Source organism: Pseudophryne corroboree, chromosome 5 (assembly GCF_028390025.1).
Source record: "Pseudophryne corroboree isolate aPseCor3 chromosome 5, aPseCor3.hap2, whole genome shotgun sequence".
Classification (NCBI taxonomy): domain Eukaryota; kingdom Metazoa; phylum Chordata; class Amphibia; order Anura; family Myobatrachidae; genus Pseudophryne; species Pseudophryne corroboree.
The window spans coordinates 251,855,323-251,927,411 of NC_086448.1; positions in this window are offsets into that span (position 1 = coordinate 251,855,323).

The following is a 72,089-nucleotide window of genomic DNA, read 5'->3' on the forward strand; positions in this document are numbered from 1 at the left end:
TGGTCCTACTGTTTTGTGACCACTAGCTGGTGCTGTGTCCCCTGGCCCTCCTCTTTGTCCCCTGCATTAGCCATGGTTGTTGCCTTCATGGGGGTTTCCTGGTTGGTGTCCCAGTCTTGGACAATATTTTTAGCACATTTAGGGAAAATGTCCCATCTCCCTCAGTCCATTGTTGCTGCTCCAGCGGTGGTCCCTGCTCCTGTGTGGCCATTTGGCATCCTCGTTACCAGTGACTCCTCCTCTGGGCTGGCAGTTGCTTATACACCTCTTGCCCAGCGGTCATGTCTGGTTCTTGTGTTAACGTGTCTTCTCCTCTTGTGTTCCAGGTTCCAGTCTGTTCTGGTGCCCATCAGTGTCATTCTAGTAAGCTGCCTTTCCACATACATCTATCACTGTCCTCCTCTTCGCTATCTTCCATTAGTGATAGCTCTGCATCCTTTGGGTCTAAAACTCGTACTGTGAAAAAGGCATAACCTACCACATACCTGCCGCTTAGGGCCCATAGAGATCACATGGCTGGGACATGGAGTGATGTAGTCCATTGCTCCATCACGTCCATTACCTATGGAATGTGCTCAGGGACGCTACGTGTTTATCTTTGCCCTTACAGTTGACACCAAGAAACAGCTCAGGTTTGCTATTTCTAAGAAAGGGCAAAGAGAAGACCAGTTTTTCACCTGCAAAAACTAGGTTGCTTTTACATTTTTGCAGCCTGCTATTTGGGGACATACATTATATAATCCCTCCATAAGATTCACAGCATATGCTAGCAGACCAGGGGTGTCATCTGGCATCTTTACAACAAGCAGTTCTGACATCACCATGACTGCCTCCCTGTGTTCAAATTTAACTTGTAAAGACATGGAGGTTTGGCTAGAAGTCACACAGCCCAGGGAAATTGGGAGGGGTTATTCCTAAAAAACAGCAGGGCAAGTTTAGGATCATCTAACATTTGTCCATTCCTGATTCACAGTTTGTCAACTCTGCCATCCCTCCTGAGTTGTGTAGAATGTCCTAGCAGTCATTTGAAATTGCAATGAAATTTGGGAGGTGAGGACTGGAACTTTGATTGGGCAGGTAGATTTTGAGTATTCTTTACACCTTATGGCCTTGCATCCTGGCTATTTTAAGTATGGGGTTTGTCTTCCTGATGGCTATATTGTAGACCATTGTCTTTACATGGGGTGTTCTGCCTCTTGCAATTTCTTTGAATGCTTCAGCTCCTTCTTACATGCATCCATTATTGCCAGGAATGGGGACTGTTGTGTGGGCAGCTTCCAGGATGATTTCATGGTCATAGCACCAGCAGGTCTGATCATTGTTCAGGGTTGTTGTTTTTTTTCTCTGCAGTCCCTTTTCTTACATTTTGGTGTTCTCCTTACACAGGTGACGTCTGAAGGGACTCCCCTCAGGTTAACCTTAACCTAACTTGGGATAGAGATGGACACTGTAGCTGGGTGCTGCCGCTTGCCAGTTGAGAAAGTAATGAAGCTTAGGACACAGGTTGCTGCATTTTGTGCATCCTGGCAGATGTCTGTACCAGATGTAGTCTCTTTTGGGTCTGCTCAATTTTGCATACTGAGTTATACCCATGGGGTGTACTTTCTGCAGGAAACTGTTGCGTGCCATGGCTGGGGTAGTTTGGATTTACTACTACATTTGTCTCACAGTGGAGTTGCTGCAAAATTTGGCACAGTGGTATTCCTTATTGTGGTAATTCAATGGAGGGTGTATTTGTCACTCCCTTTCTTTGTCCAGATTTCAGCTTCAGATGCAGTATCTTAGAAGGGTGTTGGTGTTATTTTGGCCGGCATCTTGGGTGGTGTGTGGTTTTACCATAAAACTTTCATTGTTTGACACTGTTATCACATTAGAACTCTGGGGTGCTGTGCTGTGTGATAAAGTGATTGTATTCTGGTGTGACAACCTGGGTGTGATCCAAGCAATCTGTCAAGTTCCTTACTTTGCAGTGGTCACAGGTCTGGGACCTAGGACCGAAATCATGGACAGCACTGGTACAAACTGGAGAATGCAGACTGGACCGGAATAGAATGCAAGCTGGACTGGACTGGAACCAGAATAGAATGCAGTCTGGAACTGATTGGTCCCAGTATGGAATGCAGGCTGGACCAGGCTGGGATCGAAAGAGAGTTCAATACTGGAACACAGTGGAAGTATGGAAGCCGATGAGTTGCAACTGAGATGCTTGGCAGAGACCTGCAATAAGCAGGTGAGATTACTAATACAGAGGTGGGATGTGACACACAGGGGTTGCAGAGTTCAGAAAAAACTTTCTTATAAACTGGTATAGAAGTGAAGCAATTATGGAATTTCAGTATCCCTGTAATGTTGCAATGGCAGTACTGGAAACAAATTACAGAATGAGCTTTGGCTCAGGCTTATCCAGGAGATGCAATACAGGTGAACGGTGTAGAACACAGGTCACAGGAGCATTGATGCAGGCTGTTAGTAGGTGCACTGTTAGCAGACAGCGGATAGTGATTCTGGCAACAGGAGCACTGAATACCGGAGTGCAGACTGTAGGTACCTGTAAAATGGAATACATATGTATTCCCAGCAGACGGGATACCGGCTGTCAGTATCCCGACTGCCAGAATGCTGGCAGCAGGGCAAGCACTACAAGTCCCCTTGCAGGTTCGCCCCACTCGCCACGCTGTGTGCTCGCAACAGGATCTATTCCCGCTCTGTGGATGTCGTGGGCACCCATGAGTGGGAATAGCCCCTGTGAGCCAGTATTCCGGCTGTAGGCATCGTCAGCTGTCAGATATTGGCATCAGTATCCCAACCGCAGGGATCCTAACAGCCAGCAAATTGATTGCCTCCCCTGTAAAAGTATCTTAAATTTTTCTTATGAGTCTTTTTTCCAAATAAGGGGGTCATTCAGAGTTGATCGTAGCTGTGTTAAATTTAGCACAGCTACGATCATGATCTCAGACATGCGGTGGGACGCCCAGCACAGGGCTAGTCCGCTCCGCATGTCAGTGCCGCCTACCCCCCACAGAAGTGCAAAGGCATCGCACAGTGGCGATGCCTTTGCACTTCAAGAGTAGCTCCTGGCCAGCGCAGCTTTAGCGTGCTGGCCAGGAGCTACTCTTCGCTCCCTGGCCCGCAGCGGCTGCGTGTGACGTCACTCAGCCGCTGCAGGCCACTCCCCGCACGGTGCGGCCACGCCTGCGTTGGCCGGACCACGCCCATGAAACAGCGGCCAAATGCCACCGTTTCGCCCCCTCACGCCCATTGACCGCCTCCTCCTGTCAATCAGGCAGAGGCGATAGTAGCGCAGCGACGGGTGGCCATGCGCCAGCGCACTGTGGCGCCGGCGCATGTGCAATTCTAACCCGATCGCATCGCTGCGAAAAACTGCAGCGTGCGATCGGGTCAGAATGACCCCCTAAGTGCATGAAAATAAAATACAATGATCAAACAGGGTTTTTTTTAATTTTGTTCTATCCTATGTTTTTTTTTTCTTACCCTGTCTTTACTGTTATTACTGTTCTATGCCTCTGTAGATCCTGATTTAGATTCTTTTTGTATTTGTATTGTAGGTCATTCTTTTGTGTATGTGGTTTGGTCTAATATCAATCCCAGGTGGTCTTGGTGTGGTCCTGCTGTGGGCCCTCAATTAGATCAGGCTTGATAAATGCTAAATTCGGTGGTAGGCTGTTTTGTTCTTTTGCGGTGGCTCGTGGTGTGTCATCGTATTATGCTATGTTTCGCTCACTTGTATCTGAGCAAGCAGGTGCGCCTTTCCGACAAGGGCATTGGCACCCTTTTTGAACAGATTGTTCAGGTTGTTGATTGTGTTTGTTGGTTGGGGTTAGGTGAGTTTTGGGGGGATTGTTGTGTTGTATTGGTGTTTGTTAGGCTGGTGAAAGGGGATACAGAAGATAGGCATTAAAAAGATAGACAGTCCAAAAGTCGACAGGGTCAAAAGGTCGACAACCGAAAGGTCGATAGGGTCAAAAGGTCAACACAGAAAAATAAAAATTTTAGGGTTGTTTTGTGTTTTTAAATTTTTTTTACCTCAATTTGTTTACAGGTGTCTCCTCGCGGGCTTGCTTTGCTCGCCATGCCTTGGGCGCGGTGGCTTGCTTTGCTCACCACAAGGTTACTAATGGTGACAGTTTGTGACATGGATAGTGAATTTGATTAAATGTGTCCCCTCTGCGCTCGCTTCGCTTGCCACGCTTCGGGCTACTAAAGGTAATAGTTTGTGACGTGGACATTAATGCAGCAAAAGTTGTAAAAATGTTTAAAAAAATAAAAAGCTATTTTGACCTTTTGACCCAGTCGACTTTTGATTGTCGACCTTTTGACAATGTCGAACTTTTGACTGTCGACATTTTGACCATGTCAACCTTTTGATTGTAGACCTTTTGATCCTCTCGACCTGTTGGCCCTGTCGACCTAATGCATGTCAACCATTAGTGGTCGACCTATTGACTGTAGACCTTTTTATTGTATGTAGATCTATAGACCGGATGCCGGTGGAAGGCTGCAGTTTTCAACAAACCTAGCTGTGGCAGTAAACCCCTGCAAATGGTAAATAATAGCTATTTTGCATATATGGTCGCGTGAGCGTATGCATTTTATTGTGGCAATTTGCAGATACCACCTTGAGAGATTCTTGTTGTACAGGGGTGAGAGTTAAGACCTCTTATAGGTGATGAAATCCGCCTTAGGTTATAACTGCTTGCCTGTGCTTTGGTCAGCCACCAGTATGTTTTGTTTTTTTGGTTCTATTTACTCAGTCGGCCATTCTAAATTTAACACTATTCAAATATCTATAGATACATTATAAAACATTATTCAGAATTTCTGAAATAATTTCAACCCGCCATATTTACGTCTCCTGGTCTTTATTTGAATTTTGAATATGTAGTGTATCATAGAAAAAAATATACATGGTGTTATTAAATTATTAACATAAATAATGGCACTCCTTCTTACATCCTTATTATTAATTACTTGTATGTGTGTAACAATTGATTCATAGTGCTTCAATCAAATAAATGAACCATCAACAACAATGTTCACAGATCACCTGCTGTATAAATACTAGAGATGTGCGGCGGCCACTTTTGGGTTTTGGGTTTTGGTTTTGGATCTGGATCTCCATTTGAGTTTTGAATCTGGATTGGTTTTGCCAAAACCACAATTTCGGGTTTTGGATCTGGATATTTTCCAAAAAAACATAAAAACAGCTAAAATCACATAATTTGGGGGTCATTTTGATCCTACTGTATTATTTATCAACCTCAACAACATTCATTTCCACTCATTTCCAGTCTATTGTGAACACCTCACACCTCACAATATTGTTTTTGGGCCAAACGTTTGCACCAAGGTAGCTGGATGACTAAGCTAAGTGACATAAGTGGGCGACACAAACACCTGGCCCATCTAGGAGTGGCACCAGTATCTGACTGGGGCTTGTAGGGCCCACAAGGGAAATGCAGTGGTAGGGGCCCATGTTAGGGGTGTTGCCAGTCTGCAGAGGGGTTGTGGCCTCCCACCTCATTGGTTTGACTAACCATTAGAGAGTGCAACGACTGTGCCCCTTCGTAAGTATATACAGTAAATTCAGATGCTGCATGCATGATAATGTACCAGATTAATAACAGATTAATAACAGCAATGCACTGTAGAAAATACACCATAGTCCAGTTAGTATAAGGTAACATATGTATAATGTATAATTCAAGTACATAGTCTGGAACCTGATCCTTAGAGCAGGAGGTGAGGTCCCAGGCAGTGGGGCCCACCGGTGGATTCCCCTGTACCCCTGTGGCCCAGTCCAAGCCTGAGTGGTACTGCAGTGGCAGACAGGATGACAGTTTTAAAAACTAGGCCCCAAAGAGCACATAATGCATAGAAAAAGAAGATGTGCAAGATGAAATTGTCCTTGGGTCCTCCCACCCTTATGTTGTATAAACAGGACATGCACACTTTAACAAACCAATCATTTCAGCGACAGGGTCTGCCACACGACTGTGGCTAAAATGATTGGTTTGTTTGGGCCTTCACCAAAAAATGAAGCAGTTAATACCCCCACCAAAAAAGAAGCAATTAATCTCTCCTTGCACAAACTGGCTCTACAGAGGCAAAATGTCGTTCTGATCCTCCGATTCCTCGCCCCTTTCAGTGTTTACATCCTCATGCTCACAGAGTATTAATTTGTCCCCAATGCAATCCACCATCACAGGTCCCTGTGTACTTTCTGGAGGCAATTGCTGGTAAAGGTATTCCTGGAGGAATTTATAATTCATTTTGATGAACATCATCATCTCCACATTTAGTGGAAGTAACCTCCCATGGCGATCGCTGACAAGGTGAGCGGCTGCACTAAACACTCTTTCGGAGTACACACTGTAGGGGGGGGGGGGCAACTTAGGTAAAATAAAACCAGTTTGTGCAAGGCCTTCCAAATTGTCTCTTTTTCCTGCCAGTATACGTACGGATTGTCTGACATGCCTACTTGGATGCTGTGACTGATATAATCCTCCACCATTCTTTAAATGGTGACAGCATCATATGCAGTGACAGTAGACATGTCAGTAATCATTGGCAGCTTCTTAAGTCTGGACCAGATGTCAACACTTGTTCCTGACTGCCCTGTATCACTGCCAGCGGGTGGACTAGGAAATTTTATTATTTTCCTCGCAGCCCCAATTGTGGGAGAAAATGAAGGAGGAGCTGTTGACAGATCATGTTCCACTTGAATTGACAATTTTCTCACCAGTAGGTCTTTGCACCTCTGCCGACTTGTGTCCGTCGGAAAGAGAGATACAACGTAGGCTTTAAACCTAGGATTGAGCACGGTGGCCAAAATGTAGTGCTCTGATTTCAGCAGATTGACCACCCTTGAAGCCTGGCAAAGCGAATGAAGGGCTCCATCCACAAGTCCCACATACTTAGCGGAATAGCTCCGTCTTCGCTCCTCCTTCAATTTCTCCAGCTGCTTCTGCAAAAGCCTGATGAGGGGAATGACCTGACTCAAGCTTGCAGTGTCTGAACTGACTTCACCGGTGGTAAGTCTGAAGGGTTGGAGAACCTTGCACAACATGGAAATCATTCTCCACTGCACTTGAGTCAGGTGCAATACCCCTCCTTTGCTAATATCATATATGGATGTATAGGCTTGAATGGCTTTTTGCTGCTCTCCACCCTCTGAAGCATGTAGAGTGTTGAATTCCACCTCGTTACCACCACTTGCTTCAGGTGATGGCAGGGTAGGTACAGGAGTGTTTGCTAGTGCTCCAGTCTTCGGCACGCAATCACTAAATGTCGACAGTGGCCCGCAATTTTTTGTGCCATCAACAGCATCTCCTGCACGCCCCTGTCATTTTTGAAAGAAATTCTGCACCTCCAAATTAATTGTATGTGCAAAACATGGGACGTGCTGGAATTTTCCCAGCTGTAATGAACGCACAATATTAGTGGCATTGTCAGATATCACAAATCCCCTGGAGAGTGGGGTGTAATGATGTCCCTCCATTTCCGTAAGAGGGTTCTCAGTGGTGGGTCTCTTATGGAAAGCATTCATACACAGTGTAGCCTGCCTAGGAATGAGTTGGCGTTTGTGAGATGCTGCTACTGGTGCCACTGCTGTTGTTGCTGCAGAAGGCAATACATCTACATAGTGGGTTGTCACAGTCATGTAGTCCTGTGCCCTGCTCCACTTGTCCACATGTCCATGGTTAAGTGGACAGTGGGTACAACCTCATTTTTGAGGACACTTTACTTAATGTCCCTGTACAGTCCGGGAATCGCTTGCCTAGTGAAGTGGAATCTAGATGATTTGGTACCGGGGACACAGTATGTCCATCAGCTGTCTAAATCCCACTGCACTAATTGCGGATACCTGACACACATCTAACACCAGCATAGTTGTTATGGACTCAGTAATCCGCGTTGCAATAGGGTGACTGCTGTCATATTTCATCTTCCTCGCAAAGGGCAACCAATTGATTAGTTGAAGTAGTAGTACAAGTGGTCTTCCAATTTCCTCTCTGGGATGATGATCAACTCCCAGCAGCAACAACAGCAGTGGCAGCAGCAATAGGCGTACCACTTAAGGATCCTCCATAGGAATCCCGGATAGGAGAGGACTCGTCAGTCATGCCAGTGACATGGCCTGCAGGACTACTTACGTTCCTGACTGAGGAGGAAATTGACGTTGAGGGAGTTGGTGGTGTGGATTGCAGGAGCTTGGGTACAACAGGAAGAAGGGATTTAGATGTCAGTGGACTGCTTATGCTATTATCCAAAGTTTCGGAACTTGACAATGACTTATGATGAATGCACTGCAGGTTAGGTATAAAGGAGGATGTTCCTAGGTTGCTAACATCCTTACCCTTACTTATTACGGATTGCCAAAGGCAACACATGGCTTCACACCTGTTGTCCAGTTTTGTGGAGAAATAATTCCACACCGAAGAGGTGGCTTTTTGGTGTTTTGCCCAGGCATGACAATGGGCTTTTTCATCCCATGGCAAACAACTGTCTCCACTGGTACCTTATTCAAACAAACCACATCACCATCAGAATCTTTATCATCAACTTCCTCCTCAGCAGCAGCTACACCAATATCCTCCTCATGCTGGTGTACTTCTACAGTGACATCCGCAATTTCGGGTGTAGTATGTTATGCCGGTGGCTGGGATCCCGGCACCAAGCATACCGGTACCGGAATCCCGACTGCCGGTATGCCAGCAGCTGGGCAAGTGCAAATGAGCCCCTTGTGTGTTTGGTGGCTCACTACGCACACCACACTAGTTATTCTCCCTCCAGGGGGTCGTGGACCCACAAGAGGGAGAATAGTTGTCGGTATGTCGGGTGTTGGGATTCCAGCACCTGTATACTGAGCGCCGGGATCCCAACGCCGGCATACTGCATACCACCCCTCAATCTCAATATCAGCAACTGGACTGGCAGTGCTCCTCCCAGCACTTGCAGGGGGCATGAAAATGGTGGTAGGAGCCTCCCCCACCCATACAGTCTAGGGAAAGTCAGGCTTAGACATCGCAACCACGGACACATTTGGACTCTCCTTGGGAATTTGTGATATCTCTGAATGCACAGTTGTTTTTTCCTGTGCTTTAACAAGCTTATTTTTTTTCTTTTTCGAGAGGGAGGAGGGCTTCCATCCCCATGAAAAGCTGAACCACCAGTCATGAACACAGGGCAAGGCCTTTGCCTTTCCTTACCACTTTGTGTCGTGAATAGCAAATTGTCAATTTTACGTTTCTCATCAGATAAAAAAAAATTCTGATTGATTTTTGCTTCTTGGATTTTATATGCCCTCTGGGACATTGGGCATCGGCCTTAGCAGACGACGTGATGGAATTGCATCGTCAATGTCATGATTAGTGGCAGCAGCAGCTTCAGCACTAGTACTAGGAACAGGAAGTGGTTCCTGATCTTTCACTATTTTTTCCTCCAAATTTTTATTCCGCATTTCACAGGACAGCACCCCTTTATTATTATAGCACACAGAACAGTGCCCCTTTATTTTCACAGCATCCCTGTATTTTTACAGCAAACAAGACACGGCCAGTGTACTTTTATTTTAACAACAGCATCCCTGAATTTTTATAGCATACAGGACAGGGCCACCACCCCTGTATTTGAACAACACCTCTGTTATTTTACAGTATGCTAGACAAGGCCAGTGTAATTTTATTTAACAACAGCACCCCTGTATTTGGGCCAGTGTAGTTTTATTTTAACAACAGCACCCCTGTATTTGGACCAGTGTACTTTTATTAACAGCAAGCCTGTATTTGGGCAAGTGTACTTTTATTGTAACAACAGCACACCTGTATTTTACAGCATTTAGGAAAGGGCCAGTGTACTTTTATTTTAACAACAGTATCCCTGTATTTTTACAGCATACAGGACAGGGCCAGTGTACTTTTATTTTAACAACAGCACCCATATATTTTTATAGCATACAGGACAGGGCCAGCACCCCTGTATTTGAACAACACCCCTGTAATTTTACAGTATACAAGACAGGCCAGTATAATTTTATGTTAACAACAGCACCCCTGTGTTTTTACTGCATACAGGACAGGACCAGGGTACTTTTATTTTAACAACAGCACCCCTGTATCCTGTATTTGGGATACTGTACTTTTATTTTAACAACAGCACCCCTGAATTTTTACAGCATACAGGACAGGGCAAGTGTACATTTATTTTAACAACAGCACCCCTGCATTTTTACAGCATACAAAACAGGGCCAGTGTACATTTATTTTCACAGCACCCCTGTATTTACAGCAAACAAGACAGGGCCAGTGTACATTTATTTTCACTGCACCCCTTAATTTTTACAGCACACAACACAGGGCCAGTGTACATTTATTTTCATTGCACCCCTGAATTTTTACAGCACACAAGACAGGGCCAGGGTACATTGATTTTCACTGCACCTCTTTAATTTTACAGCATACAAAACAGGGCCAGTGTGCATTGATTTTCACTGCACCCCTGAATAGTTACAGCATAAAAGACAGGGCCAGTGTACATTTATTTTCACTGCACCCCTGAAATTTAACAGCATACAAGACAGGGCCAGTGTACAGTTATTTTCACTGCACACCTGCATTTTTACAGCATACAGGACAGGGCCAGTGTACATTTATTTTCACTGCACCCCTGAATTTTTACAGCATATAAGACTGGGCCAGCACCTCTGTATTTTCACAGCATACAGGAGGACAGTGCCCCTGTACAGCAAAGTGACAGCCAGGACAGCAACATCTATGTACAGCTGCAGCACCCCTAACAACACATAACACCAATGACAGCGAGGACAGCACCCCTACCAGCACAGAGACACCACAGTGACAGGACAACACCCCTACAGAGCACACACTAACCCCACTCAATGCCACCATGCACAGAGAGACAGAGGTCTGTTTCCTTCACTCTTCAAGTGTGGAGTGATAATGGTGGCGAAGCGCGGCTCTTTATATGGAATCCAAAATCCGTAAGAATCCGACAGCGGGATGATGACGTTTTGCTCATAATGGGATCCGAGTCTGGCAGGAAGTCCCGAGCCATACTCGTTTCCCGGCTCGGACTGTGAAGGTCGGTTGGTTTCAGTTCTCTGAGAACCGAATCTATTCATCTCTAATAAATACTGTGACAACAATCCTTCAAATGCTTATGTGCACAGTGAGGCAGATCGTAAGTAAGATATAGTGAGGCTGATTCTAAGTGTGGCTGCATTGTGTGCATGGACATCAACCTGGATATCACTTCTATGCAGAGTTTTACACATCTACAGAATGCAGCTGCACTACCCCTATCCATCTGCTTGTAGATGTAGTCATCAGTCAACATTTGTAGCAGCTTTATCTTTTTTTGCAAGAAATCTGTCTAATATCTGAATTCTCTGCACACGCTCAACTCAGCATATGCCACAATTCCTTCTGGACAATAATATGCACTCAGGACCTTTACCAAGTGCCCCATTCAGGGCCAGACTGACCCACAGGGATCTAGGGGGAATCCTGGTTGGGCCCCACTGCCTGAAGACCCCTCCTTTTCAGGTTTCAGATAGTGCACTTGAATTGTACATTGTTACTCTATTACAGGAACAGTTATCTGGCAGAGCATGAACATGCACTGTAGTATCCATGTTGTCTGCAGGCTATGTCCTCCCTAATGGTTAGCCAAGCCTCTGTGGTGGATGGCCACACTCCTTAAGCATGGGCAGTGTCGGACTGGGGCATGCAGGGCCCACCGGGGGAATGCAGTGGTAGGGGTCCATGTTAGGGGTGTGGCCAGTCTGCAGATGGGGTGTGGCCTGCCACCTCATTGGTTTGACTGACCATTAGAGAGTGCAACGTCTGGGCCTCTTCAAAAATATATACAGTAAATTCAGCTGCTGCATGCATGATAATGTACCAGATTAATAACAGCAATGCACTGTAGAAAATACACCATAGTCCAGTATAAGGTAACATATGTAAAATGTATAATTCAAGTGCACAGTCTAGAACCTGATCATTAGAGTAGGAGGTGGGCCCCCAGGCAGTGGGGCCCACCGGTGGTTTCCCCTGTACCCCTGTGGGCCAGACCAAGCCTGAGCATGGGCCCCTACCACTGCGTTCCCCCCATAGGACCTTCATGCCCAAGTCCAACACTGGCCCCATTGCCACCAATTTAGATACTGTCCAAGTGTTTACAAGATGAATTTAAAGTGATGTGAAAATATCAGGCATGCCATAGGCATAATTCTACAATTAACCATCCACTGTAAAGTATCATAAAACATCCTAAAATGCCATGTAAACCGGTTAAAGGGTATATGTTACATAGTCTGGGGCTGCTGCATAGTTGTGTTTGTACTGATATAAATGCAGATAATTGTGGATATACAAAGTTAAATGCATCTATGCTGCTGCACCATACATACCCTTATGCTTGTAGAAGTAGCTGTGATCACTATCAGCACCCACATGCCCCAGCTCTATAACTGGTGCAAATGAGCCATCCAAAATAAGATACTCAACTCAGTGTGTAGTTCACATTTGCGTCTACTCACCCACAACATACGCCCAGAACACTTATGCTGTACGTACTGTATATGTGTGAGCCATTGCGGCTGCCCTATGAAAAAAAAAGCAAAGCATGGGTCGTGTGTATTTATATCGATACAGCACTTCTCAGAACTGTGGAACAGGTTATCTCTGGCATGCTCAATGCTGAGGTCTTGACTACTTTGGATGTGAAGTGTGAATTCCCGAAAATAACCCTAGATATAGAATTATGTATGCTGGTTTGGGGATTGCACTTTGGTGGAACATGATTACAGGTGATAATGGACTTTTTATATTGGTCATTTACTCACATCAAATGATGTCAAGACTTTGGCTATCCAGCAGATGTCCATCCACACAGACAATCTCAGCATCCAGTGCTTTTTTTAATCACTAAATACCTCTAAAAGTTCTTGCCCAACTGCAGTGCTGATAAAATCTACTTTGTTAGGTCCTACATTTGGACTCTGAGTGATGCTGGGATTCACGCCATAATTCTGCTGTCTTTAGACTGATATCCATGTTAACGAGCAGTCCATTCCTTATATTTTTTGACGTGCATCTTCCAGTCCTGATATCTGTGGATGCTTATCAGCATGGTCTGGGCACTATCTGTATGCAATAGAACAATTCTGTTGCTTTTTCCTCACAGAGTCAAGATATGTTGAAAATAAATTAATGGCTTTAGTTTTTGCTTGCAAGAAGTTAATCTATGATCAGCCTGTCATTGTTGAAACTGATAATCAGCACTTAACTTATAATCCTTTACAAGACACTCCATACTGCTTCTGCCAAGATACAGTGCTTCGCGCTCAAACTCCAAAGTTGCCATCTTGATGTACTTTACTATTGAGGCCAAGATTTCCATGTTGCTGATGCCCTGTCCATTGTATTTCTGACACACTCAGATGTTATCTGATTCTGTTGATGATCTTGATAGCAATAGATATATTGTTCTCCAGGAATTTGGAGAAACTCTGTGCAGCCACACCGAATTTTGACATTTTCCACTGGTTGTCTCAAGTTGTCCTTGATGGTTGGCGTTCAAGCTCCCAGCAGTTGCCTCAAGATCACAGATCAATCTTTGCCATGTGTGAAGAATTCCCCAATAGGTGGAATTCAATTGTTATCACCACCTGATCTCCTATCTAAAGTGAAGCGAGCTCACAGGGGCAATATTCAGTTGATGCCCATTATCATGCCTATCATGCCTATTAGTGCCGGTTTAGCCATATAAAGCAGCTAAATCCAACTACTCTAATGGGTGCAAAAAGTGCCTTTTGGGCACGAAACAGGTCACTTTTCACACACCCGGGAGTGCTAGCTAAAATGCCAGGTCCGACAGGTGATTGCACCGACAACAGCAACAATTGAATTGCTCCATTGGGCACCATCTAGTGGCTGCATGCACGTAAAAGAATTGAATTCTGCTCTTCAGAGTTATTATGCTCATCAGGTGCCTCAAGGGCATCTGGGTTATAAAGCTGCCAAACGCAGTGCCAGTGCACCTTGGGCACATCCATGTCAGCTGATAGTAAGCATATCACAGCTGCTTGTTTCCTCACAATGCTATCCGTGCATGTCATGCCAAGGAACCTTTCATATTACATGGTGAGCCTGACCCCCCTGATCCATTGTTGTTTCTGATACCTTGATTGGGGGATGAGAACCTTGTATTGATGGATTTATATTCTGGCTAGTTTGAGAGGGACTATTGCCCAAGATTACAAGCACTACTGTCATACACAAGTTTGAGACATTTCTTGGTACATGGCCGACTACAAGAACACTCTACAGATAATTCAATGCAGTTCAATCTAATATACTATACACAATCTAATTGGCTTGCTGAAAGAGCAGTCTGCTCTGCTAAAGTCTTGAACTTGATACACTCTCATAGAGATGGTTTAACTGCACATCATTTCCTTTCTAGATGCACCCACACTGTTATACCCACTGCAAAGTCAAAGCTAATAATAATAATAATAATTTTATTTATATAGCGCTCTTTCCCTAAACAGGACTCAAGGTGCTTTACAGACATCAAAAACAATGCACATAATACAGAAGATTTGAGTAATAGAGCAATAGATCAGCCACACAGACACAAAAGAGAACCTTAAGCACACAGAAAGCATAATGCATGATTGGTGTAGGCATTTTGGATAATAACTTCCAAGGTACCAGGTGCAGCAGCCATTTTGGGAGCACAGTGTAGGATTACTCAGGGTGGAATAGTCTACTCCTAGAAGAGATGACACAAAATGGGGGTGATTTAAGAGTCCTAAAGTTCAGTAAGGTCCCAACAAAACCACCAGATCTATGTATTTTTCATCCCATCCACAAGCATACCAGATGAGGCAGCCGTGTTGGGCGCATTTCGAAGGTTACACTGTGGGAGGTGAGCCATACAACGGCCCATACAAAGCTACAGATACAAGTAGCTACAAACAGGTTTCGTTGGCAGTATAAATGGCTCAAGGCCAGTTATCACAGATCCTCACACTGGTTTAGTCCTTTATACTCTGGACAGACTTTGTGTATCCAAAATTATGTGGGCACAATGCAAGGGTTTTGCCAACAGTCAATGGTTATGGAAGCTGATGTAGGTCTTTATGACTCTAACCAGTATCACTTGTTGGGGGGAGTCAGAACCTGGTATTCCCTGTGTTTTGTAACCTTCTGTATGTGTGAGTGGAGAACAGGACATCTCAAGAAGAGTAGTCTGCCCCACTTTCCCATTACTTTATTACTTCATCTAGCAGAGTCTCTAAGCCCAATCCCAGATCCAGAACTTTGTCACATAGTGCCAGACCCAGCAGTATTCATGCATGTGTTTGTACATGTCTTTTTTTTTTTTTTTCAAATAACTTTTTATTGAGTCCTCATGAAAGTCACAAAAAACACATAAATCATAAGGTTATAATACACAAACGTTAAGATCAAGTAGTATACATCAACAGTGTCTACATTAATCATCGGTTAAGACATTATTCTTCCAAAAAGAAAGGTTTACAGTAATCATGCTAGTGTTATTGTACATGGTATAAGCAACCCAGAGGGAGGCCGCCACAGCCATCCACACCTAGACCAGGGATACCGGTTGTTCCTGTGTGGCCAGTCTAGTTAGGTACCACGTGGTGTTTTTGAGGCTGTTATGAATGTTTAGGCGTGTGGTAAGGTGCAGGGTGGGGATGTAGGATTCCCACAGGTGAAAGAATCGTTCCACTTGTTTACCCCTGTCTACAATGGCCTCCACCCAGTCCATCCTAAATATATGATGTAACTTGTTTAGGAATAGTGGTATCTGTGGCAGTGTACTATCTATCCAACCCTGTAGTATAGTCTTTTTCCCTGCAGCGCTTAGGGCTATCAGTAGTTTTTTACATTCCGATGGCATGCGGAGGGCAGGATCAATAATGCCCAAGACTGCCCATTCAGGGGTGAAGGGCACGTGGGTAATTAGATTTGCCTCCGCATATCTCCTAACCAGGTGCCAGAAGTATTGCACAATCGGGCATGTCCACAAACAGTGAAAAGTGTTTGCTTCACTCTGATGACATTTTGGACAAGAGTGCGAGTCGGTCGCTCCCATGTGGAAGCGCCGTAGTGGGGATAAGTAGGTGTTATGATATACATTAAGAAACAACTCAGTGTACATGCTTGCCGGGAGGACCTTTCTGGAGGAAAGTAGCGATTTTTCCATAGTTGGTATGGTCAGATCAGGAAAATGAGCCAACCAAGAGGACATGCCACCCCTCACAGTAGCGTGATCTAATATTTTTCTCAAGAAAGTGTAGTGGATAGAAATTGCCTTATATCTCGGTACCGGATGTGTTAAGAGGCTATCCAGGGAGTTGGTCCAGTCCCCATCCGCAAAATGTGCGAGGACATGTCTGACATAGAATTGTGTCTGTAGATATGGAAGGGAAGATGAGACAATCACCTCCTGCCTCGCTGAGACCTCTGAGAGGGTGAGCGGGCGGCGGTCTCCCACTGCCACTAGTGAGCGAATTGATGTTATGCCCTCCTCCCTCCAAGTCTGGAAGGGGTGAGCAGCCATGCCGTCTAAGAAGTCTGGGTTTTTAATTAGGGGTAGATGTAAGGAGTAATACGGGTTTAGTTTCGCATTATGTCGCAGTATGTGCCACATCTTCCTGGTAGACCATAGAAGAGGGTTAGACCGAATGTGTTCAGGTATTTCCCAGTCATGCTGATGGAGGAAACATGTCAAGGCTACAGTCGGAAGGAAACTTTGTTCGAGGGATGTATTCGTGTAAATAGAGCTGTTTTGCAACCAGTCCCTCAAGTGTCTCAAAAGAGCAGCGTGGTTATAAACCACTACATCTGGGAAATTAATACCCCCATTGGATTTAGGCTGAGTAAGCTTACGTAGCGCGATACGAGCTCGGCCCCCCTTCCATATGAAGGTTCTAATAAGTTTATTAATCTGCTGTGAGCAATAAACATGTCCGCATTCTGGTGAGGACATAAGATCTGCATGGTTCTACCCGTTTAAAGGGACGCTACCCAGAGAACCCCCTCCTCCAGCGGTAACTACTGTGGTAATATTGCCATCAGGACTGTGCCATCAGCCCAGTTTTTACTTCTTTGATTATCTATTAGTCCACAAAAATTAAGGAACGGATAGCATGATTGAGGCAGCTCCATGGTGATTCTGTTTTCTATTTTTAATCATTCTCTTTTTTACTGATACATTGTATGTATTTTTATTAAATAATTGCCCTTTTTTCACCTTTAATCCATTCAACTCCACGTGTCTTAATCTCCACCACGATCATGAGATTTATATGTTGATTATTATACTAATTAATGTACAGCGCTGCTACTTTGTTTTTTGTTTATTGTTTCCAGTACTTACAGGATTGACTAGTCCTGTTCTATAGCAGCTGCTATAATTAGAACACCAGCCCATTTGCGCCTGATTTTAACCTCGGTAAAAATTCCATTTTCTTAATCTGCTGTGAGTCCTGCTTCGTCAACAGTATAGGAAGTGTTTGCAAGGGGTATAGTAGGCGAGGTATTGCCACCATTTTCAGAAGATTGGCCCTACCAAGGTATGACAGTGGAAGGCGTTCCCATCTCTTGACATCATCGGTCAAGGTGTGTAATACCTTATGTATGTTGATTTTATAGAGTTCTGAAATATAACGTTGGACACTAATACCCAAGTATGTGATATATGTGGACACCCAATGAAAGGGTAAACGTGTGGCCCAAGTTGGACATGTCACAGCGCCGCACAACAACAGGGCCTTCGATTTGTCCATATTAATACTAAAACCCGATATGTGGCCAAATTAAGTAATCCTGTCCATGATCTGAGCTAGGGAACATTCGGGGTCCGAAATATAAAGGAGGATGTCGTCAGCGAAGGCTGAGAGTTTAATTTCCTGACTACCCACTTTTATCCCTCTAAAAACAGACCAATCCTGCAATGTTCTAAGTAGTGGGTCAAGGGCCAAGTTAAATAGGAGGGGCGATAAAGGGCATCCCTGACGGGTTCCCCTTTCCAAGAAAAACCATTGACCTCTGAACCCGTTAATTAGGAGCGAGGCGGATGGAGTGCTGTAGATGTATCGCATATACTTAATAAAACTCACATCAAACCCCCTTTTCTCCAACACAGTAAATAAGTGTGGCCATAGTACCATGTCGAAAGCCTTATTGGCGTCGAGGCTAAGAAGCATGTTAGAGTCTGTGCAGGGAGACTGAGATGCCGCCACCGCCGCCAGTGCCGTGCGGATCGCCTTAACCGCATGTCTGCCAGTCACAAAACCCATTTGTGTCGTGGTGAGAATATCAGGAAGGATGGATTGGAGTCTCGTTGCCATAATCTTGGCTAGAAGTTTGTAATCTACATTTAGGAGACTAATTGGTCTGTAGGAGGAGAGGAAATTAGAGTCCCTGCCAGGTTTAGGGATAAGTGTAATAAAAGCTTCATTAAAAAGCGGGGACGGGGAACTCCGTTCATGTATTGCATGAAACAGTTCCAGTAAAGAGGGGACAATTTGGGCCTGTAACATGCGGTAATAATCACCCGACAAACCATCTGGGCCCGGGGACTTACCATGGGGCAAATTAGAGATGGCGGCGTTAATTTCCTCCGCCGTTATTGGACCCATAAGGGCTTTTCTCTGGTCTCTGGTCAGAGGGGGCAGCACGTCATCCGTGAGCAACTGTGTTTGTGTTTCAGTGTCTATTTGTGTCAATTGGAACAAGGACTGAAAGTAGGAATGGAATTGTTCTACTATTTCCTGCGACTTTGTGATAACCCGACCGGTCGTGGGGTGATGTATGGTAGTTATAACATGACGTTTTTGGGGAGGTCTAGAGATGACCGCCAATAATCTACCAGCCTTATTGCCCCATCTGTAGAATTTATTTTTGGTGTAGTCTAAGGAATGTTTCGCTTGGGTGGCTAAGTAGGTTTCAAGTAGGCGCCTGGCCTGTTTGTATTCGTCAAGAGTAGTCTCTGTAGGGTTAGCAGTATATGTTTGGAAGGTCCTGGACATAGTAGCTTTTAACGTTGTGTATTCCAATTTAGAGTCTCTTTTCTTCCGAGAGACATAACTAATAATATGACCCCTCATCACTGCCTTTGAGGCATTCCAGAAAATCTCGGGCTTGTCCCAATATTCTATGTTGTCATCAACGTAATTGGTACAATGATAGGTTAGGTATGATTTAAAATCCTCTGAATTTGCCAAATATTGCGGGAACCGCCAAATACGATCTGTCGGGTGCATATGGGGATGGGCCAGCGCTAGCGTGATGGGGGCATGATCAGAGATCAATATATCGAGTATGTCTACCCCCGCGATCTGGGATACTAAGTCATCAGCTATTAAAAACCTGTCAATACGAGACAAGGTTCCATGTGCTAGCGACAAATGGGTATGTGTCCTGTCAGTCGGGTGCAGCAATCTCCATGGGTCAGAGAGGTCTAGTGAGTTTCGAAAGGCCAGTAGATGCCTGCTCTGGGAGTCAGTAGTTCTCGGCACACTTGGTGATCTGTCAACTGTGGGGTCGTCCACCATGTTATAGTCCCCCCCCCCCCCACTATCATGGAGTAGTTAGTTCTGCTTAAAAGAATGTGGGCAATGTCCTGAATAAATGTATGTGTATTGACATTGGGGGCGTATAAATTGACAAGTGTGTATTTGGTATGAAAAAGCTCTATGTCCATAATGATATACCTGCCTTCGGGATCTATGATTTCTGACAGGATAGTAACAGGTAGGTTTTTCTGAAAAAGTATCGCTACCCCTCTGGACTTCGTTCGAAAGGGGACAGCTATACAGGGCCCAAGCCATGGTGCCATCAGGACATTTTCCTCCCCCACCAGCCAGTGGGTCTCCTGTAAGAAAATAACATCTGGGTGGAAACGTTTGAGGTGTGCGGTCACACGTCGTCGCTTGATTGGGGAGTTAAGTCCCCCTACATTCCAGGAAATGAATTGTATCGGCTTCAGGGGTAGTACCTCATCTGAGGAAGGGACTACAGATGGCATGGCTACCCAATCCCTTCAGGGCAATGTGAAACTTGACTGGTAATCAATAAATTCAGGCGGACAGCGGCGGCCCCCCTCTTACACCGAGGTCGCCAGGACATCAGCAATTTCAACCATACAAACACCAGCATGACATAAAATCTATAACACAGTCTTAATGTGTGAAACAACAATAATGAACCATGAGGACTCGTAACTCCTTTTTCCAACATTTTCTAAACTTCCAAAACCGTTGTGGGCACCAACTGGGTCCAGTGGTGCGCACACAAAAATTCAACAAAATAAGTATTAAATTATTAAAGTGAACACTTATAGTATGGTACTATATTATCTATAAACTGAATACTACACCAATCAATGGCTAGCACATATCCGCCTGAGGCGGGAGTTCCCGATACAATCAACCCGTTGTTCCCTCCCGACCAACACCCTATCCATCAGGTGATTTTGATGGGGATTTATGAGTCAGAAAACGAGATCTCGCCACTTCCGGGTCCGTGTAAAACACCTGATTACCGTTCTCTGTGACCCGTAATTTAGCTGGGTACAACAGAGCAAACCTGATGTTTTTACTATGTAAATAGGAACAAACTTCAGAAAATTCCTTTCGTTTCTGAGCCACTGCAACTGAGAAGTCTTGGAATATCAAGATTTTGTGACCTTTGACCAACAGTTCTCTAGTTTTACAGTAGGCTGAGAGAACCTGTTCTTTGGCTCTATAATCAAGGTAGCAAGCAATGACCGGGCGCGAGCGCTGCCGCGCTCCGTCCTGCATCGCACCCAACCTATGGACTCTTTCGAGATGTGGGATTTCCATATCGTCTATAATTCCCAACGAGATTGGGAGGTCTACAGAGAGATATGAGGAGAGGGCCTGGCCCATCAAGGACTCCGGAACACCTATAAATCGGAGGTTATTCCTGCGAGATCTATTCTCCAGGTCCTCGACTTTATCCTGCAGTTGGTAACAAAGGGGTTAGGATATGTCCCTGCGCACAAATGCCGCCAACCCAAGGTCTATCCTAGTGTGTCACCTAACACACTGAAATAATGCTAGAAAGGGAATATTAGAATAATCCCTAGGTGGCGCAAATAGTAAAAAGTCCAAAGAAATTACCCGTGTGGGCTAAAGTCCGTTCCTTTTCATACAAGTGAGTTCATATATGAATCCGTCGTCCAAAGATGATGTATGAAAAAAAACACAATATAAACACAAATGTTCAGTACAGTCTCTGTGGGTATTAGAGGAACAAAATGTACACCCAGGTTCCTTCGACTATTCAGTACTTGGGATGTGCAGTTCTACTCGTAAGGTCCACCTCAGTGACTCGCATAAATGGACTGCTTACATGTGCTTACTTCTAAAACAATTGTATAAATCACATCAAGGTTTCTTTCACCCATACAAATGCAGTATCCAAAATAATCAAGCACCCACGAGTAGGTCTCTGGGTATATAGGATGCTCACGTGTATGCTTACTTCAAGGTGCGGTGTACTTTCACATCAAAGGTTTCTTTCGATGTTTTCCGCTGTCTTTCTCCTCTATTCCTTCAATTTTAATTATTACCAGCAGCCTATCGTCTTCCCAGCAGCAGCAAAGCTCCCCTATCCTGCAGTTGCTGTATATAGGTATGCTGGGAAGCTATCCCCGCCTGACAGGATTGGACCAGGTCCTCAGTGTCTCCCAGTCTCATTTCCAATGCGGTAAGACGCGTTGCATGAGAGTCTATGCGACCCAGGCCTGATTCTAAGCGGGCCTGAAGGTCGTCAAATCGCCTATCAAGTAAGGGCATGAGAAAATCAGAAATCTCTTTAGCCGTTAGAGAAGGGGTTTTGTCACTGGGCAAATTAGGTGGTTCCGACCCGTGTCCAACCGGGGAGGGTGGACCTGATTTAGGGAGGGGCTCTTTCCCCTTTCCCCCCTTATAGGAAGTGTTGGACTGTTTCGGGGGCATGGTCTTGTCGAGGTATTTGTCCATACCCCAGAGGGTGAAAAATGGGGCAATCAACGTCAGCTCTAAGTACTGTTTCCCCTAATATGGACAGTGGCAAAGATATAGAAGCAGTTACATACAGAGCTCGGGCGGAGGTGCTAGGCCAAGCCTATTATCTAGAGCATACCGCAACCCGCATGGGAGATCCCGACTTGGGTGCAAACCTATATCTTGAAAACAATTTGAGATGTCAAGCTATACAGAATGGAAATATCGAATAAAAATAACAAACGTCACATTTAGGCCACAGCGGGCGAAGAGGAGAAGAAAATTATCTCACACAGAATACTTTGAAGCAGAAAAATAACAAACGTCATATAGAAGTTTCCATATGAGAAGAACAAAGAAATATCGCATAGAATTCCTGGTATGTGCAAAATAACAAACGTCACATTAAGCTCTCCGCAGGAGGAGGAAGGAGAATATATCACGCAGAATCCTCAGCGTGAGAAAAAACAATAAACATTACATAAAAATTCTCAGCAGGAGAAAAACAAAAAATATTACATTCAATTGTGTGAGAAATTCAACTAAAGAACCACTAGATGGCACTACTGCGTTAGATTCAACTCCATACAATCAGTAAGGCCGCCAACTTAACTTGCAAGTGTAATAAAACATATGACTAGAAGCAATATTCTATATATCCATAAACCATATGTTATGTCAAGCAATACAGAATAGAGTATCTGGCAAAATAACAAACGTCACAGAAGATTCTCCGCAGGGGGAAAAAAAAAAAAAAAATACGACATTCAATAAAATATGAAAAATAACAAACAGCACAAATAAATTCCAAAAGGAACCAGTGGATAGCGGGGTAAAATTAGGATGCGTAATGAGTCAGAGACTGCAAATAAGGTCTGTGGCCGGCAGTCAAATAGGCCAAATGGAAAGTTCTCTTCTGAGAGTAGGATTTGCCTGAGCAGCACCAGCCGGTACCACGTAGTGTCCGATAATACGGGAGGCCTCCCAGCAGGAGTAAATAGAGGACAGCTGGGGCAGATTTTGACACAGAAACGTAAAGAAAAAAAATGAAATAACAGTCACAAATGTACGACCAACAGTATGTCAGTCCCACTTTGAACAAGGGTCTCAGTGAGCCCTTCACAGCTGCAAACTAGAGTAAAGGTAAGCAGCCTATGTAAAGTTCCCAGCTGGATACAGTTATTGTGGCCACCAGCAGTCTCTGTTTCCAGCACACACAGCAAGACAGGAAGTAGGGAGTACAGATGGGGTAAATTGGAACATATGATGATGGTAAGGAAGGAGGGGGGTAAGGGTGACACAAGAGGTGGGGAGGTTCAAAGATTCGGGGTGTGCCAAAAGTGAAAATGGGGAAGTTAGTAAAAGAAGCAGTTGGGGTAGACCGACCAAGTTAGTACCTGGGGAGGAAATGTATAGCACAGCGTCCACTCAGGCAATATGCAGCCGGAGACGGAGTGCCAGTCGTGCCAGTCCAATCCGGTATGTGCGTAGTGCAGTAGCAGTGACAGGCCCCAGCACCCTCATCCAAGACCACGGCTCACCCGGGTGGCAGCGTTCAGCGCGCTGAAGTGTCCTGTTACAGCCGCCACATGTAGAGCAATGGGGGTGCGTCCCAGCTCCCAGCACCGCCACGCAAGAGAGGCAGAGGGAGTTGACGGGTCGTAGGTCAGAGTCCGTCAGGGAAGACCCGGGCCACCGATCAGCAGGGAGAGTGCCCGCCGGGCTCCCCCGGTGTACAGGAGGCAGGACGATCGCGCCTCCGGAGGTCCCCACACTTCCCGCAGCAGGAGCCGAGAAAGGAGCTCAGCAGAGCATCAGAGATCCCGCAGCGCCGCCGCAGGGTATGGGGTCGCCCTCCAGGGGCACACCCCGGCCTCGGGAGCAATCCGGCAGTCCCGTGCAGCAGACACCAGCGAACCCGCTCGGGGGCACGACACCTCCGGTCGGGCACTCCAAGGTTAGTTGGGGAGCAGGATCGGGAACCGAGGGGGAAGATTCTGTCAGCTCTCGGGTAGCAGGGAGATCCATAGCCACACGGGACAGCACGACACGCACTCCAGCAGCCAAGCCGATTTTCACGCCAAAGTGAGGTGACCAGAGGGTTCACCACTATCAGTGGCCAGATTTCCGTGGAGGAATAGCATCCCGGCCTGGAAAAGACATCACAGACATCACCCCCACTTAAGCTTTTCAAAGATGTAATTAAATGTTATAGAAAATCGTGGTAGGGGGTAGATGGAGGTAGATGATTAAAGCCTCTGCCGGGAGAGCTGTTAAAAAGCGGCCATGCAAGATGCCCCGCCCACCAAAAGTCTGTTTGTACATGTCTTATTTTCATACTGTCCCACAATTCATCAATATTCTGCACTTATACAACTGTTGTGTATTATGTATAAGAAAGGGAGATGTAGATGTGTGCCCACCTGCACTATTGGCACCCTTGCTGACCCACATCATGCAGACAGCTACAGTATTCTCCTCATTACTGATTATAGATGTAGCGTACCTGGACATTATCATATTTCTGATATCCCCTCCATTGTTTTGGACGATTAGGATTTCTCATTGCAAAGCAAGATAGGACTGTGAAAGGCAGTGTCAGTACTTAAGATATAAGTGGTCAAACACTCTCTAACCTAAACATGAAATCTGTACTACAACTGGCAAATAAAGGGATGACCCAACAAAAATTTCTAAACAATAATCAAATGATTTTATTAACTAGATTCATGGCATCATAATACAACTTACTATTGCCATGGATAAACAAAATAGGCCCTCATTCCGAGTTGTTCGCTCGGTATTTTTCATCGCATCGCAGTGAAAATCCGCTTAGTACGCATGCGCAATGTTCGCACTGCGACTGCGCCAAGTAACTTTACTATGATGAAAGTAATTTTACTCACGGCTTTTTCTTCGCTCCGGCGATCGTAATGTGATTGACAGGAAATGGGTGTTACTGGGCGGAAACACGGCGTTTCAGGGGCGTGTGGCTGAAAACGCTACCGTTTCCGGAAAAAACGCAGGAGTGGCCGGGGAAACGGTGGGAGTGCCTGGGCGAACGCTGGGTGTGTTTGTGACGTCAACCAGGAACGACAAGCACTGAAATGATCGCACAGGCAGAGTAAGTCTGGAGCTACTCTGAAACTGCTAAGTAGTTAGTAATCGCAATATTGCGAATACATCGGTCGCAATTTTAAGAAGCTAAGATTCACTCCCAGTAGGCGGCGGCTTAGCGTGTGTAACTCTGCTAAATTCGCCTTGCGACCGATCAACTCGGAATGAGGGCCATAGTTTTTACTATGGTAGACAGCAATGGTTAGAAGAATAATGAAAAAAATACAAATCATCTATATATTTAAATGCAAAAGCACTCACTCACTGACTCACTCACTGGCTCATCACAAATTCTGTTACTTCCCGATATGTTAGGACGCTGAAATTTAACATAGGTATTGTTCAGGTGGGAAATAGGAAAACTACGTAATTCAAATTTTAATAAACCTCCCCTAAAGGGATGAAAAGGGGTTTCACATAATGACATCATTACAGATGCATGGCTTGCATTGTGTGAACAATAACGCCCAAATGGACAATTGAATCAACATTTGGATTGCACCTCCAGTGTGTAGAATTTAATAAATAACAAAAAATGTGAATACCTTAACTCACTCACTCATCACTAGTTCTCTTACATCCTGATATGTTAGGAAGATGAAATTAACATAGGTATTCTGCAGGTGGGAAAAGAGAAAACGACGTAATTAGAATTTTAATAAATCTCCCCTAAGGGGATGAAAAGGGGTTGACATAATGATGTCATTACCGATGCGTGGCTTGCGTTGTCCGAACGATAACACCCTAATGGACAATCGGATCAAAATTTGTATTCCACCTCCAGTGTGTTGAATTTAATAAACTGCAAAAATGGTCCTGTCACTTTTTACCGTATCTGCTGTGGGTGCTCCTCGGGTAACGCCAAGAACCATGGATTAATATTTACTTACATTCAGACGTCTCAAATTTACCAAATTTTTAACAATCATTTATATTTACAACCATGAAAATCAGAAACTCCCGTGTGAAGAACGGGTACAACAGCTAGTCTATACATATAATAAAACTGTAAGGGTTGTGGGTATCCGGTCTTTAGGTCGCCAGCACTTTGGTCGACACTCATTAGGTTGACCACTATTGGTCAACATGTATTAGATCGACATGGTCCACAGGTCGACATGGTCACTAAGTCGACTTGGCAAAGGTCGACACATGAAAAGGTCGTCATGAGTTTTTCCCTTCCTTTTTACTTTTTCATGCTATGATCCACATGGACTACGATTGGGAATAGTAACCTGTGCCGAGCGTAGTGGTAGCGGAGCGAGGCACCTTGCCCAAAGCATGGCGAGTGAAGCGAGCCATGCGAGGGGACACGGTGCACTAATTGGGGTTCCCGGTCACTTTACAAAGAAAACGACACCAAAAATATATAAAAAAACTCATGTTGACCTTTTCCATGTCGACCTTTTCCATGTCGAGCTAATGACAGTGTCGAACTATTTCAGGTGTCAGCCTAGTCACTGTCGACCAATAGTGGTCAACCTAATGACTGTCGACCTAGTTACTAGAGATGAGCGGGTTCGGTTTCTCTGAATCCGAACCCGCCAGAACTTCATGTTTTTTTTCACGGGTCCGAGCGACTCGGATCTTCCCGCCTTGCTCGGTTAACCCGAGCGCGCCCGAACGTCATCATGACGCTGTCGGATTCTCGCGAGGCTCGGATTCTATCGCGAGACTCGGATTCTATATAAGGAGCCGCGCGTCGCCGCCATTTTCACACGTGCATTGAGATTGATAGGGAGAGGACGTGGCTGGCGTCCTCTCCATTTAGATTATAAGAGACTGAGAGAGATTTACTGGAGCTGACTAGGAGGAGTACTGTTACTGTAGAAGTGTAGAGACTGAGTGGAGAGAGTTTACTAGTGAGGACAGTGCAGTTTACTTTATAATCCGTTCTCTGCCTGAAAAAAGCGATACACAGCACACAGTGACTCAGTCACATACCATATCTGTGTGCACTGCTCAGGCTCAGGCCAGTGTGCTGCATCATCTATTATCTATATATAATATTATATATATCTGTCTGACTGCTCAGCTCACACAGCTTATAATTGTGGGGGAGACTGGGGAGCACTACTGCAGTGCCAGTTATAGGTTATAGCAGGAGCCAGGAGTACATAATATATTATATAGTGAGTGACCACCAGACACACAGTGCAGTTTATTTAATATATCCGTTCTCTGCCTGAAAAAAGCGATACACACAGTGACTCAGTCAGTCACATACCATATCTGTGTGCACTGCTCAGGCTCAGGCCAGTGTGCTGCATCATCTATTATCTATATATAATATTATATATATCTGTCTGACTGCTCAGCTCACACAGCTTATAATTGTGGGGGAGACTGGGGAGCACTACTGCAGTGCCAGTTATAGGTTATAGCAGGAGCCAGGAGTACATAATATATTATATAGTGAGTGACCACCAGACACACAGTGCAGTTTATTTAATATATCCGTTCTCTGCCTGAAAAAAGCGATACACACAGTGACTCAGTCAGTCACATACCATATCTGTGTGCACTGCTCAGGCTCAGGCCAGTGTGCTGCATCATCTATTATCTATATATAATATTATATATATCTGTCTGACTGCTCAGCTCACACAGCTTATAATTGTGGGGGAGACTGGGGAGCACTACTGCAGTGCCAGTTATAGGTTATAGCAGGAGCCAGGAGTACATAATATATTATATAGTGAGTGACCACCAGACACACAGTGCAGTTTATTTAATATATCCGTTCTCTGCCTGAAAAAAGCGATACACACAGTGACTCAGTCAGTCACATACCATATCTGTGTGCACTGCTCAGGCTCAGGCCAGTGTGCTGCATCATCTATATATATTATATATCTGTCTGACTGCTCAGCTCACACAGCTTATAATTGTGGGGGAGACTGGGGAGCACTACTGCAGTGCCAGTTATAGGTTATAGCAGGAGCCAGGAGTACATAATATATTATATAGTGAGTGACCACCAGACACACAGTGCAGTTTATTTAATATATCCGTTCTCTGCCTGAAAAAAGCGATACACACAGTGACTCAGTCAGTCACATACCATATCTGTGTGCACTGCTCAGGCTCAGGCCAGTGTGCTGCATCATCTATATATATTATATATCTGTCTGACTGCTCAGCTCACACAGCTTATAATTGTGGGGGAGACTGGGGAGCACTACTGCAGTGCCAGTTATAGGTTATAGCAGGAGCCAGGAGTACATATTATATTAAAATTAAACAGTGCACACTTTTGCTGCAGGAGTGCCACTGCCAGTGTGACTGACCAGTGACCTGACCACACTGACCACCAGTATAGTTAGTAGTATACTTATATTGTGATTGCCTGAAAAAGTTAAACACTCGTCGTGTGACTTCACTTGTGTGTTTTTTTTTTTTTTATTCTATAAAAATAAAACTCATTCTGCTGACAGACAGTGTCCAGCAGGTCCGTCATTATATAATATATAATATATACCTGTCCGGCTGCAGTAGTGATATATATATATTTTTTATATCATTTATCATCCAGTCGCAGCAGACACAGTACGGTAGTTCACGGCTGTGGCTACCTCTGTGTCTCTGCACTCGGCAGGCAGTCCGTCCATAATTGTAATACCACCTAACCGTGGATTTTTTTCATTCTTCTTTATACATACATAGTTACATAGACATCTTCTCTTTATCAACCAGTCTATATTAGCTGCAGACACAGTACAGTACGGTAGTTCACGGCTGTGGCTACCTCTGTGTCTGCACTCGGCAGGCAGTCCGTCCATAATTGTATACCACCTAACCGTGGTTTTTTTTCATTCTTCTTTATACATACATAGTTACATAGACATCTTCTCTTTATCAACCAGTCTATATTAGCTGCAGACACAGTACAGTACGGTAGTTCACGGCTGTGGCTACCTCTGTGTCTGCACTCGGCAGGCAGTCCGTCCATAATTGTATACCACCTAACCGTGGATTTTTTTCAGTCTTCTTTATACATACATAGTTACATAGACATCTTCTCTTTATCAACCAGTCTATATTAGCTGCAGACACAGTACAGTACGGTAGTTCACGGCTGTGGCTACCTCTGTGTCTGCAGTCGGCAGGCAGTCCATAATTGTATACTAGTATCCATCTCCATTGTTTACCTGAGGTGCCTTTTAGTTGTGCCTATTAAAATATGGAGAACAAAAATGTTGAGGTTCCAAAATTAGGGAAAGATCAAGATCCACTTCCACCTCGTGCTGAAGCTGCTGCCACTAGTCATGGCCGAGACGATGAAATGCCAGCAACGTCGTCTGCCAAGGCCGATGCCCAATGTCATAGTACAGAGCATGTCAAATCCAAAACACCAAATATCAGAAAAAAAAGGACTCCAAAACCTAAAATAAAATTGTCGGAGGAGAAGCGTAAACTTGCCAATATGCCATTTACCACACGGAGTGGCAAGGAACGGCTGAGGCCCTGGCCTATGTTCATGGCTAGTGGTTCAGCTTCACATGAGGATGGAAGCACTCAGCCTCTCGCTAGAAAAATGAAAAGACTCAAGCTGGCAAAAGCAGCACAGCAAAGAACTGTGCATTCTTCGAAATCCCAAATCCACAAGGAGAGTCCAATTGTGTCGGTTGCGATGCCTGACCTTCCCAACACTGGACGTGAAGAGCATGCGCCTTCCACCATTTGCACGCCCCCTGCAAGTGCTGGAAGGAGCACCCGCAGTCCAGTTCCTGATAGTCAGATTGAAGATGTCAGTGTTGAAGTACACCAGGATGAGGAGGATATGGGTGTTGCTGGCGCTGGGGAGGAAATTGACCAGGAGGATTCTGATGGTGAGGTGGTTTGTTTAAGTCAGGCACCCGGGGAGACACCTGTTGTCCGTGGGAGGAATATGGCCGTTGACATGCCAGGTGAAAATACCAAAAAAATCAGCTCTTCGGTGTGGAGGTATTTCACCAGAAATGCGGACAACAGGTGTCAAGCCGTGTGTTCCCTTTGTCAAGCTGTAATAAGTAGGGGTAAGGACGTTAACCACCTCGGAACATCCTCCCTTATACGTCACCTGCAGCGCATTCATAATAAGTCAGTGACAAGTTCAAAAACTTTGGGTGACAGCGGAAGCAGTCCACTGACCAGTAAATCCCTTCCTCTTGTAACCAAGCTCACGCAAACCACCCCACCAACTCCCTCAGTGTCAATTTCCTCCTTCCCCAGGAATGCCAATAGTCCTGCAGGCCATGTCACTGGCAATTCTGACGAGTCCTCTCCTGCCTGGGATTCCTCCGATGCATCCTTGCGTGTAACGCCTACTGCTGCTGGCGCTGCTGTTGTTGCCGCTGGGAGTCGATGGTCATCCCAGAGGGGAAGTCGTAAGCCCACTTGTACTACTTCCAGTAAGCAATTGACTGTTCAACAGTCCTTTGCGAGGAAGATGAAATATCACAGCAGTCATCCTACTGCAAAGCGGATAACTGAGGCCTTGACAACTATGTTGGTGTTAGACGTGCGTCCGGTATCCGCCGTTAGTTCACAGGGAACTAGACAATTTATTGAGGCAGTGTGCCCCCGTTACCAAATACCATCTAGGTTCCACTTCTCTAGGCAGGCGATACCGAGAATGTACACGGACGTCAGAAAAAGACTCACCAGTGTCCTAAAAAATGCAGTTGTACCCAATGTCCACTTAACCACGGACATGTGGACAAGTGGAGCAGGGCAGGGTCAGGACTATATGACTGTGACAGCCCACTGGGTAGATGTATGGACTCCCGCCGCAAGAACAGCAGCGGCGGCACCAGTAGCAGCATCTCGCAAACGCCAACTCTTTCCTAGGCAGGCTACGCTTTGTATCACCGCTTTCCAGAATACGCACACAGCTGAAAACCTCTTACGGCAACTGAGGAAGATCATCGCGGAATGGCTTACCCCAATTGGACTCTCCTGTGGATTTGTGGCATCGGACAACGCCAGCAATATTGTGTGTGCATTAAATATGGGCAAATTCCAGCACGTCCCATGTTTTGCACATACCTTGAATTTGGTGGTGCAGAATTTTTTAAAAAACGACAGGGGCGTGCAAGAGATGCTGTCGGTGGCCAGAAGAATTGCGGGACACTTTCGGCGTACAGGCACCACGTACAGAAGACTGGAGCACCACCAAAAACTACTGAACCTGCCCTGCCATCATCTGAAGCAAGAAGTGGTAACGAGGTGGAATTCAACCCTCTATATGCTTCAGAGGTTGGAGGAGCAGCAAAAGGCCATTCAAGCCTATACAATTGAGCACGATATAGGAGGTGGAATGCACCTGTCTCAAGTGCAGTGGAGAATGATTTCAACGTTGTGCAAGGTTCTGATGCCCTTTGAACTTGCCACACGTGAAGTCAGTTCAGACACTGCCAGCCTGAGTCAGGTCATTCCCCTCATCAGGCTTTTGCAGAAGAAGCTGGAGGCATTGAAGAAGGAGCTAAAAGGGAGCGATTCCGCTAGGCATGTGGGACTTGTGGATGCAGCCCTTAATTCGCTTAACAAGGATTCACGGGTGGTCAATCTGTTGAAATCAGAGCACTACATTTTGGCCACCGTGCTCGATCCTAGATTTAAAGCCTACCTTGGATCTCTCTTTCCGGCAGACACAAGTCTGCTGGGGTTGAAAGACCTGCTGATGACAAAATTGTCAAGTCAAGCGGAACGCGACCTGTCAACATCTCCTCCTTCACATTCTCCCGCAACTGGGGGTGCGAGGAAAAGGCTCAGAATTCCGAGCCCACCCGCTGGCGGTGATGCAGGGCAGTCTGGAGCGACTGCTGATGCTGACATCTGGTCCGGACTGAAGGACCTGACAACGATTACGGACATGTCGTCTACTGTCACTGCATATGATTCTCTCAACATTGATAGAATGGTGGAGGATTATATGAGTGACCGCATCCAAGTAGGCACGTCACACAGTCCGTACTTATACTGGCAGGAAAAAGAGGCAATTTGGAGGCCCTTGCACAAACTGGCTTTATTCTACCTAAGTTGCCCTCCCACAAGTGTGTACTCCGAAAGAGTGTTTAGTGCCGCCGCTCACCTTGTCAGCAATCGGCGTACGAGGTTACATCCAGAAAATGTGGAGAAGATGATGTTCATTAAAATGAATTATAATCAATTCCTCCGCGGAGACATTGACCAGCAGCAATTGCCTCCACAAAGTACACAGGGAGCTGAGATGGTGGATTCCAGTGGGGACGAATTGATAATCTGTGAGGAGGGGGATGTACACGGTGATATATCGGAGGGTGAAGATGAGGTGGACATCTTGCCTCTGTAGAGCCAGTTTGTGCAAGGAGAGATTAATTGCTTCTTTTTTGGGGGGGGTCCAAACCAACCCGTCATATCAGTCACAGTCGTGTGGCAGACCCTGTCACTGAAATGATGGGTTGGTTAAAGTGTGCATGTCCTGTTTTGTTTATACAACATAAGGGTGGGTGGGAGGGCCCAAGGACAATTCCATCTTGCACCTCTTTTTTCTTTTCTTTTTCTTTGCATCATGTGCTGATTGGGGAGGGTTTTTTGGAAGGGACATCCTGCGTGACACTGCAGTGCCACTCCTAGATGGGCCCGGTGTTTGTGTCGGCCACTAGGGTCGCTAATCTTACTCACACAGTCAGCTACCTCATTGCGCCTCTTTTTTTCTTTGCGTCATGTGCTGTTTGGGGAGGGTTTTTTGGAAGGGACATCCTGCGTGACACTGCAGTGCCACTCCTAGATGGGCCCGGTGTTTGTGTCGGCCACTAGGGTCGCTAATCTTACTCACACAGCTACCTCATTGCGCCTCTTTTTTTCTTTGCGTCATGTGCTGTTTGGGGAGGGTTTTTTGGAAGGGACATCCTGCGTGACACTGCAGTGCCACTCCTAGATGGGCCCGGTGTTTGTGTCGGCCACTAGGGTCGCTAATCTTACTCACACAGCTACCTCATTGCGCCTCTTTTTTTCTTTGCGTCATGTGCTGTTTGGGGAGGGTTTTTTGGAAGGGCCATCCTGCGTGACACTGCAGTGCCACTCCTAGATGGGCCCGGTGTTTGTGTCGGCCACTAGGGTCGCTAATCTTACTCACACAGCTACCTCATTGCGCCTCTTTTTTTCTTTGCGTCATGTGCTGTTTGGGGAGGGTTTTTTGGAAGGGACATCCTGCGTGACACTGCAGTGCCACTCCTAGATGGGCCCGGTGTTTGTGTCGGCCACTAGGGTCGCTTATCTTACTCACACAGCGACCTCGGTGCAAATTTTAGGACTAAAAATAATATTGTGAGGTGTGAGGTATTCAGAATAGACTGAAAATGAGTGTAAATTATGGTTTTTGAGGTTAATAATACTTTGGGATCAAAATGACCCCCAAATTCTATGATTTAAGCTGTTTTTTAGTGTTTTTTGAAAAAAACACCCGAATCCAAAACACACCCGAATCCGACAAAAAAATTCGGTGAGGTTTTGCCAAAACGCGTTCGAACCCAAAACACGGCCGCGGAACCGAACCCAAAACCAAAACACAAAACCCGAAAAATTTCAGGCGCTCATCTCTACTAGTTACTGTCAACCCTATGATCCACATCCGGGCTGTGTCTGTACAAAGCAATTTTTATTTGTGAAATATACTGTACTTCTAGGGACTGTTTCTGAACTATGGAGACCAAAAAAAAAGAATTTTCAGAATTTTTCCCATCTGTTTGTCTGTCTGTTTGTTCTGTCATCACGCAAAAACTACTGGGTGAATTGGGATCATGTTTTCACTATTGTATAGCTTAGTGAAATAGATAGAAATTGAGGTATGTATGATCTCAATTTGACATCAGGTAGAGAAGCAATAGAAAAACTGAACGTTTGACACTTGGCGGCTGCAGTTTGCAGGCTCCTCAAGTCCAAAATGACTATACTGTATGTGTGGAATTTTAGAACTCACTTAGTGCAGCTGGACTTCCAGCACACAGCATTGCACTGAAAGTTGGTGTTTCAATCATGCTTCTATGGAACTTGACTCCACCCAAGTTATGCAATAGAACACGATTCAAAGTGACAGTTCTGCAGAAGAACTTAATTGAGGCAGAGATCCTAATGGGATGTGGCGCAGATGAGACAGTGTTCATAACACGTATACCCCTTATACCCAACAATTTTCCATTTATATTCAAGTGCCTGCAGCTTCCTGTAAGCGTCTGCTTTGCTATGCTGATCAAAAAGTTGCTGGGCAAACAGTCAGGGCTACAGGCATTGGTCTCAGGACCAGCTGCTTCTCCCATTTGTTGCTTTGTGTGGCTTGCTCATGATTTAGTAGCACCAATCATATTTTTTAGTTAATTGTTGAAAGGCAAACTGCAAATATTGTTTACAAATAACTTTTTTTGATCAATGTGTACAATATAAAATATATATCACAATATTAGATGGCACTACAGTAAAATTAGTTCCGCTGAGCAATAACAGACATCCACGCAAGCTAAACCATGGGCAAACACTACTTTAAACATTATTATAAAAAAATACAATATCACAACTTACATATCAGGCTTAATAATAAAGCATAAAAGAAAAATGTAATTCTCACTTAATACTGCAGTGCGTTTCCTGAAACCTGGCTGCTTCCTCAGGCAGTGTTGAATTAATGAGGCACTCATTTATTAATTAATTTCTTATTGGCTGCATTCTAAGAGTGTCATTATAAGGATACAGAGTTAGAACCAGAGTTAATAGCCCATCTCTCCTTTCTTTAAAGGCAAAAAATATCTTCATGCTTATATATCTGAGCTTTCCATCTCTCTCTGGCTACACTTTTCCCACCCCAAGAACGCTTTTCTGTCTGCAACTGTGGTCCTGTCTGCAATGCAACACCTCCTCTGTTTATTAGATTGCTGAACATACTGATCAACATACCTCCCCTTGTGCCAGCTGATATACTGTAGGGCCCAATTCAGACCTGATCACTGTTGATGATTATCGAATGACTGTGCATGCATATGCCTCACAATGCGCAGGTGTGTCACCAAACAGCGACAGGATGGTGTGAAAATTTTGCAAGGTGATTGACAGGAAGAAGACGCTTGTGGGTGGTAACTGGCCGTTTCCAGGGAGTGTCAGGAAAAATGCATGCATTCCCAAGCATTTTCAAAGAGGGTGTGTGACGTCAGCTCCGGCCCCGAACAGACTGTTTGTATTGCACAGTAGGAGTAAGTCTTGGGCTACGTACAGACTGCACAGACTGGAAAAATCATTAGATGATGAGTGAGTTGCGAACGGATTTGCAGCTGTCCACTGTCTGGTGGAATTTTTGCACAGTGTACACATGCATTCACACACTTGCACAGGGGTGGGTTTTCTCTCTCTCTGAGCGGCAACTATCTGATCGCAGACCTCTGCAAATTTGCAGCACAGCAATCAGGTCTGAATTAGGCCCATAGTGTGTAGTACAGTATTTAAGAGAATTATTTTTAAGACCTGCAATCAGGACTTGGCCTGCATCTGTGAAGGCTGCCATTCCAAGGATTCAGAGTTAGATCTGGATTTGAACTTTGGACCACTCTAGAATCTCAAATGAAACAATTATTGAAACACTCCAGCTCAGGATCATTATATATTATGGTATTACTATTTCCCCGCCCCAAAAAACACCCCAAAAAAAACCCCATATCCGCACTCATTGGGGGTAATTCTGAGTTGATCGCAGCAGCAAATTTGTTAGCAGTTGGGCAACACCATGTGCACTGCAGGGGGGTAGATATAACATTTGCAGAGAGAGTTAGATTTGGGTGGGTTATATTGTTTCTGTGCAGGGTAAATACTGGTTGCTTTATTTTTACATTGCAATTTAGATTTAAGTTTGAATACACCCCACCCAAATCTAATTCTCTCTGCACATGTTATATCTGTCCCCCCTGCAGTGCACATGGGGGGTAATTCCAAGTTGATCGCAGCAGGAATTCTGTTAGCAATTGGGCAAAACCATGTGCACTGCAGGGAAGGCAGATATAACATGTGCAGAGAGAGTTAGATTTGGGTGTGGTGAGTTCAATTTGCAATCTAATTTGCAGAGTAAAAATAAAGCAGCCAGTATTTACCCTGCCCAGAAATAAAATAACCCACCCAAATCTAACTCTCTCTGCAAATGTTATATCTGCCCCCCCCCCTCCCCCCTGCAGTGCACATGGTTTTGCCCAACTGCTAAAAAATTTCCTGCTGCGATCAACTTGGAATTACCCCCATGGTTTTGCCCAACTGCTAACAAATTTGCTGCTGCAATCAACTCAGAATTAGGCCCATTGTTACTTATATCACCTCAAGTATTATTCTGGTGTTACCATCAGAGCCGGCCATAGGCATAGGCAAACTAGGCAATTGCCTAGGGCATTTGATATGTCTAGGGGCATCAGCAGCTTCTACTGATTAAAATGATATGCGGCATGCCTATATTCTGTGTGTAGCATTTCATATGCAGATACAGCCACAGTCTCACACAGTATATAGGCATGCTGCATATCATTTTAATCAGCAGAAGCTGCTTCTGCATCCTAGCTACATAGCAATGCAAATAAGATGCATTTTCATAAAGAAAGTGCCCCACGTTAGCATTGAGGCAAGATTTATGAGGACACATCTGTATCCAAGCAGAGGCAGAGGTCACAGTGTTAGTGGCAGTGTGAGTGCTGTGTGCATGTGAGTGGGTTGGTTGTGCAGTAGTGTTCGGAATATGTGTAAGGAGCATTATGTGTGTCATGTAAAAATGCATTAATAATGTGCAACATATGTGTAAGGGGCACTATGTGTGTCATTATGTGTATAAGGGCATTAATAATGTGCGGCATATGTGTAACGGTACTACTGTATGTGTGTCATTATGTGTATAGGGGCACTAATAATGTGCAGCAAATGTGTAGGGGGCACTATGTGTGTCATTATGTGTATAAGGGCATTAATAATGTGCAGCATATGTGTAAGGAACATTATGTGTAAAAGGGCATTAATAAAGGTTGTCATAATGTGTAAGGCGCATTATGTTTATAAGGACATTAATAATGTGTCTCATATGTGTAAGGGGCATTACTGTGTGGCATTATGTGTATAAGGTGCTCTACTATGTGGCGTTGCGTATAGAAAGGGCACTACTGTGTCATCTATTGTGAATAAAGAGCAATAGGGTGTGGTGTAATGTGAATAAGGAGCAATTCAGTGTGATGTAATGTGAATAAGGGGCTCTACTGTGAGGAGTAATGTTTATAAGGTAAAGTGATACTACTGTGGGATGTAATATGAATTATGGACACTATCACATGATTAAATGTGAATAAAGTTGCAGTACTGTGTGGCGTAATTGGAATTGGGGTTACTATTGTGTGGCCATGCCCCTTGCCAGCAAAAACACACCCCTTTTTGTGCTGTGCGCCAAATGTGCGAACTGTTCCTATTTAAAATTTAGGGGGTACAAACACCAAAATAAGGACTGCTATAGATGACGGGTGATGGTGGTGGGAAAGAGGTGCAAGGTCAGAGGCGGAACCAGCGGTGGTGCTAGGGGGCACAAGCCAAAATCTTGCCTAGGGCATCATATTGGTTAGGGCCGGCTCTGGTTACCATGTACTGTACTTCAGAGACTGGGATCAGGGTCTTGTGCACAGTCACACTCAACAAATGGCTGGATGCAACAAGATTGGACACTCGATCGAGGGAGAAGCTAGGCTTGTTGCAGTTTACTCAATCATTTTTAGGTTTTTGCTAACTTTACTATAGTTTACTTTTTATAGTGCTGTTACCATTGTTTTAATATTGATGTTTCCTGCCTTTCTACTTTTTTCTTCTTCTCCTACCACCTGAAGGTTATACTACTGCAAACAGAGCACCCTGCCAGATGTAACCTATACAGTGTGCCCTACATGTCTGACTTGGATGGTTCTTTCTTGGGCAGGATGCACACACCATGGATCTATCCATACAGTGTGTATCATATACATAAGTTTTAATCAGCCGTATATGTCTTGTATGGTTTATCTCCCACATTGTAGCTTTTGTAGTGCACTCAAGATGGCTGCATCACCTGGTTATATAAGGGTTCTGCATCTAGCTTTAGTAAACTGCAACTTCCCCATCTGTGTAATCTCTTCTAGGCATCTCTCCTATTCTTAAAAAACCTACACTTGATCCAAACACTCTCTCCAACTACCGACCCATCTCTCTCCTCCCTTTTGCCTCCAAACTCCTTGAGCGTATTGTCTACAACCGCCTTACTTCCTTTCTTTCCTCACACTCACTGCTTGACCCATTCCAGTCTGGCTTCCGTCCTCTCCACTCCACTGAAACTCCCCTTACAAAAGTATGCAATGACCTCCATGCTGCTAAATCTAAGGGACACTACTCTATACTTATTCTACTTGATCTCTCTGCTGCTTTTGACACTGTGGACCATCCTCTCCTACTGCAAATTCTTCACTCCATTGGTCTGCGTGACACTGCCCTCTCTTGGCTGTCCTCCTACCTTTCTGACCGTTCTTTCTCTGTCTCCTCTCATGACTCCACCTCCCCCTCACTTCCACTAACTGTAGGGGTACCCCAAGGTTCTGTCCTTGGTCCTCTTCTCTTCTCTCTCTATACGTCCTCACTAGGTAAGCTCATTAGTTCTTTTGGTTTCCAATATCATCTCTATGCTGATGACACCCAAATCTATCTTTCCTCTCCAGACCTCTCCCCTGCTCTCCTCACTCGTATCTCCAACTGTCTCTCTGCTACCTCTTCCTGGATGTCCCAGCGCTTTCTTAAACTTAACATGTCTAAGACAGAGCTGATCATCTTTCCTCCCTCCCGCATAACCTCACCTCCTACAATCTCATTATCTATTGATGGCACTACTATCTCCTCTAGCCTCCAAGTGCGCTGTCTTGGAGTAATCCTTGACTCCTCCCTCTCCTTCAAACCACACATTCAGCACCTCTAACAAACCTGCCATTTTCATCTAAAAAATATTTCCAGGATCAGACCCTTTCTGACCCAGGATGCTACTAAGACTCTTATCCACTCACTGGTCATCTCCAGACTGGACTACTGTAATCTGCTCCTGACTGGCATTCCTGACAAATACCTCTCTCCACTCCAATCTATCCTCAATGCTGCTGCCCGGCTCATCTTCCTCACCAAACGCACTATGTCCACCTCTCCTCTCTTACTAGACCTTCACTGGCTCCCCTTCCCTTTCAGAATCCATTTCAAGCTTCTCACACTCGCTTACAAAGCCCTCACCCACTCCTCTCCCATCTACATCTCTGACCTTATCTCCCTTTACACTCCCACCCGTCCTCTTCGCTCTGCTAATGCACGCCGACTCTCCTGCCTACGGATTACTTCCTCCCACTCCTACCTCCAAGATTTTTCACGTGCTGCACCACTTCTTCGGAATTCCCTACCTCTCCCCCTCAGACTCTCCACCTCTCTACAAAACTTCAAACGATCTCTCAAGACCCACTTCTTCACCAAACCCAGCCAAATCTCATCCTAACCCTCTGTTCTACGCTCTCTATGTACCCCATCTGTGTCACCCCTGTCTGTCTACCCCTCCCCTTTAGAATGTAAGCTCTCACGAGCAGGGCCCTCTTCCCTCATGTGCTTATCCTTTCTTACTTTAATAATCTTCAACTGCACCACATCCAGCAGTCTTCTGCCACCTGATACTTATTCCAGTGTCATCTGCATATGTAACTATGTTTATTTACCCTGTACTTGTCCTATACTGTCATCAACTGTAAGTTGCTGTTTTCCTGTTTGATTATTTGTTTATGTATTCTGTAATTGGGCACTACGGAACCCTTGTGGCTCCATATAAATAAAGGATAATAATAATAATAATAATAATAATAATAATAATAATTGCCTATTCCACCCAGAGCAACATATGTAGTGTGCATAAAATGGCTGCCTCACCTGGTACCTTTCATGCATGGGTTATGTAACCTGTGGAATTTATTACCCAAAATGACTGCACCAGCACTTCTGTACATACCTCATTACTGGTCCTGGGTCACATTATGCCATCCCTCCCACCTCTACTTGTTATATATGCCTACCAATCTCTAATTTCCATGGTAAGATACTAACTTCCCCAATGTCAGATACAGTACAGTACAGTATGTCACCAACATTCTTCCCTCACATTGTATGCCAACATCCTCCCTTTACCCACCCTCCCTAAGCTACTACCATTGCTGTTCCATGTGGGAAGGCACTTCATGCTGAAGCTGCAAGACAGTCCCTAAAATTCATGATTGTTCTACCAGAATTGGCACAATTGGCGGACTTTGCTGCTCGCTGATACCTGTTCATTCAGCTTTCCCTAAACTGCTGCTGCTGGTGTCTTAAGCTCATTTCTTGCTTGGCCAGATCTTAGAATTTATGAATTTAGTTTGGAAAAGGGATAAGTACTATCTACCACCTGAAAATCTGAATAGTAAGTGAACTCTCTTCGTCTTCTTCATCTAAATTAGCACATAATATAATCAATGACGTTCACATTTAACAATGCCACCAACACATATTTTCAGTAAACCAATAGACTTCACATCAAATAAATTGGCTTCATTATCACCAACCAGGTTTGTCATTACATTAATAGCCCCCACATTTAATTTAAAAAATCCCATTTTAAATTAGCAACCACCACCAACTACAGGGGTAATTCAGAGTTGAACGCAGCAGCAAATTTGTTAGCAGTTGGGCAAAACCATGTGCACTGCAGGGGGGGGAGGGGGAGGTATATATAAAAATGAGCAGAGAGAGTTAGATTTGGGTGGGGAGTGTTCAAACTAAAATCTGAATTGCAGTGTAAAAATAAATCAGCCAGTATTTACCCTGCACAGAAACAAAATAACCCACCCAAATCTAACTCTCTCTGCAAATGTTATATCTGCCCCACCTGCAGTGCATGCCTTCGTTTTGTCAGCCTTTGTATCAGCTCCACATGCAGCAAGATAAATATTAAACCTTTGCTTAAATCTTTTCCAGTTTTCAGACAAGTTACCAGACATCAGCATGCCGGTTGGAGGAGCTAGTTTATCCATGGTTACTCACTGTTTGAAGATAGGAGCACACGGCAGGTTGCAGACACAGAGTATCCCAGCCACAGACTTCTGCAGGATTCTGTCACACTTTGAGAGCACTAGCAGTCCAAGTTAAACTTCTTCTGACACCATGTTTTGTTCATATGTTTGTAAATCCAGTCATCAGGACACAGAGACATGTGAGTTCACTGCTGTGCTGTTTATTCCATCCAACTCCAGGCACACTGCACAATAGACCACCCACTTCCCAGCATCCCCCTGGTCCCAGGGACCATCACTAAAGATTCAGGCTTACACAGATTAGTAAGGGAGTGTCTACAAATATTAATACACTAACATCACATCCTCTTTTCTTTAAAGATAAGCCCTGTACGCTTCAATGCAACAATTAACAACGTCATATTAAGAACATCATCTAACACGTTTCAATGAGTCTCTCAGGTCTGCGTATTTCCCTTTTGGGTCTTTCATACACAATCTGTGTGTCATCTACCATGTTGGACCTTTCTAGAATCGTGGTTTGTTCACCATTATGAGGATCATCATACATGTCAGATGAAGGGTATTCTTCAGTCATGTTGTCTTCATTATGGTTAGGTTGAGATCTTAAATCCACCCGATTTCTTCTTACTTCCGTTCCATGCTCTGTACGTATAGTATAAGATCTTGGTGCTACTTGTGTTTGCACAATACCTTTCTGCACCCAAATACCTTTCTCGTGATCTCTGAGACGGACTTGGTCACCCGATTTTAGATCAGATAAGCTTTTTGCTCGCCTGTCATGGAACAGTTTCTGTTTCGCCTGTTGACGTTCCTTACTCAGTCTGACCAACGCTGAGTTATGTGTATTAAGCAGTTCATCATGTATGGGGAGATTTGCTCTAATCCTCCTTCCCATCAGCATTTGTGCAGGAGAAAGTCCATTCTGTAAAGGTGTACTGCGGTAGATTAAAAGACTTTTGTAGAAATCTTCTTTACCTTCTTGAGCTTTTTTCATGAGACTCTTTACAGTTTTTACTGAACTTTCCACCATACCCATTTGAGCGTGGATAGTGGGGACTTGACGTAGTATGGACAAATTCCCACTCATCAGCAAATTGTCTAAATTCAGCACTGGAAAACTGAGGACCATTGTCAGTGAACACTTACATAGGAACACCATGCCTTGCAAAGATTGACTTCATGCAATTGATTACGGCTTTACTAGTAGTTGTATGTAGTGTCTTCACCTCAGGGTAGTTAGAGTAATAATCAGTCACGACAATGTACGTTTTCCCATTACAATCAAACAAATCTGCGCCAACTTTCTGGTACGGTCTCTCTGGCACTGCGTGAGGACTCAGTGGCTCGACTTGTTGTTTCGGTCTATACGTAAGACATAATTCACATGTAGCTGTAGTCTGTGCTATGTCTTGGTTCATTCTTGGCCAATACATTACTTCACGCGCTCTCCGCTTACATTTTTCTTCTCCGAAGTGGCCTTCATGTATCTTGCACAGCATAGTTTTTCTTAGTCGTGCAGGTATGACAAACCTATTGCCTTTGTAAATAATACCATCGACAACTGTAAGGTCACTGCGGTACATCCAATAATCATGCATAGACAGCGGATACGCATGTTTTTCTGCTGGCCAAACTTTCAGAATGATATCTTTCAACACTTTCATTGTGTCATCTGTCTCAGTTTCTTTCCTAATCTGTTCTTGTCTTGCAAGAGACACTGGTAGAGAAGCTACGATCAAATTAACATAGGCTTCTATCTCTTCATCCATCAGACTTTTGGAACCTTCATTTTTGTCCACAGCACGAGAAAGTGTATCAGCAATGTACATGTATTTGCCGGGACAGTACAGCAAGTGTACATCATATTTCTGTAGTCTGATAAGCATTCGTTGAATTCTCATGGGACAGTCATGTAATGATTTAGTCATGATAGCTATCAATGGCTTGTGGTCAGTTTCCACTGTAAATGTTTGACCATACACAAACTGATGAAATCGCTCACATGCATATGTGATCGCTAGAAGTTCTTTTTCTATCTGAGCATACCTTGTTTCAGCACTTGTCAGTGCTCTTGATGCATAGATTACTGGTTGCCATGTATCCTCATGTTCCTGTAACAGCACTGAGCCTAGGCCAAATTGCGAAGCATCTGCTGAAATTCTTATTCTTTTCGCAGGATCAAAGAATTTTAGCACTGGTTGCTCTGTAATGATCTGTTTCAAGTTTTGCCAACTTTCTTCTTGTTCATGTGATCACATCCACTCGTTATCTTTGTCCAACAACCATCTAAGAGAGGCTGTTCGTTCAGAGAGTTGAGAAATAAACTTTCCTAAGTAAGTAATCATTCCTAGGAATCTTCTGACATCGTCTTTGTTGTTAGGACGTTCCATGTTCACTATGGCTGATATTTTCCTTGGGTCTGGTTTTACACCTTGATCCGAGACCACGTCGCCCATAAAGGTAAGTGTATTCACGCCAAATTCACATTTGTCCTTGTTTAGCTTTAGATTCACTTTCTTGACAAGTTCCATTACTTGTCTCAATCTAGAATCATGTTCTTCCTTTGTAGATCCCCAGACAATAATGTCATCCATCATTGTTTCAACACCTGGAATATGTTCAAAAACCATGTGTATCTTTTTGTGATATACTTCTGGAGCAGACAATATTCCATATGGTAGTTGAAGAAATCTGTATCGACCTTCTGGTGTATTAAATGTACAAAGCTTTGAGCTGGCCTCATCTAGCTTCATTTGCCAGAATCCTGAAGATGCATCCAATTTACTGAACCATTTTGCTCCCGCAAATTGCGACATGATTTCATCTCTGGTTGGTAGTTTGAAATGTTCTCGTTTAATAGCTTTGTTTAAATCTCTGGGGTCTAGACATATTCGGAGTTGTCCATTTTTCTTTTCAACAATTACTAAGGAGCTTACCCATTCAGTAGGCTCATCAACTTTCTGTATCACACCCAAGGCTACCATGCAATTTAACTCTTGTTTCAGTTTTTCTCTCAGCGCAAACGGCACTTTTCTACAGGGGTGTATCACTGAAGAAACTTGCGTGTCTATATTTATTTTATGCTCTCCAGGCAAACAACCTAGACCTTCAAACAAGTCTCTGTAATCTGTAAACATCGATTTGCAGTCATCTTCTACTTGTGATGTCACCATAAAAACTTTCTTTAGCAAGCTTAGTTTCTCACAGGAACTTAATCCTAGAATCGGTTGCACATTTTTATCCACAATCAGTAGAGATGTTTTAAACTGTTGTCCCTTATATTTCAGTGTCACTAAGCATGTACCTTTCACAGGAATTTCCTTCCCAGTGTCCCCTGTAACTTTCACTTTGGCTGGGTGAATTTTAGGTTTTACTCTAAAAGTCTTATAGTCTTGAAATTATATTAAATTCACCTGCGCACCAGTATTAAGCTTAAAGGGAATGACAATCTCGTTCACAGTTAAAGGGACAATCCATTCTTTCTTATCTGCACTGCAAAGTTCAATGCAATCCACAAAGAATTAATCTGTTTGTTTAACAGCATGCACTTTGGTTGTTTTACTTTTAATTTTACAGCATTTGGCAAACTGATTAAGTGTACCACATTTCATGCAGGTTTTACCATAAGCAGGGCACATTTTAGGATTGTGAGCATTTCCACATCTACTACACATTTCATTGTTAGACTGTGGCTTAGACTGCTTCATTCTTGAGAATGGAGGTTTGCATGGCTCTGTTTTCTGCACTATATGCACATCAGCTTCCTTGTGTAACTTTTTGGCTTGAAATCTAGTTATTTCTGCAGATCTACACATAGTCACTGCCTTTTCTAGTGTTAGGTCTTGCTCTCTCAGCAATCTCTCTCTGAGTCCATTATCAGGTATTCCACAGACAATACGATCTCTAATCAGTGAATCCTTTAAATCACCAAACTCACAGGTTTTACTGAGTGATTGCAGCTCTGTAACATACTAATCAAATCCATCTACAGACCTCTGATCACATGTGAAAAACATATCTTTTATAGGTCATATTTTTCCTTGGCACAAAGTAATCTTCAAACTTTTGCAATATAGAAGATAGCACCATATTCTGCCCCTCAGCAAACTGTAAACTATTATAAATGTTCAGCACATCCTCTCCTATCACATGGAGGAAAATGGATGCCTTCGTTTTGTCAGCCTTTGTATCAGCCCCACATGCAGCAAGATAAATATTAAACCTTTGCTTAAATCTTTTCCAGTTTTCAGACAAGTTACCAGACATCAGCATGCCGGTTGGAGGAGCTAGTTTATCCATGGTTACTCACTGTTTGAAGATAGGAGCACACGGCAGGTTGCAGACACAGAGTATCCCAGCCACAGACTTCTGCAGGATTCTGTCACACTCTGAGAGCACTAGCAGTCCAAGTTAAACTTCTTCTGACACCATGTTTTGTTCATATGTTTGTAAATCCAGTCATCAGGACACAGAGACATGTGAGTTCACTGCTGTGCTGTTTATTCCATCCAACTCCAGGCACACTGCACAATAGACCACCCACTTCCCAGCATCCCCCTGGTCCCAGGGACCATCACTAAAGATTCAGGCTTACACCTATTAGTAAGGGAGTGTCTACAAATATTAATACACTAACATCACACTCTGCACAGCTTGTGAGCTGCGAGATGTGGGAGGCAGAATCCTCTGTTTGCCAGCTGCACATACATTGGTTAACCAGACTAGTACTCCCCTCCAAAACAGCTCATAAAAAATATAAAATGGGGAAATAGTTAAAATAACAGATCAAAGAAACAGTTGATGTAGAGCCGTCAAAAAGGTTGGGTCTGACATCATGGGCTCCTCTTTTGCCCTGGGCATTTCAAATTTGAGCGTGTAATCAGATATATAATGGTCACATATTATTGAATAAGCATATTAAAATATAGTAATATATATATAGTATAATAGTAATGTATATAGTATAGTAATAAATAATATACTATTATAAGTCACCCAGTACATAAAAGGTTAATATGATGGAAGGTAGATCAATGCATGTATTTTAATTTTCCCCTGGCCTGCAACGGACTTTGCAAGATATATTATGACTTGAGCTTAACTATAATGAGAACAACATGCAGACAGTTATACAATAGCTGATGGCATTACTTTCCATTCTCTTTGCAAGAGAAGAATGCGACTTAAAACTGGTGATGTATTATATAAATTTAATTTTGAGAATCTGCTCTAAGCATGAATTTAGTATGAGGTGTCATAGAAGCAATTTAACTTTGTGTTGATTTCATTTGTTAGATAACTAAATGTCATTCGAGAGCCTTATCATCTTAAAATTGTTTGCACACTCTTCTATTTCCAGCTACAGTCTTGCGTTTTTTTTACCAGAAGAACTTTTTCCAGTTTAAATTAATTACCTGTCTTTTTGTTTAACTTTGTTTAATTAAAAACAGAACTCAACAAAATGTTACCAAATTTATTATCAGTATTAAAAGAGGAACTTGGAGCTGATTTTGGAGTAGTTGGAAATTCCATTGTACAGTGGTTGGCTTAAAAACTACTTGAATTGATTTTTACAATTTTTAATATACTCTCTAGAAAAAGAAATCATCTTTGTATGATAGAAAGCAAGATAATCTTTATTTCTGAGTACAAATAGTCTCCATTTTGTAATAGCTTTATCAACCCTATGAATATGGTTATTCTACAGCCATCTTGAATGATTTCCATTAACCTTCAAAGTACAATTAAACACAAATACTGATATTTTCAAGTATAAAACAATAAGGTAATACATGGTTCGGGCTTTTACCGCAGTACAGTTAAAGAGGAAAAGTGTAATGTAATATTTTCTCCTGCTACCATTGCAAACTGCAGAAGAATTATTCAGGGTCTTTCAGACCATGAGGGAAAAATATTTATAGGAAATCACAAAACATGATAATTATATTACTGTCAATGCCTTTATTTGTGAACCATGAGTCTGTATGTAGCGCTGGTGCCTGTGACAGGCAACGCATGTTAAACACAACACAAGGAATTTTGTGTTTAGAGACTATGGGGGAATTTAATTAGGTGAGAGTTTGGTCCCACAAGGCGAATTCACTGCAAATTCACATTGCAAATTACATTTGCAATTCCATTCCAAACTCGCATTCCTTTTGCCTATTTTTGTCCGATAATCTTTATTTTAAGGTAAAAATGTTAAGACTTGCTTCAGAACACCCTCCCTAATGACTAATTAGGCATTTGAAAGTTTTCAATTAGTTTAATTGAGCCAATAATTACAGTACATCATTTTTGGAATGGAAAAAAAATGGCCTTAATGCACAGAAAAAAATCAACTTTTTCGTTAGTTTCATTAAATTTGAGGTGCAAAGACTATTTAAATGAAAAATAATTGCTTTTTAGAATTTTTTTAGCTTTAAAAAAAAATCACTTTTTTATATTTTTCGTTAAATTCCTCTGTACTGTACTTAAACAAAATTAAGCTTTTTACTTTATTTTACTTTTTAAATGCACAAATCAGCCATTTGACACCTTTTAAAAGGTACAGCACTTTCCTTATGCTCACTAACAGTCTTCTATATGATTCTGCTAATGAAGTTGTCACTTTTCTGCCATCTAGGAAAATCTCCCCACTTTTTCATGCTATTTTCTCAGTTGACATTTTGGAGAAATTTTGCAAGAGTAGTGCAAATTGTCATTTCTAATTGAATTGTGCGAATCTCGTGTGCAAAGTCATGAAGTGTGCAAATTTATTGGCAAAGTGTGTGAGTTTAACTCCTTTTGCAAACTCGCACCTAATTGATTTCTCCCCTTAATCTCCCAGACAGCATTGGGATCAGAGGATATTCAGAGAGACATGCATTCTGTCAGGGACGGTAAAACAGGACATGGAGTTGGGGATGAAGAGAATGGAATGTTTTTGTCCAGTAGTAGAGGAGGGGGATGTACAAGTAGAGAGATAAGAAGGACCCATGTTTGGGGGAGCGAAGAGGCAGCTTAAATCGACTGAAGAATGCTGAGAAAGAAACCAAAGCATCTGTGCAGAGGGCACAGCTGAAGTGGAGAATTTAACACTGATGGACTTCGGAGCCTAAAGAAAATAAAGCCTTTGAGAAGTTCATTTGGGACCCACTGAGAGCAGAGTTTTCAGAGACATACACACGTTGGATACATAGGAGATAAGTAACCATTTACAGTGATATATTTCATGATAAAAATTATTGCTACTGTATTAGACCGAAGACTAGGGATAATTGGGAGATTACACCTGAAGTAATATTGTATTCTATTCATGCATTTAGCATAAAGTCTGACAGTCCTAAACTAAGTAAAGGTGTGTGATGACATCACCAATCAGCCCATGGAACTACAAATCCCAGTGATGCTGTAAGTAATAAGAGATCCAATTGTGGGGACTTTGAGAAAAGTTGTTTGTTCATGAGTTACAAGTGTCAATTGGAATTCTTTAAAGCTTCCTACAAGTAACAGCATACAGAAGATATAGTACAGTGGGGTCTATTCATGAAGCAGTGAAAAGAGTGGAGAAAAGGACCAGTGGAGAAGTTGCCCAAAACAATCAATCAGCTTTAAAGGAAGCCTTTATCAAGTACATTTTGTAAAATGTAAGGTAGATTCTGATTGGTTGCCATCAGCAACTTCTCCACTAGTCTGTTTGTCCACTGTTTTCACTGCTTCATGAATACACCCCAGAATGAGCTCCAACAGTGCACTATAGATAATGGGCAAAGTATTGTCTATACTGAGCAGGGTGCACGTGGAATTGATTTGTGATACTGCTGTTTATGCTGCCACTGTATACCTCCCAACTGTCTCAATTTTGTCTAATTTTTCTTGGACTGTTCCGCTGTCCCAAATGGTCGCAGTGTCCAGTGGTGGTGTTTGTGGGGGGGTCAGTTGGAAGACCCTTTCTCTCACCCACTGCAGAGCATGCGCACAGCATCTATTCACTGGGAGAGAGGAACACAGGGCATGCCAGCAGCTCACAGAGCACTTAACATGCCCAACCACAGTGGCAAAAAACGGGTGGGGTGTACCTGTGTCCCTTCTCCCATCTTTAGAAAGTTGAGAGGTATGCCATTGCCCAGCCAATGATTTAAAATGTCTGTGTGTTATTTGTACTACTGTTTTCCTGATTACCGTGTAATATGCCCTTTGGATATATGTTTATATTACTGACTGTTCAATTTATCGCTATACCTGTTAAGTATACTGTATGTCTTCTTTGATTGATACTGATACCAAGAGAACCACATGGTGAGAAGTAATGCAAGGGGAAGAACTTTAAATACACACCATTACCCAGAACACCAAGGTAACAAGGTGTTATATGTATAGAAAGTTCCTGTTTAATAGGATGTGTTAGGGGATATTTATCAAAGCTTTGAGATTGATAAAGTGAAGAGAGATAAAAGTACTAACCAATCAGCTCCTAACTGACATTTGTTAAACACAGCCTGTAACATGACAGTAAGAAGCTGATTGGTTGATACTTTATCTCTCACCAAGCTTTGGTAAATATCCCCTAAGAGTCTAATATTCATAGTTCTGCACTACCCTTAAATAATACAACATAGGAATATTCTTCTACTAACCAACTAAAGAGCTAATTGAGCTACTGGCTGCAAATTCATTTCTTAGTCTTAGATGAGAATCTACTGTAGAAATATTTGATTTAGCATAATCAATAATTATCAAGTTTATTATATAGATTGTTAGTAATTAACAAATCTACAGATATTGTATATTAATGTACAATAGTAGACTGGTTTCTTTTTTAACAGATGATGCAGAGAAATACAAATGCAGTTACAGTATGTGTTCTACATCTGTAGAGTTCAATGAAGTAACTGGACATCTGAAGTCACCCAAACAGGAAAGTTTAATGTATAAAGTTAGATTTGGACCAAATATTGCACACCATGGATATAAAAGTGAAGAATGCAGGGGGCATGTCTTGGCAAGCTAACAGGGTAGACGCTTGATGTGAGAGTTCCTGATCCCACCACAGGTTAAAATGCCACATTTCCTTCACCAGTCCTACCTGAGCCCCAAATCTGCCCTGATTGGCTGTGCCCTGTCGCCCTACATCGGTATATAAGTGTTGCGGAGCCGGGGGACGGCTTCTCCGACCTCGCGGGTTGCAGCCTATCCACCACCCTTGGGCCGGGACCTCAATTTAGGCTTCTTCCGGCTGGTACCCACTGTCCGTGTAGAGGCTGCGCTGGGTCACCCCCCTCCCATGTGGTTGTCCGGCTCCAGAGCCCCCTGCTTACATACCCGCTGAAGAGAGCTGCTGCACCAGAGTCCTGAGCCACAGACTGCCTGCCCGCTCCATGCTGGAGAGGTAGTGGTGGCCATCTTGCCTGCAGAGTGCAGAGGGACACGGCGGCTCCTGCTTCCAGCCAGGGGATCATCGGGCTGCCACAGCTGTGCTTACTGCTGAGTCAGTCCCTAGCCCCTGCACTGCATGACATGGAAGACATCTGGGGGTGAGTGTTGTAAAGGCAGTGCTATACTCTGAGTGCCCCCACCCCCACCCCCACCTTCACTTTTCCCCTATCACTTCTTCTAGGCTACATTTGCAGCCAGGCTGCGGTCCCTACCCTGGCAGCAGCACTAGTCATCTCAGCTGTGTCTGCTGCACAGTACCACTGGGGCAAGAAGACACTCAGTACCTGAATAACAGGGGGCACCCTCCATCTGGTCCTCAACATTTAGGTATACAGTACAGTAGGTTTATTGTGACTACTGTCTAGTCCATGGTCACAGCAAGGGACCTTTACTGTACAGCTCTTCTGCATCGAACTTCCAATATTCCCACTGGAGTGCCGTTTAGTTACGCTGCAATAAGGGCACTCACCATGTGTGTGGTACCTGTCTCCTGATGCATAAACCCCCTGTTGTGCGCCGCTGAGACGTATAGTGGAGCAGCCCTGGAGACACCAGTGCTGCCCATCATTTTGGATTACTGCATTCTGGGACTTCGTGGTGACCGCATCTTGCAAGTTTGTCCTGTGGGGGTTTACCTTTGTTGCCTGGATTTTGGGCTCCCTAGTCCCCTCTGGGTCATTTACCTGACTGTGGGCCTGTGTGATTTGACGATATCACTGTGTGCCCGGCCTAGGTACTGCCTATTTGCCGCACTATCCTTTATCTAATAATGTTGCCCTGACCACCTTATTTCCCGACCTGGAGCTTACTTATCTATCAGTGGGTAATCTGATATCACTCTTCTACTACCTATAACTACTAAATACAGAAACTATTTTGTGGTATTATGAGCCATATTGCACTGAAAGATAAGAAAAAAGGGCCTCAAGAATTCTCTCACCACTTCCTGCGCCAAGAAAAGCAGCTCTCACCTCAATCTCCTAATAGCCCATCCTGGCCACCTGAGATGGACCAATCATCATCACCCACTACTAGGGGAGATATTCAGACCCTTCAGGCTCTTATAATGGACCTTAAAGAATCTTTTACCTCTGCCCTACAAAAAGCTGTGGGTGAACTCAAAGCGGACATGACAGAACTTTCATCACATCTCTTTAAACCCGAGTGGAGAAGGTACAAGAGGGCCAAGAGCATATTGGCAATGATGTGAACTATTTCTACACAGAACTGGATCTGCTCAGGGACAAAAACGAAGATCTGGAAAATCGGGAAATATGGAACAATCTTCGTGTTCGCAACATTCCGGAAACAGTGGCCCCCCGTGAACTCGAACCCTACCTCCTTTGTTTGTTTACTTACCTTCTCCCGGCTGAGGATGCTTCTGCTTTTCAAATTGAGAGGTCCCATAGGGCCCTACAGCCCAAGCCAAAGGACACAGAGCCCCCCCAGGGATGTAATCCTTAAACTGCTTTCCTTCAAGAACCTGATTACTATGGCCAGTAGATCCTCTCGCTGTATTTTGTTTGAAGGTTCAAAACTCCAAATTATTCAGGATCTAGCATCTTCCACTAGCAAAGCGCAGGAACCTGCGCTTGGTGACTGCTCTGCTAAGTGAAAATGTATAAATATAAATGGGGGTTTCCATTTCGCCTTCAAGTGGAGATTAAGGGGAAGCCCTATTACATAAAGACCCCAGATGAAGGAAAGGATCTTCTTCGCAAACTGAACCTTACCATCTCCTCTGGTCCGTTTCGCCAAAGTACTCATGATCAGGACTCTCTGTCCTGATGCATTCTCGATGCAGATCTCTTTGACTGTTTTCTGTTATTTAATGTTATAGGTTGTACGTTGTGTTATATACCATTAATTGATATTGGAGCTTTGGTATGTATGCACTAAGTTGATTCAAACATTTTCTCAGGTGTGTTGGCCTGGGGGTGTGTGGTGGGTGCGGGGTGGTGGACACGCTGGCCAGTTGGCTCCAATATGCAGATTGATGGTTGGGAGCTGGTGCATTTGTCGCCTTGCGCTTGTCGCTGGTTCGCACTTCCTTGTGCCTTCTCTGGAATAATACATCTGCCCCATTGGGTTCTGACTAGTTTATTAACATTAGCTTCACTTTATGTTGATGTTCAATTTGGTTACTGACAATACCCATGCCTTTCTTAGCTGCAACGTAGCAAATTTGCTCCAGGTGGGAAATGTCGGTTCTCCACCAAGTCTCACCACCCCCAATTTTAGGAATTATTGCTTTTGTAGTTGTGCATTTGACTTTATGACTTGGGTTTATCCCCATTTTCTGAATCCCACCCTCGAGTTCTCCCCTTTTTGTATGAGCTCACTTGCTGTAGTTATCAACCTTACTTTCTGGCTGTACTAACTGCTTCCCTCCTACCCTCGCCTCACTTTTGGTTATTAGCTGTGATTATATTTTTCTAGAAAAGTCCAGGCCCGTCCCCTTTATTTTTTTCTATTTTTATTTATTTATTTCTCTTCCCCCTAACTATGCCATTTGCATGCCTTACAATCAACACTAAGGGCCTTAACACTCCACAGAATCGCTCTCACGTGTTCCTTTCATTAAAGTGCCTTCAGGGCAACTGTGTTTTTCTTCAGGAAACCCACCTCAAATCAGGGAGTCATCCCTCATTAGACTCCACACACTACCTGAACGTATACTTCTCTAACAATGTCTCTAAATGGAATGGAGTGGCCATACTGCTCCGTTCCACGTTTCCTTTGTATTTTCTGACTCCAAAAGCAACCCAGAGGGTCAATATCTTATTCTTAAAGGAAAGTTGGGACATGAGGAAGTGACCCTAGCTAACATTTATGCCCCTAACTCGGGCCATTCCCAATTTTTCAATACATTTTTTCATGTCCTCTCAGAATTTAGAAGCTGGAAAACACTCTTGGGTGGAGATTTTAATACAGTCCAACTTCCCTCATTAGATAAATCCGGTACTCACTCTGAGAGGTCGCAAATCCCGGGCTCGGCGGCCCTACGTAAACACTTGGACGAGGCTGGTCTATTTGATATTTGGAGAGCCCTCAATCCCTCAGTACGGGACTATACTTTCTACTCTAATACCCATGACACCTACTCCCGTATTGATCTCTTTCTCGGTTGTGCTTCTCTCTCTCAAACAGCGATTCACTCCTCCATTTATCCTAACTCATGGCCTGATCACTCCATTCTCGAAGCTTCTTTTGGGCTCTTAGAGTCCGTTTCGGGAAGGCCCTCCTGGAGACTAAATGAAACTCCTCTGAGGAAACCCCTGTCCCCACAGTTTAGGAGGCGCATAAGTCAGTAATTAGAGACCATATGATCCAGTAGTCAGTAATTAGAGGTCCAGTAGTCAGTAATTAGATCCAGTTTGCCTCCCGCTGTAAGGAGTCTCAGGAAGCTTTGATAATGTCTCTTAACTCATCTATTACCTCTCTAGACCAGTACCATAAGAGTACAATGTCCCAAAAAATTCTGTCTCAACTTTCTAAAAAACGTGCGGAATTACAAGTGCTTCTAGCCAAACACTTCGAGCGGAGTCTCAGATGGGCCAATCAAATGTTTTACGATAATAGTAATAAAGCACACACCTTGCTAGCCCGTAGACTTAGATCTAAACGGGCATCACAAATTATCTCTGTGATCAAGGATCCCTCCGGTGCTATGCTTTATAAACCTAAAGATATTAATGGTGCGTTTGCTCACTACTATAAAGCTTTATATAATTTGTCTGCCCCGTCTGACACTGAATCCCATGTTCACGGTATTCAACAATATCTGGACTCTTGTGCACTTCCTAGCGTCTCTGAATCTATGGCCCGGGTCCTGGGTGTAGATATCACTGAAGAGGAACTTGCTTCAGCCCTTAAGTCACAGAAACCATCTTAGGCCCCCGGCCCTGATGGTCTTACTATGTCCTACTATAAATCATTCATACAACAACTTTCTCCCCAGTTGACCCGCCTGTTTAATTGTGTTCTACACTGAGTCTCCTTTCATCCTGATTCTACTGCCTTTAGAATTATTGTCATTCCCAAACTTGGGAAAGTTCCCTCTCTTTTCGCTAGCTATCGTCCCATTTCCCTGATCAACACAGATCTTCAACTCTTTGCCAAAATTTTGACCACTAGGTTGAATGCAGTTCTACCCTCTTCAATACACCCTGACCAAGTAGGCTTCATCGCTCAATGCCAGGCCTTAGATAACACTAGACATACTATGGATTTAATTCATTACGCCACCACCCATAGGATTCCATCAGTGGTTTTGGCCCTGGATGCAGAAAAGGCATTTGACCGCCTGTTGTGGCCTTTTATGTTTAACACGTTAACCTCAGTGTGTATTATGGGTCAGTTTATGCAGGCCATAAAAGCTCTCTACTCTTGCCCTTCTTCTACAGTCCTGACAAATGGTCTGCATTTTCCACATTTTGCTTTGGGCAATGGGACGAGACAGGGGTGCCCCCTCTCTCCTCTTATCTTTGCCATTTGCATTGAGCCATTGACGGCTAGAATTAGAGCTAACCCTGATGTTAAGGGCGTCAACGTGGGAGATTGACAATATAAAGTGTCTCTTTTTGCAGACGATATTCTCCTCACTTTGACTAATCCCTTACTATCACTCCCTAATATTCAATCTGAACTATGAACATATGGCACCCTTTCTGGGTACAAAGTCAATAACTCTAAGTCTGAAGCCATGGTTCTTTGTGTTCCCTCACAACACCTTTCTTCTCTCACTACCTCCTTTCCTTTTATTTGGCATCCTTCAGCGATTAAATACCTTGGCATCTCCATCACTAAGTCATACTCTTCATTATACTAGGCAAGCTACTCCCCTATGTTTCAGACACTGACAAAAGACTTATCACATTGGCAGTCACTCTTTATATCATGGTTTGGTAGAATTAATATGGTTAAAATGAATCTCCTTCCTAGACTGCTATACTTATTCCAAACCTTGCCCATACCCATACCCATTCCCATTTCGGCTTTGGACTCCATGCAAGCCCTATGCAATCATTTTATCTGGGCACAAGGTAAACCTTGCCTTTGTAGAACCATTTTGTCTAAGCCTGTCCCTGGTGGAGGACTGGGTCTTCAAATTCTCTGCTCTTATTATGATGCTGCCCAGCTGAATCATATTGTGTCATGACACTCCAAACCTGTAAGTAAACGATAGGTAGATTTGGAAAATTTCATGTTGCAGATAGGACGAGTGGATGACATAGTTTGGCTACCCGGCTCACTTAGACCAGCCTCGGCCTGTGCGACTCCGGCCATACGATTTACTCTTAAAATATGGGATAAACTTTGTCTCTCGTTGGATCTAGCTCAATTTCCCTCACCTACAGTATGTCCCCTATCTGGGACCACCCCCCGATTCCCTCTGGGATCAGATAGACACATGGTATCCTTCTGGATGAGTTTACACATACTGTACTAGATTTAAACTTGTAAAGGGTCAATTTGCTCCATCCTTGTTTACCGACCTCCAAGCTGCTCACTCAATCCCTGCCTCTCGCCGCTTTCAATACAGCATAATCAAATTATGAGCTTTGTTAACTCGCAATTCCCTTCTAGTAAACTTCGTATGCTGACCCACTTTGAACGCCTCTGCTCCTACTCTATCGGCCACTAAGGTAATATTTCAGTTCTTTATCATTCCTTCCTGTTCCAGTCCCTCGACCGTGAATCTCATGAATTGGCATGGGAGTCAGATCTCCCATCCAATTTTGACAGTGGGGATTGATTCACTATTAGGACTCGAATTGCTAAAGCCTCCATCAGTGTAACTATCAGAGAGATGTGTTACAAAGTATATACTAGGTGGTATTTGGTACCCACCAAGCACCATGCCATTTTCCCGTTGACCTTGAATCTTTGCTGGAGGAATTGTGGAGAGGTTGGTACATTCCCTTTTGTATGGTGGTTTTGCCCAGTTATTCATATATTTTGGGAATAAGTGTGGGCGCTTCTATCACAGATTTTCGAGTCTCCAGTATTAGGTAATATTGCAACTGCATTATTGTGTGCCCTGGCTCAGTCAGTTAGCAAACATCAAGATAAGCTTATAATCAGTGTATGTAATGCAGCCACATCCCTCATAGCCAAACACTGGAAATCCTTGGTGGCGCCTTCAATTAATGCTCTTTTTAATCGTATTCATGTTATTGCCTCAATGGAATATATCACAAGTTTACAAAATAACAGTGTACTGTCCTTCCATAAAGTATGGTTCCCTGGTACCTTTTCCGCTCCTCCCCCCACCCTGGACTCTGCTGATATTTCTTTGTTTCCATTTTTCTTATCCCATATGCCCTCAGTGTATCATTTTTCCACCCTTTTTTTTTTCTTTTTTTATCCTCTTTTCTTTTCTTTATCTTTTTGTGCACTGCATGGTTATTTTGTTGTACATCCCCTGTTCTTGTGTACTTTGTGCTGCTCACTGATATTGTGATGGTCATATTTTACGGTACACATTTGTATTGCCTGTTTTTCTCTTTCTAAAATAAAATAAAAATATTGTTGTTTTTTTTAAAGTGAAGAATGACATGAAAACTAATTTATTAAATACTTATACAAATTAATACAAATATACTTTTAAAAATAATTATTGTCACCTGAGCCCTGACACAAGAAATGCTATCAAAGTATATTTATGTGAGTTTGCTCACCTATATACGAGCTAGTGCATTATAAAGTATTACAAATGTATCACAGGTGAATATACAGCAAAATATATAGAGATAGGCAGCTCAATTGCAATGTAAACATCTCAGTTGGAATCAAGGGGTATATGTAATGGGGTCCAAGTTTGCTGGAGGTGCGGGATGTTGGCCGAGAATGGGTGTATTTTTAAAGTGCCAATCATTTACAAGGCAAAGCTGATTGCTGCTTTAAAAATGTGGCCATTCTCAACTGATAACCCACATCTTCTGCAAACTCGGACCCTATTGCATATACCCCCAAGGGTCTGATTCTGATCGCACATAACTTTGAATGCAGTCGCTTTTAGCAGGTTTTAGCTAACTGGGCCTGATTGGGAAGGTGTGTCTTTTTGGGAAGAGCCGTAGCCTTACAGCCCAACCTCCATTTTCATCGCTCTGAGGGTATAGGAGATGCTCAACTGCCCCTGGAGACTGTCTTGTCTACAGCGCCAGTTTCTACACTGGCACAGGAGGCGAGTGCTGCGTGTAATATGACCTTTGGAACGGGCAGTGCCCCGTGGTGACTCCACTGTTTCCACCATCCTTACAAACTATTTTTGGTGATCGACATACAAAAGAGACTTTCAAATAGACCCACAAATAATTCTGCTCAGAGTATCCTCAGGATGGCCCAGGAAGTGCTGCATTTCCTAGGGCTGGCTGCCCCGCCCTCTCTGTGCATCATCATGATGTCATGTACTTAGAGGTCGTTGCTGGCACATGCAGTATAGGAGCCTTGCTACAGCTCTGCATATGCACACCCAGTGAAGATAAAAATCCTGAAACACTGGATAAATACATTTAGTGTTCTAAGCAAACAATTACATACAGTAGAAGAGGCATAATAATTTCAAAAAAGGATTCATACAGACTGATTTAGAGTAGTGATGAGCGGGTTCGGTTCCTCTGAAACCGAACCCCCCCGAACTTCACCCATTTTACACGGGTCCGAGGCATACTCGGATTCTCCCGTATGGCTCAGTTAATCCGAGCGCGCCCGAACATCATCATCCCGCTGTCGGATTCTCGCGAGATTCGGATTCTATATAAGCAGCCGCGCGTCGCCGCCATTTTCACTCGTGCATTGGAAATGTTAGGGAGAGGACGTGGCTGGCGTCCTCTCCGTTTATTCATTGTTGATGCAAATATGTGTGCTTGCTTATATCTTCTTAATTGTGGGGACTGGGGAGCAGCTGTATTATTAATATAGGAGGAGTACAGTGCAGAGTTTTGCTGATCAGTGACCACCAGTTTTATCCGTTCTCTGTCTGAAAAAAATGCTCCTTATCTGTGCTCAGTGTGCTGCATATATCTGTGCTCACACTGCTTAATTGTGGGGACTGGGGAGCAGCTGTATTATATAGGAGGAGTACAGTGCAGAGTTTTGCTGACAGTGACCACCAGTATACGTTGTCTGCCTGAAAAACACTCCATATCTATGCTGCATTGTAGTATATAGTAGGAGTACAGTGCACAATTTTGCTGACCACCAGTATATAATATATAGGAGTACGGTACAGAAGGCCACTGCTGTACCTACCTCTGTGTCGTCAAGTATACTATCCATCCATACCTGTGGTGCATTTCAGTTTTGCACAGTTTGCTGACCACCAGTATAGAATATATAGCATTACGGTACAGTAGGCCACTGCTGTACCTACCTCTGTGTCGTCAAGTATACTATCCATCCATACCTGTGGTGCATTTCAGTTTTGCACAGTTTGCTGACCACCAGTATATAATATATAGCATTACGGTACAGTAGGCCACTGCTGTACCTACCTCTGTGTCGTCAAGTATACTATCCATCCATACCTGTGGTGCATTTCAGTTTTGCACAGTTTGCTGACCACCAGTATATAATATATAGCATTACGGTACAGTAGGCCACTGCTGTACCTACCTCTGTGTCATCAAGTATACTATCCAACCATACCTGTGGTGCATTTCAGTTTTGCACAGTTTGCTGACCACCAGTATATAATATATAGCATTACGGTACAGTAGGCCACTGCTGTACCTACCTCTGTGTCGTCAAGTATACTATCCAACCATACCTGTGGTGCATTTCAGTTTTGCACAGTTTGCTGACCACCAGTATATAATATATAGCATTACGGTACAGTAGGCCACTGCTGTACCTACCTCTGTGTCGTCAAGTATTTTATCCATCCATACCTGTGGTGCATTTCAGTTTTGCACAGTTTGCAGACCACCAGTATATAATATATAGCATTACGGTACAGTAGGCCACTGCTGTACCTACCTCTGTGTCGTCAAGTATACTATCCATCAATACCTGTGGTGCATTTCAGTTGTGCGCAGTATATATAGTAGTAGGCCATTGCTATTGATACTGGCATATAATTCCACACATTAAAAAATGGAGAACAAAAATGTGGAGGTTAAAATAGGGAAAGATCAAGATCCACTTCCACCTCGTGCTGAAGCTGCTGCCACTAGTCATGGCCGAGACGATGAAATGCCATCAATGTCATCTGCCAAGGCCGATGCCCAATGTCATAGTAGAGAGCATGTAAAATCCAAAAAACAAAAGTTCAGTAAATTGACCCAAAAATCAAAATTGAAAGCGTCTGATGAGAAGCGTAAACTTGCCAATATGCCATTTACGACACGGAGTGGCAAGGAACGGCTGAGGCCCTGGCCTATGTTCATGGCTAGTGGTTCAGATTCACATGAGGATGCAAGCACTCATCCTTTCGCTAGAAAAATGAAAAGACAAGCTGGCAAAAGTACAGCAAAGAACTGTGTGTTCTTCTAAATCACAAATTCCCAAGGAGAGTCCAATTGTGTCGGCTGCGATGCCTGACCTTCACAACACTGGACGGGAAGAGCTTGCGCCTTCCACCATTTGCACGCCTCCTGCAAGTGCTGGAAGGAGCACCCGCAGTCCTGTTCCTGATAGTCAAATTGAAGATGTCACTGTTGAAGTACACCAGGATGAGGATATGGGTGTTGCTGGCGCTGGGGAGGAAATTGACAAGGAGGATTCTGATGGTGAGGTGGTTTATTTAAGTCAGGCACCCGGGGAGACACCTGTTGTCCGTGTGACGAATATGGCCATTGACATGCCTGGTCAAAATACAAAAAAAATCACCTCTTCGGTGTGGAATTATTTCAACACAAATGCGGACAACAGGTGTCAAGCCGTGTGTTGCCTTTGTCAAGCTGTAATAAGAAGGGGTAAGGACGTTAACCACCTAGGAACATCCTCCCTTATACGTCACCTGGACCGCATTCATCAGAAGTCAGTGACAAGTTCAAAAACTTTGGATGACAGTGGAAGCAGTCCACTGACCACTAAATCCCTTCCTCTTGTAACCAAGCTCCTGCAAACCACACCACCAACTCCCTCAGTGTCAATTTCCACCTTACACAGGAAAGACAATAGTCCTGCAGGCCATGTCACTGGCAAGTCTGACGAGTCCTCTCCTGCCTGGGATTCCTCCGATGCATCCTTGAGTGTAACGCCTACTGCTGCTGGCGCTGCTGTTGCTGCTGCTGGGAGTCGATCGGCATCCCAGAGGGGAAGTCGGAAGACCACTTGTACTACTTCCAGTAAGCAATTGACTGTCCAACAGTCATTTGCGAGGAAGATGAAATATCACAGCAGTCATCCTGCTGCAAAGCGGATAACTCAGGCCTTGGCAGCCTGGGTGGTGAGAAACGTGGTTCCGGTATCCACCGTTAATTCACAGGCAGCTAGAGACTTGATTGAGGTACTGTGTCCCCGGTACCAAATACCATCTAGGTACCATTTCTCTAGGCAGGCGATACCGAAAATGTACACAGACCTCAGAAAAAGAGTCACCAGTGTCCTAAAAAATGCAGTTGTACTTAATCACGGACATGTGGACAAGTGGAGCAGGGCAGACTCAGGACTATATGACTGTGACAGCCCACTGGGTAGATGTATTGCCTCCCGCAGCAAGAACAGCAGCGGCGGCACCAGTAGCAGCATCTCGCAAACGCCAACTCGTTCCTAGGCAGGCTACGCTTTGTATCACCGCTTTCCATAAGTGGCACACAGCTGACAACCTCTTACGGAAACTGAGGAACATCATTGCAGAATGGCTTACCCCAATTGGACTCTCCTGGGGATTTGTGACATCGGACAACGCCAGCAATATTGTGCATGCATTACATCTGGGCAAATTCCAGCACGTCCCATGTTTTGCACATACATTGAATTTGGTGGTGCAGAATTATTTAAAAAACGACAGAGGCGTGCAAGAGATGCTGTCGGTGGCCCGAAGAATTGCGGGCCACTTTCGGCATTCAGCCACCGCGCACAGAAGACTGGAGCACCACCAAACATTCCTGAACTTGCCCTGCCATCATCTGAAGCAAGAGGTGGTAACGAGGTGGAATTCAACCCTCTATATGCTTCAGAGGATGGAGGAGCAGCAAAAGGCCATTCAAGCCTATACATCTGCCCACGATATAGGCAAAGGAGGGGGAGTGCACCTGACTCAAGCTCAGTGGAGAATGATTTCAACGTTGTGCAAGGTTCTGCAACCCTTTGAACTTGCCACACGTGAAGTCAGTTCAGACACTGCCAGCCTGAGTCAGGTCATTCCCCTCATCAGGCTTTTGCAGAAGATGCTGGAGACATTGAAGGAGGAGCTAAAACAGAGCGATTCCGCTAGGCATGTGGGACTTGTGGATGGAGCCCTTAATTCGCTTAACCAGGATTCACGGGTGGTCAATCTGTTGAAATCAGAGCACTACATTTTGGCCACCGTGCTCGATCCTAGATTTAAAACCTACGTTGTATCTCTCTTTCCGGCAGACACAAGTCTGCAGAGGTTCAAAGACCTGCTGGTGAGAAAATTGTCAAGTCAAGCGGAACGTGACCCGTCAACATCTCCTCCTTCACATTCTCCCGCAACTGGGAGTGCGAGGAAAAGGCTAAGAATTCCGAGCCCACCCGCTGGCGGTGATGCAGGGCAGTCTGGAGCGAGTGCTGACATCTGGTCCGGACTGAAGGACCTGCCAACGATTACTGACATGTCGTCTACTGTCACTGCATATGATTCTCTCACCATTGAAAGAATGGTGGAGGATTATATGAGTGACCGCATCCAAGTAGGCACGTCAGACAGTCCGTACGTATACTGGCAGGAAAAAGAGGCAATTTGGAGGCCCTTGCACAAACTGGCTTTATTCTACCTAAGTTGCCCTCCCTCCAGTGTGTACTCCGAAAGAGTGTTTAGGGCAGCCGCTCACCTTGTCAGCAATCGGCGTACGAGGTTACTTCCAGAAAATGTGGAGAAGATGATGTTCATCAAAATGAATTATAATCAATTCCTCCGTGGGGACATTCACCAGCAGCAATTGCCTCCAGAAAGTACACAGGGATCTGAGATGGTGGATTCCAGTGGGGACGAATTAATAATCTGTGAGGAGGGGGATGTACACAGTGAAAGGGGTGAGGAATCGGATGATGATGATGAGGTGGACATCTTGCCTCTGTAGAGCCAGTTTGTGCAAGGAGAGATTGATTGCTTCTTTTTTGGTGGGGGCCCAAACCAACCAGTCATTTCAGTCACAGTCGTGTTGCAGACCCTGTCGCTGACATAAGGGTGGGAGGGCCCAAGGACAATTCCATCTTGCACCTCTTTTTCTTTCATTTTTCTTTGCATCATGTGCTGTTTGGGGACAATTTTTTTGAAGTGCCATCCTGCCTGACATTGCAGTGCCACTCCTAGATGGGCCAGGTGTTTGTGTCGGCCACTTGTGTCGCTTAGTTTAGTCACACAGCGACCTTGGTGCGCCTCTTTTTTTCTTTGCATCATGTGCTGTTTGGGGACTATTTTTTTGAAGTGCCATCCTGCCTGACACTGCAGTAGCACTCCTAGATGGGCCAGGTGTTTGTGTCGGCCACTTGTGTCGCTTAGCTTAGTCACACAGCGACCTTGGTGTGCCTCTTTTTTTCTTTGCATCATGTGCTGTTTGGGGACTATTTTTTTGAAGTGCCATCCTGCCTGACACTGCAGTGCCACTCCTAGATGGGCCAGGTGTTTGTGTCGGCCACTTGTGACGCTTAGCTTAGTCACACAGCGACCTTGGTGCGTCTCTTTTTTTCTTTGCATCATGTGCTGTTTGGGGACTATTTTTTTGAAGTGCCATCCTGCCTGACACTGCAGTGCCACTCCTAGTTGGGCCAGGCGTTTGTGTCGGCCACTTGTGTCGCTTAGCTTAGTCACACAGCGACCTTGGTGTGCCTCTTTTTTTCTTTGCATCATGTGTTGTTTGGGGACTATTTTTTTGAAGTGCCATCCTGCCTGACACTGCAGTGCCACTCCTAGATGGGCCAGGTGTTTGTGTCGGCCACTTGTGTCGCTTAGCTTAGTCACACAGCGACCTTGGTGCGCCTCTTTTTTTCTTTGCATCATGTGCTGTTTGGGGACTATTTTTTTTGAAGTGCCATTCTGTCTGACACTGCAGTGCCACTCCTAGATGGGCCAGGTGTTTGTGTCGGCCACTTGGGTCGCTTAGCTTAGCCATCCAGCGACCTTGGTGCAAATTTTAGGACTAAAAATAATATTGTGAGGTGTGAGGTGTTCAGAATAGACTGAAAATGAGTGTAAATTATGGTTATTGAGGTTAATAATACTATGGGATCAAAATGACCCCCAAATTCTATGATTTAAGCTGTTTTTGAGGGTTTTTTGTATAAAAATACCCGAATCCAAAACACACCCGAATCCGACAAAAAATTTTCAGGGAGGTTTTGCCAAAACGCGTCCGAATCCAAAACACGGCCGCGGAACCGAATCCAAAACCAAAACACAAAACCCGAAAAATGTCCGGTGCACATCACTAATTTAGAGTTGAATGTAAGTCCATTTATGGATGGGAAAATAAGCTTTTTTAATCTTTCCATGTTTACTAAACTTGGGAAAGTCTTAGTAATGTAGAGGTATTTTAGGAGTGTTCACATCGAGAACAGTGATGGAGTTAGAAACCTAGCAACTAACTCACCTTAAATTTATGTCTAATTTTTACTTACACTTTTATATGCCTTTTTGTAGTGTATAGTATCTTTGCAGAAGCCATAGGGGTGGTGTTATTTTCCATGTTGTTGATGGATGCACCTTTATGATGGACATATCACTACATACAGTACTGTAAACTATAAGCCACAAATGCCTAAGAAAGACTTAATTTCCAATACTGATTCCAAGACTTAGCATGCTCTTTATATTTATATGACTACTCTGCATTTTTTTTTACTAGCTATTGTTTTTGCACAAGATGGTTTACAATATGTACACTAAATATTTGCTGAAGAATGCTGTAGAGTCAGTGAAATGTATAGATTATCAGGGAGCCAAGAGGTTTCTTGAGCCGTGGAACTAGGGGGCATGGCCAAGTACAGTATATACTGTAGGAGTGAGAACATGTCCCATTTCAAAAACTGAGCTAAAGCTGCACTGTTCACCAAAGTAGGCATGATGACACCATCAGGCCCAAGCCACAGACAGAACCAAACCTGGGTACTTTGCACCCACCAACAGAGGTGTAGCTAGGTGACATGGTGCCCGGAGCATGGGTATGTTTTGGCGCCCCACTCTTAGGTTATACTTGAAAAGAAAAAAATATTAAATAATCCCAAATTGGAGTCCATTCTGTTGTATTATTCTAAGCAATACTCATGTTGTCTTGAATAAAATACACTTATAGGCACAAGTCAAATTGGCAACGTTGCAGTGCCCTTTAATAGCGTGGCACTTTCGTCAGGTAACATAGATCGGGGGTCGATCTATTGTTCTACTTCTGTATCGTATGTTTCAACAAAGAAATACACTAAAAACTGAATGTAAAACCGAATATATCCGAAGAAGTCCTCTGTAAAATCACAAAGACGTACTATGTTTATTCTGTACTTTTATGAATACATTTTATTCTATGTAATTGAAAATTGTTTTGTTTTAAACTGATGTACTAATATTATCAAAACAGTACCATACATGTAAGTTCCCTCAGATCTGTTTGTTTGCTGTCTTCTCCCGAACCTTTGCTAACAGGAGGTTCTTCTAGAGGTGCTGCTCTTTCATTCTCTTAGCGCTATTGGGTACCCTCCTTTTTTCTTTTATGTATATATATATATATATATATATATATATTGAAATGAGGAGAGCGCACTTGTGAATAATATATCAAGATAATTTTAGCCACCCTCCGTAGACGATTCACCATCACCCGCTGAGCAACAGAGCTGGCGGAAAGCTCCGTTAAAAGGCAGCATTTTCGGACACTGCTGTCCTGAAGTGGCTGTCACTGGAGAATCGGCTAAGTGTGCAGTTTTAAACTGACATGTATGTGGATATTTTATTATTAGTAAAATTATCTTGATATATTATTCACAAGTGCGCTCTCCTCATTTCAATACTTTTTTAGAAATCGTCATCTCTTGGCTGGAGTGAATGAGCTGGCACTACATGTACCAATACAAATCTGGACATTATTAGTGTGTGCGCAGACTTTACCATTGACTTTCAAAATAAATATATATATATATATATATATATATATAGTTACAGAACATTGGCGGCACTCAACAGACTTAGGAACAATCTTTAAATAGGTATCGTTTTATTAGACCAACTGGCCGACATGTTTTCGGGGATATACCCCGTCCTCGGGTCCAAACAGCTGTTTGGCCCTGAGGACAGGGCATAGTCCCGAAACATGTCGGCCAGTTGGTCTAATAAAACAATACCTATTTAAGGACTCTTCCTGAGTCTTTTGAGTGTCGCCAATACTCTGCAACTATTTAGTGACATCCAGTCACCTGGAGTTAACCACAGCGATTTCTGTTTGCTATATATATATATATATATATATATCTGAAAGTAGAGGAAGAAACAGCAGAGCGCCTATAGTGTAGTATCCCTTGAGTTAATTTTCGTCACACGCAAGAATAAATATTGCGTACCGGATTACGGCTTGACTTAAGGCCTATCGGTCCCCAGGTCTTCTAGTCCACTTCTCTGTCGGAATCAGATAAAACAATTATTTGTGCCGGTCAGTATAAATACTTCAGTACTGGTCCTCATCAGATGGTAGCAGTCATCTGGAAACCTGAAAAATATTTATTACCAAGTTGAAAAAACTTGAAGAAAATTATTCCCAGAATATGATAGTGTTTATTGGGATTCCTTATTATAGGCCACCTAATGAATTATATTCTTCTCCAGCATGTAGATATATATTTCATTCATTTTTCTTGGCTCATTGGGTTGGCATTTCCTCAGTTTTTCAAAGTATCAGTGAAGTCCAACAGAAGGGATCCACTTGTAAACTTAGGATAAAAATATCCCTTTAATTTTCCAGCAGTTGTCCTATAGGTCTGCCTGCATGGGTATCCAATATTTGTTTTATCTGATTCCGACAGAGAAGTGGACTAGAAGACCTGGGGACCGATAGGCCTTAAGTCAAGCCGTAATCCGGTACGCAATATTTATTCTTGCGTGTGACGAAAATTAACTCAAGGGATACTACACTATAGGCGCTCTGCTGTTTCTTCCTCTACTTTCAGATTTCCCTTTGGGCTACGTATATCTAGTGGCACTACTTGAAGAACTGAGCAGCCACCCGTTAAAACGGGGAAAGTGTGGACTATTTGACAAATTCAATCAAACTTAAGTTTTACTGGACTGGTCATTTGACCAAATTTATGTATGACTTTTTTTATATATATATCCTAACAGTAAGGAATTTTGCACAATTTGGACAAGCGCACTGATCCACTCTTTGTTTAAAAATAAATAAATATATATATATATATATATATATATGTGTGTTCAATAGGGATAAAGTCTCTGCGCATTCAGTGCTCTGGTGTGGAATACTCCTTAAATGTGCAGCTAATATTATATATGCGTACCAGAAATATGCTCAAAATAAGCCCGTAGTGGTATCTTTAAATGGTCGTCTTCTTTTGTCCTTTTACTCCTTGTACAGACAACCTCAGCGAGGGGTTTAGGTATAGTCACGTAGGCAGAGAGGGAAGATAAGTCTCAGCAAAAATGCTCTTAATGTTCTAAAGTGACTAGTGACTTATTTGTGCATATGTTGCAAAAATAATTTTTATATATAAAGTGCTTTGTGCCTATAGTGTCTCAAAAAACCACTATATTGAAATTGTGATTTCTAATATAATAATCAGAATCACACCCATGTGATGAATTTTAAAAAAAGGAAGGTAAATAACTCACTCCTTTTAAGAATGCTTCTCCCTTAGGGTACTCCTTAGCAATATATAGTACCTGTTTCTATATGAATTCAGCAGAACAGCAACTTCAATAGGAATTTAGGCCTCAAGCACCTGCACACCCACATTGGACTTCGCGACACAACCGTAAGAAAAAGCCGACGATAATAAAACCTATAATATAGCAAATAGTAGCAGACAGGCAGGCGTAGTCGCGCTGCCAGAACGCACCTCTTTTCAATATATATATTTATTTATTTTTAATGATCGTCACGGTGCCGCTGCACGCAGCTCCACTCTCAAAGTCTCCTCTACAGTGTCTCCTCCCATTGCATGTGCGCTGTGATGTCATGACGTCACACGCACCATTCGGGACTCGAGAGCGCGGAGGGAGGAAGCAGCTCACACTGTTATTAAACAGCTGTGAGCTGCGAACTGCGGATGGACGGGAGGCAGGCGCCGGTGGAGTCAGGCTGCGGCACGCCTTCCAATATTTTAGGTGCCCGGAGCTTGAGCTCTCTACGCCCCTGCCCACCAATCCCCTTTAAGCACCTCTGTTGATTATGGCTTAAGCAAACATGAACTCAATATATATTAACTACATTACCTTCATAAATGTTTTTGTGACATTTGATTGGGAACTAGAGAAGTTTAAATGGAAACTTTCACTATTTTTGAGTATCAGCTACAAAATGTTAATTGCAAAATGTCAGTCCGCTCCCAGGCATGGTTATCTCTCAGCATACACTGCACTACTTCAGTTTCATTTTATTTTTACTCTCTGTTGAATTTATTTATGATTTAAAAATGTTTTAATGCATGTTCTTTATTGAATTGTGCCTTGTGGGTGTACTAGACCTATACAACTGAAACTGTTTCTTTATCTTCAGTGTTTCTTTTCCCAGCGCTCTCCTTTCATTAAAGACTAAACTCAGTTCGATTGACATTACTTAACAACATCTGCAACTATTGAAACAAACTCTGACTGCACTGATGGTTACATATACAGGTTGAGTATCCCTTATCCAAAATGCTTGGGACCAGAGGAATTTTGGATATGGGATTTTTCCGTATTTTGGAATAATTGCATACCATAATGAGATATCATGGTGATGGGACCTAAATCTAAGCACAGAATGCATTTATGTTTCATATACACCTTATACACACAGCCTGAAGGTCATTTTAGCCAATATTTTTTATAACTTTGTACATTAAACAAAGTGTGTGTACATTCACACAATTCATTTATGTTTCATATACACCTTATACACACAGCCTGAAGGCCATTTAATACAATATTTTTAATAACTTTGTGTATTATACAAAGTTTTTGTACATTGAGTCATCAAAAAACAAAGATTTCACTATCTCACTCTCACTCAAAAAAGTCTGTATTTCGGAATATTCCATATTTCGGAATATTTGGCTATGGGATACTCAACCTGTATTACAAAGTGTCAATAGATATGTGTAAAGGGCCCCATACACTAGAATGATTTCAGCTCAATTTGGTAATTCGGGCAGATATATAGGGGAAAATCGTGCATTTTTGCTGTGGATCCGATCCGATGCGTGGCTCCATGAGCGTCGGGTCGACTTCTCCAGGTTGTTGGTGCTGCACTCGTTATTTGTCGTGATCAAATGGAATTGTTTGGAATCGAATGGAAAAAAGTGTGGTTTTTGTGCTTGCGATATATCGCATGCGATCTATATAGGAAGTTTGACTGGCATTCTCAGGATGTATCTGATGGTACCTGTGAATGCATGCTATACATCCCATGCGATATGTAGGCGCTTGACATATCGTATGCGATGTATAGCATGCTCAAAAAAGTCAAATTGTACAAAATCATTTGGAATCTTATGTAAACACTCCTGGGAAGCTCCCGGGAGAGTTCAAGGGAAATCGCCCCGACTTCAGCCTCTAGACATATCGTTCTAGTGTATGGGGCCCTTTTACAGTAAATGTTGTTTCTGAATTTTGAACGGGCAATTTCAGGCAGATGTTCTATTTTAAGCAGCAGGGGTTATTGCAGTAAAATATAAAAATTGCCTAATTGGTTTCATTTTTTTTTTAACAACAATGCAGTTTCCACTTTACAATAACATTTTATTGATTTTGTTGGGTTAGTTATTAATTTCTTTTCTGTCCACTACAAATTTAGTAATACTACTTTCAGACAGCACAAATAACCCAGTATCGACCCGATATATTGCTGGGTGGACGCTGTGCAGTGAGAAAGGGTCACTCCCGAATTCCTGAGTCGCCTGACCTTGTAATTCAACCCAGGAATAAAGATGGGTTATTCCCAGGTTCACACGTAATGTTACAATGCAGCACCCAAATCCTGTCACTGAGCATGAGCTGGCATTTTGGTGTCACCCCTCAGCAGGTGAAACCTGGGTGTGGGCTGCACCCCCCTTGTGATGCCACTGCCTCTTCATCCACTGTAAAATAATGAATTTGGAAACCCTTCTCTAGAAATCCTGCATTTCCCCTGTGTGCACATGGCACTGGCCACACATAGCACTGGTCACAGCTCCTCCACTCCTTATAACAGAAACTTGATCATTTTTAGCTCAGGAGCATGTGGACTTTAATCTGGCCCTCGCCCTGATCAAAACATGGTTAAAGATCCCAAGGGGCATAGGCGTGTGTGCACCAGGCAACCCTAATTTCTAGCACCACCCACATGCTACTTCTGCAGCACAGTGATCGCTGTTCGTTCCTGTGCCCCCTCCCGCCACCCATCTGAGCTCTATCTCCACCTTCCATCCGCACACTGTCTCCCCCCTCCCATTCGTGTCTCTCTCTCTCCCCCTCCCATCCACACTCTCTCTCCCCCTCCCGTCTGCGTGCACTCTCCCCCTCCCATCCATGCTCTCTCTCTCCCCCTCCCTTCCGCGGCTTTCTCTCCCCCTCCTGTCCATGCTCTGTCTTCCCCCTCCCATCCACAGCGCTCTCTCCCTCCCATCCACGCTTTGTCTCCTCCCTCCCATCCATGGCTCTTTCTCCCACTCCCGTCCGTGCTCTGTCTCCCCCTCCTGTCTGCGGCACTCTCTCCCCCTCCCATCTGCGCTCTGTCTCCCCCTCCTGTCCGTGGCTCTTTCTCCCCCTCCCGTCCGCACTCTGTATCCCCCTCCCATCCGCTCTCTGCTGGTATGCAGCAACAGCCTCAGGCCAGCATTCCTCTCGGGAGGGCTCAGAGTCAGAGCCGAATGAGATAGTAAGTCACCGCTCAGCTTAGAAAGTCAGTCGGTGAGAGTTAAGTAAACTGCAGCGCTGCAGGCCTGCAGCTGAGCCAGTTCCTGTACATAAAGTTACCCCCCCTAAAAAAAAAGAGGAGATCTGTAGACTGTAGGACTGTATATACATGCACATGGAGGAACAGATATTAAGCAAGGGGTTAGCATTTGTTCCGACACAGCTACACGATGAATTCACTTACAAGGTGGACAATTTCAAGTTTCAAAGTAAGTTGAAATTAAGAGAATTTTTTGATAAAAGCAGAGTCAAAGGTCAAGTGGTGCACAACATTGAGACCCTGATTACTCCCACACAGGGAACAACAGACGGGGCAAAAGATTCTGCCCAGCATCTACGTTCGATCCCCAATCATTCACTACGTCTATTCAAACTTTCTCCCGATTGCTTGACACAAGTAGCAAAGCCATTACGAAGATAAAACCTTTTTTTCATCATAATTTATCCAAGTTGGAACAATCTGTCTTACGGGATTTAAGTTCCCGACAGGACATCATTATACGTGGGGCAGACAAAGGCGGCACCATAGTAGTAATGGACCTTGCCATGTACAAAGAGGAATGCTCTCATTTATTGGATGATTACGAGACATACATAAGACTAAGCAGGGACCCCACGGACAGCTACAAAAGAGAACTAGGGCTGTTAGTACAGTCTGGTGTCTCCAGTGGTGTCATTGACGCAGAGACTGGTGTTTGTTTATGTCTCTCACATCCTACTGTACCTATCTTCTATATTATTCCTAAACTTCATAAGGATCCAGTGAAACCTCCTGGCAGACCTATTATTTCTGCCAGAGGGTCTCTTTGTGAACCAGTGGCAGTGTTCCTGGACACGTGGCTGCAGCCTGTGATCCAGGACACTGCCACACATTTAAAGGATACAACATCTTTATTAAGAAAATTTTCTGACATTGCAATGTTGCCTGCTGATTTAGTACTGGCCAGTATTGACGTGACTAGCTTATATACTTGCATTCCCCACGAGTTGGGCCTAAAGGCAGTACATAATTTGATTTCATCTAGCCAGTTGTATAAAGGGCCCAATGTAGATTTCTTCATTTGTTTGTTGGAATTCACGCGTAAACATAACTATTTCCTGTATGATGGCTCCTTTTTTCTTCAAAAGTCAGGTTGTGCCATGGGCAGTTGTGTGGCCC